Here is a 50888-nt window from a genome sequence, read left to right as displayed (position 1 = left end):
CCTCTAATGGAACCACTGCCGACTCATCGGCTATACACTTCCTCAGCTGCGACACATGAAAAGTGTCGTGAATCTGCCCCAACTCTGCTGGCAAATCCAAACGATAGGCCACCCGGCCTACCCTCGCGATCACTCGGAAAGGACCAATATATCGGGGCCCTAACTTGCCCCTCTTCCTGAATCGAATCATTCCTTTCCAAGGAGAGACCTTCAAGAGCACAAGGTCGCGGACCTGAAACTCAAGCTCGGACCGGCGTCTGTCTCCATAGCTCTTTTGACGACTCGGAGCGGTCAACAACCTCTGTCTGACCTGCTGGATCTGCTTTGTCGTATGAAGCACGATCTCTGTACTGCCCATCACATGCTGACCAACCTCTCCCTAACAAATGGGGGTCCGACACCTCCTCCCATACAACAGCTCAAAGCGCGGCATACCAATGCTTGAATGATGGTTGTTGTAGTAGGAAAACTCTGCCAAGGGCAAGTACGCATCCCAACTACCCCCGAAATCCAATACACATGCCCGGAGCATGTCCTCGAGCGTCTGAATCATCCGCTCACTCTGACCGTCTGTCTGGGGATGATATGCAGTACTAAAATGCAGCCTAGTACCCAACTCCTCATGAAACTTCTTCCAGAACCTGGAAGTGAAACGCACATCTCGGTCTGAAACAATCGAGATCGGCACCCCATGCCGAGATACCACTTCCCTCACGTACACCTCTGCTAATTTCTCTGCTGAAGAACTCTCGCTGATAGCAAGAAAGTGAGCGCTCTTCGTCAACCTGTCCACAATCACCCAAATTGCATCAACTCCCCTGGCAGTCCTTGGCAATTTGGTGATAAAATCCATGGTGATATATTCCCACTTCCATTCGGGAACCTCCAATGGCTGCAACTTACCATGCGGCCTCTGGTGCTCGGCCTTAACCCTACGGCAGGTCAAGCACCTCTCAACAAACCACGCAACATCCCTCTTCATACAGGGCCACCAATACTCCTTCCTCAGGTCCAAATACATCTTAGTGGCCCCATGATGGATCGAAAATTTCGACCGATGAGCCTCTTCCATCAAAATTGTACGCGTTCCTCCCACGTACGGCACCCAGATACGCCCCTGAAATGTCATAAGCCCCTGACCATCGGTAACGAACTCTGAAACCAAACCAACAACCCGCTCTTTCTTCTGCATCTCAGGTTGCACAGCCTCGGCCTGTGCCCCACGAATGGCGTCCAACACTGGAGCGATCACGGTCAATCTCAAACATACATCCTGCAGCGGGGTGCTTTCCGCCCTGCGACTCAGTGCATCAGCTACAACATTAGCCTTGCCTGGGTGGTACAAGATCTCACAATCATAATCCTTGACCACATCCAACCACCTTCTATGTCGCATATTTAGGTTGGGCTGATCCATCAAATGTTTCAAACTCTTATGGTCCGTGTATATCGTACACCGAACCCCATACAGGTAGTGACGCCAAATCTTGAGGGCGAACACCACTGCCCCCAACTCTAGATCATGGGTGGGATATCTCATCTCATGAGGCTTCAGCTGCCTCGATGCATATGCTATCACATGCCCTCTCTGCATCAGCACTGCCCTTGATCCCAAAATCGATGCATCACAGTATACCATAAAGTCCTCCATCCCTTCCGGGAGGGCTAACATCGGGGCTTCGCATAACCTTTGGCGAAGTGTCTCAAAGGAGGCCTGATGCTCGGGGCCCCATGAAAAAGCAACACCCTTTCGGGTCAACCTGGTGAGTGGCACTGCGATTTTAGAGAAATCCTTGATAAATCTCCGATAATACCCTGCCAACCCTAGGAAACTCCTGATCTCGGAGGGTGACCTCGGCACCTCCCAACTCATCACCGCCTCAACTTTGGCCGGGTCGACCAATATCCCTTTCTGGTTAACGAGATGTCCTAAGAACTGGACCTACCGCAACCAGAAATCACACTTGGAGAATTTGGCATAAAGCCTCTCCAATCTCAGAACCCCGAGAACTTCTCTCAAATGCTCCTCATGCTGCTCTCTAGATCTCGAATATACCAGAATGTCGTCGATAAATACAATCACCGACCGATCCAGCATCGGCCTACACACTCGGTTCATGAGATCCATGAACACTGCCGGGGCATTGGTGAGCCCAAAAGGCATCACCAAAACTCGTAATGCCCATAACGCGTCCTGAACGCTGTCTTCTGGACGTCCTCATCTCGCACCCTCACCTGATGATATCCAGACCTCAAATCGATATTGGAGAACCAAGACGCTCCCTGCAACTGATCGAACAAATCATCGATCATCGGCAACGAGTAACGGTTCTTGACTGTCAGTTTGTTCAACTCCCGGTAATCAATGCACATCCGGTGTGAACCATCCTTCTTCTTGACGAACAGGATAGGCGCTCCCCACGGCGAGCTGCTCGGCCGAATAAACCCCTTCCCCAACAGCTCCTGAAGCTGCGAGGATAACTCTTGCATCTCTGGAGGTGCAAGACGATAAGGCACCTTAGCGATAGGCGCGGCCCCCGGAACCAAATCGATACTGAACTCCACTTGCCTCACAGGAGGCACACCCGGCAACTCCTCAGGAAATACATCAGGGAACTCACGCACTACCGGAACCTCCTCAACAGATCTCGGTCTCTCGGAATCCATCCGCGTATCCATCACATACGCCACAAAACCCTTACAGCCCTGTTGTAGACACTGCCTTGCCCTAGCGGCCGAACAAACGCTGATCTCGAACGTGTACCCTCGCCGTACACCGTAAGAACTCCGCCACTAGGGTCTCGTATGGTCACCAGCTGTCGCTCGCAGTCGATAGCCACACCAATCTGCTCAACCAGTCCATGCCCACAATGACACAGACATCACCCATCGCAATAGGAACCAAATCAATCGGGAACTCAACACCGAAAATCTCGACTACGCACCCTCGGAGAACCTCTGTGGCATATATCACCCTCTCGTCAGCTATGGAAACTCTCAGAGGCCGACTCAACGCCTCACGACTAACACTGATATGCTGACTAAAAGCCAAAGATGAAAAAGACTGACTCGCACTCGAGTCAAATAACACCAAGGCAGGTACATAATTCACAAGAAAAGTACCTACGCATAACATAATATAAGCATAATATCACAACATCAAAATAAATGCATGAAAGAATACATACCAATCACGACATCGGGTGCTGCACGGACCTCCTACGCGGTCAGCTGAAAAGCTCTCCCTCGCGCTCTCGGCGCCTCGGCCTTCACTGGCCGACTCTCGGTAGCTCTGATGGCGGCAGGGGCAGATCCCTGAGGTGCTCCCTGAGATGACCCTCGCAATTGCTGACACTCTGCCTTCCGGTGTCCGGTCTGGTTGCAGTGAAAGCACACTGCAAACCCCTTGGGGCAGTCCTTGGCCATGTGCCCCTCCTTGCCACACTTGTAGAAAGATCCCGCTCTACAGACTCCATCGTGACCCTTGCCACACTTCCCACAAGTGCGGCCCTTCTGGCTCCCTGGTTTTGGATCAGCGGGCTTGGCCCGCTTGGCTGCCAACTGAGACTGTGCCGGTCGTCGATCCCTCCCCTGAGACTCTGCCTCCTCCCTGGCCTGAGTCTCTAGCTCAATCTCCCTTTTCCGGGCATTTGTCTGAAGCTCGGCAAATGTCCGGTACGAGGAGTTCGCCGCGAACTCCCGAATGTCTCGCCTCAAGATACTCAAATATCGGCTCATACGTGCCTGCTCCGTGGACACGTGCTCAGGGCAGAACATCACCCTCTCATGGAACATCCTGGTAATCACCGTAACAGACTCAATACCTTGCTTGAGGGTCAGAAACTCCTGGGCCAAACGCTCCCTCTCCACCTGGGGAACGTACTCATCTCGGAACATGGCAGTGAACCTCTCCCAGGTCACTACCGCAAGCTCAGCAGGCGTAAAGTGCGCCGTCACAAACTTCCACCAGTCCTTCGCTCCCAAGCGAAGCTGGTTCAGCGCGAACCGAACCTTCAAATGCTCAGGAGTTGAGCAAGTGAAGAAACACCCCTCTATATCAGAAATCCATCTCATAGCCGCCACCGGGTCCTGGGTCCCATCAAACTCTGGTGGTTTTGTGTTGCTGAACTCTCGGAACAACAACGCATCACCACCTTGCGGCCTCGCGGCAGCAATAGCTACGGTAGCCGCTGCAACAGCAGCCTCAGAAAGAGCGGCATAACGCTCGTCGAAGGTCTCAATCAACGTGGTCTTAATAGACCCGAACATCTCTGGTATCTCTGCCCTGATGGCCGCAGCCACCTCCTCATGGATGATCCGACGGATCTCCTCATCACTGGTCTCACTGCTCTCAGGCATCAGACGTGTCCTCACCATGATCTACCTCTGAAATACAACATACGATAAATTAGAATCCATTCGAGCATACTCACACTCGACAACTCTTCCCTCCTTGATCCTTGGTATTCCAAAGATTCCTACTTAGGTTGTACACCGCTCCGGTGCTTTCATTGGTACGGGCCCAATACTACTGTCCGCACCGTATCAGAATACACCCCAAGTCCTCCTCTTTGGGTCACAAATTCCAAGTACTCTATCATGCACAATCCACTCTCTAACAAATCTCTCATAAGCCCCTCGCTGCTACCTACTCACTCTCAAGCATCTCATAGCAGCTCACCTCTCCCTAGGCTAAGGCATCACAAATCAGGCCACTCTAGTCCTAATAGGAGTACCTAGCCTACTCTAGCATGAGAATACATCATATCAATATCAATATCACATAACATGAGGGTATTTTGGGAAATCACCGTTCGGGCGTGGACTGATCGTACACACAACTCTGCTTTGCGTTCATCCAAAAATCTTTTATTCTTTTTGAAATACTTCTCAAATCCTCAGTTTGAGTTCAAATACGCCCGAAGGTGTACTCGAATCCCTCAAACCAATGCTCTGATACCAACTTGTAACACCGTGAATTTCAAAATAATTTTTCGCATAATATAAAAAAACATATTCATTTAATTTTCATAAAACATCAGTATTTGAAACTCCAATCAATGTCATACAATAAATCCCAAGATCACATATCATAAAAATCCCATGTGTGTATACTGATCAAGCCGGCGCCTTCCCACGGTCATCACTAGTACCTGAAACAATAAACACCAACACTGTAAGCACAAAGCTTAGTGAGTTCCCCAAAATACCACGCATAACACATATTAGCCACTCGATGCTATAACTCTGTGGGTCCGTAGACCCTACTCTGTGAACCCTCTGGTTCTAACTCTGGGAACCTTCCGGTTCCAACTCTATAAGCATGCACAGCATAAATCACATAGAAATAATGCAGTACAACACATAACATATATATATAGCATACAAATACTCTGTTACATAACTCTGAGTACCTACTCAAGGTAAAGTATAGTGAGAAGACTCACCTCATATATCTCGATAACTCGCGAATCCCGGAAATCACTCGTGCTCGATCCTCCGAGCTATAATCCTCCTATATCATATATCTCTAATTAAACACTTTTACAACTAAGGTTGACTACCCCTATCAAGTCAACACCGGTCAACTCCGGTCAACGGTCAACGGTCAACTTTGACCGGACTCGGCGAGTGCACTAGAGTGACTCGGCGAGTCTATACGTGTTCACTGACTCCCTAGGATCCTCTCTTGACACGTCGAGTACATCCCTAACTCGACGAGTTCCACCTGACACGAATCGCGGGGCCACCACGACTCAACTCGCCGAGTCTCAAGAACAACTCGGCGAGTTCCAGCTTGACTCAGTCCACCTGTCAACCCTCTCTGACTCTCCCTGACTCACTGAGTCAACCCATAACTCGGTAAGACCACTCGCTAAGTGATTAAAGGCAATCTTCATGCTACTCGCTGAGTCTGTTCTTCGGACTCGGCGAGTCTAAGCCATGCATGAACTCAAACTCACTCCTGAGGTCAGATCTGTTCCAGTAACTCATAGATCCAGTCCTTCCAAGCACATTCATCACGTAAAGATACAATCTTGGCTACCATGCAACGCTTACAAGGCTTCTTTTGGTGAAATGACATCTAAAATGGTAACCTAAGTCCCCAACTCAAAAGGATATGCATAAAGCAGGGCATTTGGGACTCTCTGGACCTACTAAGATCCATATCTAGGTACCAATTCCTAAAGGGACCTTTCACACTCAAATTACAAGGCATGAAGAAACCCTAGATTTGACCATATACATAAAAACACGAGAATAAGCTCTGAATAATACCTCAAATAACTTCCTCTGCCAAAATGGAAGTAGGTCCAAGCTCCCCAACTCTCCTAGTTTGGCCTTCTTCTTCCCTTCTTGCTAACACACACAAAGATGATGAATAATGGCCTCCTTTCTCACTCACAATGACTCACAGATGCTCTGGTGCTCTCAAGGTCGAAGGTAGCCGCAATGAAGTGTTATAAGGCCCTTTAAATAGGGCTCAGGGCCGGGAAATTAGAGTTTCATTAAACAGCGTGGACTCACCGAGTCCACTCTTGGACTCGTCGAGTCCGGACGCGAACCCGCGTCCAAATTCGCGATCCTACTCGGCGAGTCTAGGCTCCAACTCGCCGAGTCTCCTCACAATTTACCAAAAATGAATAAATGAATAATACCTGGGAATCCGGGCTGTTACATTATAAAACTAATGCTATTAACATCGTTTTTTTACAACAAAAAAATAAATAAATAAATGAATAAATAAACTTTACTTGAAACAACTAAAAAGTGGCTACAATTACAATGAGTTTAAACATTTCGCATTTACATCAAAAGATATAATTAACATTCTTACTTCTAATATTGATCCAGTTAAAAGTCAAACGTTTCGTCGTATTGACCAGATCAAAACTTATTCTCGCTGAGTTGTTAAAAATATAATTGTTCCATTATTTCCAAATAACCCAAACCATGGCTATGAGCACCATTAAAATCACATTTTTTATTTTTGTGAGTTTAAATTGCTTTTTTTTTTTTTAATATTCTAAAAATAATTCTTTCATTTAATGTTTTGTTTATAACTACTAGGGTCGGTTCTAAGGTGGTGTGGGGTGTGTGTTGCTAACCCGCCACTAACCCATCGTCGATCTATCGCAATTACATTGGAATCAAATGGCATGTGTCACAGTTTTATTTACCGTCGATGATTATTTCTAAACGAACGGCGTTCTTTTTACTCATAGCCACTAATATAATTAGTGACAGTCTATCGACGGTATGTTAGGCGTCAAATATTATAGTATAATAAATAAAAAAGTTATATTTAGGAACTCTTTCTAAATTTTCACATGAGACCTTTAAATTTTACGGACCAATCATGTAAGTACTAAGTAAAAAATATACTATTGTGAATTATGAAATAGTTTTTAATAACTAAATTAGAAGAATTGATCAATACTCTAACACGGCTACAACTCTCAAAGAATGTAATATTTATTGATATGTTATTAATTTCATAGTTTGCGATTAAATTGTATGTGAATTCCCATTTATTTGCAAATTATCATTTTGATAGTTGTTACTGTAAATGACAATTTGATGTTATTTTTCATTGATTTTTGAAGTTTTAAAGGAAAATGTTGAGAAATGAATACTCATACAATTCTAACCATAAGTAATTTTGATAGTGATATTAATAATTTTGTATCTAAAATGATAGAATATGTATTTTTCTTAAATTAATGGATTGTGAAATTTGTGTCACTCCTAGCCCAAAATATATTTGGACCAACCACTTGAGAATTGGTTGCACGAGATGGATTTATGTACGCTCGTGAGACTAAGATAGTAAAATCTACAAGTATTACAACTATATAATGGCAAGTCTGGAATATAAATTCATATGGTTCACTCAAAGTTATAATATGAAACAAACGTAGTCTTACACAAATTTAGTAATTCAATTCTTTTCATTATCATATGCATAAACTCAAAGCTACATCCAACTGAATTATTTATCATTAGATTTCGTGACACCCAACATTTAAGGATCAAAATAGTATTTAAGGACACTGTCTAACACCATCCAATTCAATATCCTGGTTATGATTATCATCATGTATATAATATTCCAAAAAAAATGATTCAAGGTAAGATAATTCATTGTTGTTTTTTTAAAGATTATTTTAATATTACTTTGTAAATGTACAAGTAAAGTATTTGAAACTAGAAAACGTGAATAAACAGGAAACAAGGGATATGCATTTTAATTGTATATTCTTACATAGCGCAAAAAAATTGTTGTATAATCTAACTGATATTTATCACTTGAAATCGGAAACACTAAAGGTAATACATTTGATTCATAAAAATATTGAGGTACTTTTATTTGGTATTTAGGATGACGAATTTTGCATAGGTTTATGAAAAAAAAAACCTACAAAAATAGATAAAAAAAATAAAAATAAAAAATCAATTCAACCCATAAAATAATAAAACTATGGTCTAATTTAGGTATACGGGCTCTTAGTGTAAAAGGCTAATATTTGGGCTACTGAACCCATTTAGTGTACAGGTTTCTTTCTCCGTTTCTCTTTTCTCGCGACATCAAGCAAAGAGAGAGCGTCTCTGCAGCCGATCTGGAAGTGTTCCTTTCTGTCTTTGCGTCGCCATTTCAGAGTCTGATTGATCGTATGCTCTCATCCAAATAGTTTATTGGTCGCCATTTCATTTTGGTACGTTTATCAATTAGCATACCTTACGACGTTTATTCTTAGTTAAACGAACACACTCACTAATCGATTGTCGTTCTACCTCGCCGTTTCCATAAACGCAAAAACTTCACCTTCATCGGAGCAAATGACATATTCCATACCAGGATATCGTTACAATTGCCAATTTATATTACTTTTTCTGTTCTGTTGTACATTTTCTATACGTTTCCTTTTGTTCTGGTTTTATGCCTACCAACTGTTCGACGAATTGTTCAAATTTTGCATTTAGGGATTTGTTGCAAACTCGGTTAAATTCATATAAATATTGAACTACAAACAACTTTGAAAGCCTATCAGATGGTTAACATATAAAAGTTTAATATTCTTTTCGTCAATCTGATGCAGCATTCATGTTTTTGGCACGAGTTTTTGGAAGGAGACTCTTTGCAACTGCAACATCAGAAGCTTCTGCTGCTGGGGCTGCAGCTAGTAGTAGAGTTAGGACTGCACATAACCCTCTTGAGGAGTTCTTTGAGATTGATAGAAACCCTGAGGAGGAGAAACCTGTTGTCTACGGTATATACATCTCTATTTTATTTATTTATTTAAACTTCGGTATAAAGAATATTGCATATATTCTTTTTTGTTCATTATACTATTTGAATCATGTTTTTGTTCAGGGCGTAGCTGGAAGGCTTCAGAGCTACGTTTGAAGTCATGGGAAGATCTACATAAGTTATGGTATGTCCTGCTGAAAGAAAAAAACATGCTCATGACTCAACGCCAGATGCTTCATGCTCAAAACTTGCGCTTTCCTAATCCTGAACGCCTACCTAAGGTTATTATTATTATTATTTTTCTTTTTATTTTTTTCAGCATAAATCAGGTGCTATTGTTGTATGTATGAAGTGTTGTTGTCTGAATAAGTTAAGTGATGTGTGGGTGTAGGTTAGGAAATCGATGTGCAGAATCAAACATGTGTTGACTGAGAGGGCAATTGAAGATCCGGATCCTCGGAGGACTGCTGAGATGAAACGATTGATTAATGCTTTATGATCATCTTCTTGTTTTTTTAGCATCATAATCATAATATAACCAATAAACTGAATTCGAGAGGTGAGTATGAGACCTTTTCATTTTATGTTTGTAATTGTATGCACTAGATTTGTATGCATCATATGTTTTCATGTCGTTTTGTACCACAAAATTATTGTCTTTTTATCTGGGATATGTCTTTTCATTTATTCCATGGAGATGAACAAAAGAAAGGGGAGCACATTGGTCATTTTTTTTTTCTTTTATACAATGTTTATGTAGACAAAAATTAGTGGAAAAAGAAAGAAAAGACATGGTGGCTTGGAAAGGTTGGAAGCATTTTATGGGTAGGGTTTTCTCTTGATGGAGAGGATTCATGGTTTAGATCTTCATTGATTTTTAAAATTTTAATATATAAACAAGCTTTTGAGAGTTTTTAGCTTTTAACAAAAAAACTCTCAATCTAAGGGTGTGTTTGGCAGCAGTCTTTTGGAGCTTTTAGCTTTTAGTAAAAAAATTGATTTAAAAAAAAATCTTTGTTTGGAAGTATGAGCTTTTAGTTTTGGTTTTAATAAAAAAAACTTTAAATCTCAAAGCTACTCCATGTAATGTAACATGTAATGTAACGTGTAGGAAAAGCTAGTGAGTTTTTTTAATCGATTTCTAAAATTGCCCTTCTATTTATTATGGTTCACATTTAGCTTTAAGACATTTACCTTTTCATGTAATTTTACATATTTTAAAAGCTTCTAATTATTTTTACTAAATATTCATACAACAAATAAAAACTATAACTTCCATCTAACAACTAGTTTTGCTAAACCAAACACATATGTAGTGTAGGAGAATAAGGAAAAGACAAAATTTCACAAATTGTCATAGTTTTTTTTCAAATTTTCCCTAATATAGTTCTTATGAAACATTTTTTTATGCGAATGGTCTGTTTAGAGTAAACTTTGCACACAATTAGTTCTTATGACTAATACCGTTAGTTTTTATGTTAAATATAAATGAAAAGACTATAGTGCCCTTGCACACCATCACATACACATTTTTTTTCTATCTCTTTCTCATTCACATGAACACTAAGAACAAGAACATTTAAGAACACACCATCTACTCCTACTACCGTCCATCACCACCGTCCGCCTACTGCCACCAGATCTCTTGTATGCTGTAATGCCCGTAGATTCGGGCTAGACAATTTAGAGACAATGAACGTTAAAAATGACTATTGATAGTGAATTATTTAGGACAAATAATCTTAACAAAAGTTATAGTATATGTGACAAGGATTTCGTACATATAAATAACGTTAAAATCCGACTTTGAATGAAGAAGTTATGCTTCTTTGAAGTTCCGCGATTAAACCAACACGTCTCTACGTATCGTAAAAAGTGATTTTTTGATAAATTACTTTTTAGTCTTAGTAATCTAAACAAAAGTCATAGTATTCATTAAACCGAGAGCGTGCATATAGAGAACGTCCAAATCTGACTTCAGTAGAGGAAGTTATGATTTTTCAAAGTTTCAGCGCATCAGTGCGGGCACAGAAATCAAATTTTAGATCGGTCGATTTTTAGCCGAAATGATCTAAATGAGAATTAAAGATCTCATTAATAAGAGTTCAACCATAAAAAGACAGTCGAAAACGGAGTCTGTATGTAGAAGTTATGGATTTTACACGGTCATTAGCAGTATAATATTCTCAGACTATTAAATTTAAGATCGATCGAGAATTAATCGACGGGGTCAAAAGGAAAAGTTGTAGTACTCAGAAATACCTATGTGTGGATATAAAGAACGTAAAAACGAAGCTCGTATGTGAATGTTATGAATTTTTGAAGATCTACAATTTTACTTGTGTTTGGTGCCACGTGCCAGCACCAGAGGCAAAGCCTTGGTGCCTACGCAAACTCACGACATGAGAGGCATGTCTCACGACATGATAGACCCAGGGCAGCCTGTAAATAAAGCCGAATTTCACTCATTTCTTCACACTTCCATTCTATTCTCTCCCAAACCCCGAGGTCCCAAAGCCTTTCTCTAGCACTTCCTAAGTGTTAGTAGCGAAGCTCTGGAGTGCCAGAAAGCCCAGAGAAATAGAGTTTTCGGTTTAGAAGTTCTGCACACGCAGAGTCCGGTTTCTCGCTAAACCATCTGTAAGTTGAGTTATGCTTACCGTGCTTTTAAGTATAACTTATGTTTAAGTTCACTATCATTATTATGAACCTATAAACAAGATTTATCAGTGATTCCAAGTCGTTATACTGATTGATTTACTTATGGGGATGATGGCGAGGCTGGATTTAGTGAGGTGTTTAAAATGAATTTTCCAAACGGTATACTATGTATGCTAAACGGACCCTACCTCCGATATGATCTTACCTGGTTGTCCTTTATCATACGGAGTCCGTATAAGAAAGTTATGGATTTTAGAAGATTGGGGCACAATTTTCGAGAATATTCGCATGGATAAGCTTCATCTGGACCAGCCACGTCACCATCGCTTCGAGCTGGCCACGTATCCGAAGCAGCTGCGTCATCCGAGTCGTGGCGCGTCCGAGGAGCGACGCGTGTCGCACAGGTGTCCGAAGCCGATGACGCGTCCGAAGCGCCTGCACCTCGCATGCGCACCATCTTTCCGAGCCACGTGCCTTCACCTCCTGTTGCCTCGTGCCCTCGTTGCTGACTCACTCCTCTCGACTGACTTTCGGACCTCCCCTATAAATACAAGGCTTGTGAGTAGGGGTGGCAAATCGGGCCATCGTGTCGTGTTTTTGTCTGACACGACACGACACGACAAGGTTTTCTGTAACACGAACACGACACGACACGATGTCGTGTTTTTTTTAACTAACACGAAAACGAACCTATTAAAAAATGACAAACACGACACGACACGACAATGATAACATAAAATAAAAATTAGTTTATTTAATTAAAACTTAATCATATATAACACCACAAACATAACAAACACGAAAAACACGACAGACAAATGCTTAATCGTGTCAATTTCGTGTCGAATTTTGAACACGAACACGACACGACACGACATCGTGTTTTTTACACTTGACACGAACACGACACGAACACGAATTCGAATTTCAGTTTCGTCCCAATTTCGTTTCGTGTCGTGTATTTTTGTCGTGTCGTGTCATCAATTGCCACCCCTACTTGTAAGCCTTCCCGGGTAGTTTTGGAGATTTTGCCCTTTTCACCCCTTTTTCAATATTTTCACTATTTTGACATCCTCCGAAGCACCGATATCAATTTTAGCACCTGAAACACGTCCCGAAGTGCCCGGAGACCCCGAAAAATTTATCTTTTCGGTTTTGAAGCCCAACCCTCGCAAGGCCTGGTTCTCAAGACAACTCTCGGTTTTCAACGAAGAAAGTTATATTTGGAGCCGAAGTGTTGCCCAAATTACTATTTTAACCCCCGGTTATTTCACGGTGAGTTTAATATATAAGAACAATTGTATGTTATGTGTTATATGTGCTATGTGCTTTTCGGTGTTATTATTCTGGGTTATTTTCCCGTGTTATTTTTATTTCTGCTATTTATGATAGCAAAGCTATACCTTTGACCATGTGATCAGTGAAAGGACTTAGATTCACGGTGGTACTGGTACGTAGCCTCTGACCATGTAGAGCATGTCTCCGTAAGAGAATGACTTCTATTCTATGGCATTGGCAGATGGTTAGACAGGGCTATAAGCCTGAAATCTACCGAAATGTTTAAATCAGAAAGTGTATGTCTTCTGTGCCATTTGGGCCGAAGCTTTATTAATCGTATATCTTTGTATCAAATCATTGATTGATATGGAAAGTTTGTCTCATGATTCACATATGTCTTTGTTGTTCCTTGTTCCTCTTTGCTTCTGCCATATTGAAGTATATTTATGGTATAACGTTATATTGTATCTATTATTAAACTCACTAAGTGTCACACCCTAAAACCGAGAATGGCGGAAACGTTCTGGGGCGGAGGACGTCATGTAAAGTATCACAACACAGTATAACAGTAATGTAGCACCTGGTTCCTGGTACGTAAAAATTTATCTATGTGTTTTGCATTTTGGCCTTGGACTCGGCGAGTTGTAGGCTCGACTCGCCGAGTAGAGACGGGTTTGGGAGCACGTTTAAGTTGGCGACTCGGCGAGTCCCCGCTGTCTGATGAAACCCTAAATTTCAAGGGCTTGCACCCTATTTAAACCCTCTTATCCGCCCCCAAGCTCGCCCCCTTCACCCTCAGAGCTCCCAACATCGTCCAAACCCTTATTCCTTGAGAGATTGAAGCATTTTGGTGTGTTTTCTTGAAGGTTTGGAGAGGGAAGGAGAGTAGATCAAGAAGTGAAGAAGGTAGCCAAGCATATTCGTGATATCTCAGTGATTTCCTTGAGGTATAACTCAGTTTCCCTCTGTTTTCATGCTTATTGTCCCTTGTAGTTCCATGAAAGTCCTTCTTGAGCCTTTTCTCAAGCTTGTTTGTGCATTAGGGTTCGTAATAAGTTATTTAGCCTCTAGATCTAGGCATGATTGAGCTCCAGGAGCTTGGATCTACTGCCTTTATGGAGCCATATTTCATGAAATCCCTAGATCTACTCTTTTAGTGCATTTTGAGCCCTAAAACCTTCATTGGTGTTTATTTACACATAAAGTTGGAAACTTTACGTGTTAATCAGGCCCTAGAAACCCAGATCTATGAATGGCATGCGCTGGATTCAAGCAGAATCGAGTATATGGTAATTGCATGTGACAGACTCTGCGAGTCGAGTCGCGAGTCCCCGAGTTTTCCCCCTTTTCGTGTTTGCGGGGTGGAGTAGTGAGCCATGGGGTGTGACTCAGTGGGTCGGAAGCCAGACTCACTCATGAAGGAACTCGGCGAGTCAATGCCCTGACTCGGCGAGTTCAAGGCAATTTTCTTGCCTCAAGAACAGACTCGGCGATTTGTTCTTACAATTTGGCGAGTCTCAGCATAGCATGTTCTTCGGATGAAGATGAACTCGGTGAGTTGTTCATACAACTCGGCGAGTAGGATGAAGGACTATTGGACCTTGGATTAAAAGGAAAACTCGTCGAGTCAATGCCTAACTCGACGAGTAGAGACGGGGTTGTGGTCAGACAAAGGGATAGGGACTCGGCGAGTTGGTAGACCAACTCGGCGAGTCGGGTCAACTGGAAGTTGACTTTGACTTCAAATCTTGGCTTGGTTAGGGGTAAATGGTCATTTTACCCTGAGGATGATTATCAGTGTTTGACTAAGTGTTTTGTGGGGATTTTAGCCGGAGGACTTTCGGGACAGCAGCAGCAGAAGACAGTCAGTTCCCACGCAGATCAACAGTTACTTCGAGGTGAGTTACCTTCCAGTAGCGGTGGGTCTAAGGCCACAATGCCGGCCCACCAGTAGGAGACGTATGATAGATGATTGTCTCTGTGATATCATCTAGGTTTGCTACTACCTGATATGTTATATGCTAGCATGATATGTTATAGGTGATAGTAGTAGAGTCCGGTTGTTAGGACCGGAGGGTAGTCAGACACCACAGATACGTCTGACAGTATGTGATGTTATGTTTATATGCTAGCATGATCTGTTATATGAGTTAGAGGTAGTAAGAGGGGAGCAGTCCCCGAGTTCGGTTGTTAGGACCCAAAGGTAGTTCAGACACCCAGATATGTCTGATAATCTGTTATGTTATGATATGTGATAGTAGTAGTAGTAGTAGGGGTGAAATGGTCCCCGAGGTTCGGTCGTTAGGACCGAAGGGTAGTCAGCACCCCAGAATGGCTTGACATGGGTAGTCAGCACCCCAAAATGGCTTGACACGGGTAGGTCGGCACCCCAGAAAGGCCGTACTGGGTAGGCCGGGCACCCCAGAAATGCCTGGCAGTATGTATGTTATGTGATTGTGTGGTATGTGGTAAGATGGGGGAACTCACTAAGCTTCGTGCTTACAGTTTTCAGTTTGGTTTCAGGTACCTCTTCATCGAAGGGGAAAGAGTCGGCACGGTAGCGGTACATCACACACACACGCTTTGTATTCCGCGCTATGGGATCCTCCTAGGGTTTTGTACTCTGATAGTATTATGTTTATGAAATGGTTTCCAGACAAGCAACATCTTTTATGAAATGACATGATCCGTGAATGACTTATTTCTATTGTTTTGCAAATTGTATGTTTTGAAAATGAAATTTTTGGCCTCTATTTTTGGGATGTTACAAGTAAATAAGCAAACAACATCATCCATTGCATTAAATATATAATTTTAATACAAGCGTGTTCCGTACAGTTATAGACACCAAGAATGTAAATCAAAATAATAAGATGAGTCTTGGATGCGCTCCATCTTCTCAAAAGCTGGCCTCGGTACCTGTCTACTGACGACCTGAGAATACAAGTTATTTTGAAAGAGTTTATCAGCATAAAGCTGGTGAGTTCATAAGTATTTTAGTGTCGGTGTTTGTATCAAAACGTTTGAACATGGTTTAAAGTATGAGTTTGTAAACATTGGTGATAAAAGTATGTGAATGTTTGTAAGTGTTTGTAAAAGTTTGAATCTCTTAAAAAAACCTATATTTTCTATTAATAGCAGCCTTCTACCAAGGCGTAACTGTTTTGTATATTCGTTTATTGTAAAAGTGTGTAATTTTCCCAGGTGTAACTATCATTAACAAAATATAGTTTGTACATTAATGTTTAAGTGAAATGATCACTAAATATATGTAAAGGGTAAATTAATGTAGTACTGTAGTGTTGTATTATAGGAACTACTGTTGTACTAACTACCTTAAACCGGATTTATGTTAAGGTATTATGTGATTAATTGTACCATACTATCGACTAGGTAACACGAAGATGTAGGTCGTAAAAAGGTATGACGTTTGGCACCCGCAGACCTGCAGGTCCGACTGTAGCTAGCATCAAGGTGTAGGATAGTCAATCCAGTATAGATCTATATGCAAACTCACGCTTTCCCTCCAAGAGACTCTGGCTACAACTCGGGCCATGAAATTGAAGGCATGCTCCGATACAGTGGATCACAATTTTGTTAACGTATTTATGTATATGTAATGTATTGTTAATCTTTCTAGTATCGTTGTATATGTTCTCTTTCTAGTATAGTTGTAAATGTTCTCTTTCTAGTATAGTTGTATATGTTCTCTTTCTAGTATAGTTGTATATGTTCTCTTTCTAGTATAGTTGTATATGTTATCATAGTAATGTAATGTATATGTTCTCATAGTAATATAATGTATATGTTCTTATAGTAATAAGTACTGACTCATGAATGAACTGACTCATTGAACATCTCATTGATCTAGCAATAGTATAAGTATTATCCTGTGCTACCCCGATGGTAACTTACTAATGATGTACTGGTACGTATGAATATGGAAGTACTTTTATGACTATATATGTACACATGATATATAATTAATATTGAAACGACTTTCAGACGGCTACCCGATACCCCACCAGACCACATCTCAAGCGCGAAAAGGAAATAGGGCGGACGACCTTCCTAAGCCTTTTAAACATTGCTTATATAATTATACATATATGGGCATGCAATTTATAATAAGTATAATAGAGTTTAAGTAAAAGTATTTGATAAGTAAAAGAATTTGTAAAACAGTTTGAAGTAAAACAGTTTGAACAGTAATAAAATCATTGGTTTTGTAGTTATTAATCACATGTGATTGATGTAATAACTATAAGTATTCAACTTGTATTCCCCCCCCATAAAAACATTTAAAACATTTAAAAGTATTTCAAAGGTTAGTTAAAGGGGTATGAACTCACTTGTAGTGAGTGGATTGGATTGAAGTGTCGGATATGGTGCTAGGTGACTAATGGAGACTTGTACACACGCACGAGCCTAGTTATCATATAATGAGCATATATATATATATATATATATATATATATATATATATATATATATATATATATATATATAACTAATTAGCCAATTTATAACTAATAAATTAAGTTGGGACACTCTAGAACATTAAAACACTTTGTTTCAAGTGTTAAAGGTCACAAGGATTGCATCCAAGTGTCTGTAGGGCAAAGCTAGAGTGTTTGGAGTTCAAGGGTAAACTCCTTTGGATTTTACGGTTTTAATGGTCATTACCCAAGGAGTTTATGACAGTAAACTCAAGGGTTTACGGTCATAAACTCTACTCCTTATGACCATGTGTTGTTTTGTGGTTTTACAAGTCTTTTGAAGCATTTCTACTTGGTGGTTTGGCCTTTGGAAGGGACTAGGGCAACAAAAACACTCCTTGGAGGAGTTTACGGCCTCATGGTCATTTCCCTTTGGGTTTACTACCGTAAACCCTTATGGAAAAGGGTATTTCCATGTTTTCAAGTCCTTAACACAACAAGGTAATTGTCTAGGTTAGTTTTTAGGCCTAAGGAAGGAAAAGGACCCAAATAAACACACCTTAGGGTGTTTACGGTTTTGGGAGCTCCCTAAACCGTAAACACTTAAAAATGTTGGACTTTGATGTTTTTCAAGGCTTAAACACATTAAGGGAAGGTTTAAACATATCAAGGAAGGCTTAAACATCAAACTAGGGCTTAGATAAAGGACTTAGGCACAATTTGTGCCTTTCTTGGTGTTTACGGCCCAAGAACATTATTGGACCGTGAACACCTTAAACCTTGTGTTCTTGGCATATTTTCTTGATGCTTATATGAAATACTAGCTTAATAAGACTCAAGGATGGAAGTACTTACTATAAGGAAGCTTGATTTGAGCTAAAAGTCCAACAACACTTAGTGTGTGTTCTTGGTGTTCTTGGTGTTTTTGGAAATCTAATCAAAATACAAAAGTGAATGGATGAATAGATGCACAAACACTAGATTAAGTGTTATACCAACTTGAAATGGTTAGAACACTTACTAGTTTGAAGATCTTGAATAATTTCTAGGATGATACTTGAAAGGATATTTTGGAGTTTACTGTTTTGGTGTTTGGAGAGTAAACACAAGAATGACTAGTCTTGGGGAGTAAACTCATGCATATGCATAAGTTCACGGTTTTTGGGGATTTTTCGACCCAAACACAATAGTTTGGCCGGGAACTTCTAAGACACGAGGTGTTTGCGGTTTTTAAAATTCAAAACCCGAGACGGCACTTTCTTTCACCCGTTCGTTTAAAAATAATATTAAAATAATCAAACGAACTTTAACTTTCTTAAAAATAAGAAATGATGACATTAACTTATAATAAGAAGTGGTTGACTTTTAGGGTTTGACCGAATGGAAATTTCGGGTTGTCACACTAAGCGTCACCGCTTACCCCTCTCAATGTTTAACAAATTTGCAGGAGATAAGTAACCAGTATAATCGTATACTGTCGGAAGATGTAGAATAGTTTTTACTATTACTTTGTATTTCGGTTTATGTTTGTATAAAATTACAATATCCTGGGTAGTTATGTAAAATATTAAAACATAGTCGGTTTGTATCCAATCTTTTGTAATCACTTTATCAATGTAAGATATTGTTTTATAAATATGCATGTATCATGTTTTGGTGTGACAATGTCTTTAGTACGAAAGTTAGGGTCTTTCAATCATGGCATCAGAGCGGTGGTTTACGTGAACTAAATTCCACGGATTGGTATTTAGACTTAAACCGTCAGAGGTTCAATATATGAACGAATTCATTAGGAGTATATGGATACAAACTATAGGAAAGACTTAAGTAAAGTATTAGGTAATAATAAATCCTAATATTCTAAAATACTATATTGCTCCAAATTTTCAGAAGAATGGCTGAACAGGAAGGTAGCCGTACCCCTGAGGTGGGTGGAGGTCCTCAACCTGGTGAAGTAAATACTCCAGTATCCCCTTGTGAGGAGCGGATCTTAGGTAAACTTACTAGTATATAATTTGAAGCACAAGAAGAATAATGATAAAGGCAAAGAGAAAGCCACTGGAGAATTTTCAAAAGGAGGGGCGAAGCGTCCCTCGTTCAAAATTTTCAAGAGTAGTGGCGCTACGGAGTTTTCAGGTGTTCTTAATCCCATTGTTTCTCTTACCTGGATCCAGAACACAGAGAAAGTGTTTCGTATTTCTAATGTGGATAATGAAAACAAGGCTAATTATGCTTTTGATATGCTCGTCGAAGAAGCCTTGGTCTGGTGGGAAGCAACATATGAAGCTCTCAACGAGTATGACGAGGATAATTTATCCCGGGAGATGTTCAAAACTCGTTTGCTAGAGAAGTATTGTCCTCTAGACATGAGGAGAAGATTGGAGAAAGATTTTCTGGAGCTTAAGCAAGAAGGAATGACCGTGAATGAGTATGAAACTCAATTCAATCAAAGAGCACGGTTTGCCGCAAAGTATATCCCAACTGAAGACGATAAAATTCACTTATTCTTGGATGGACTGTGGTATGAGATCCACGATTTTGTAGCTAATCGGGATGTTATGTCCTTTGACAAAGCTATTGAATATACTCGAAAGCGTGAGCATGACTTAGAAATACGTGGTGCCACTTTTTCTGTTCCAAAGCATCCACGTATCGATCAAACTGTTCCTGTTTCCTCTATTCCACCAGCTCGATCTATTCAATCTGATTCTAATACAAGAGAGCAATTTCAGAGCGCCATTCATGGTCGCGGTAGATCACAATCTTTTTCTCTTTAGTCGCCATCGTGTATAAAATGTGGAAAGAATCACCAGGGCCAATGCAAAACAGAAAAAGAGGTGACCTATTATGGATGTGGAGAAATGGGTCACATAAAGCCTGTTTGTCCAATGAAGAGTGTTACATGCTTTGCTTGTGGTGTTACTGGCCACATGAAGCGTTTATGTCCTACTCTTACTAGTCAAATGGCGGGAAGTCAAGCTTCCGTTCAACAACCAAGGAATACTCCAAAGGAGTAGGTTCCAATAACTAAAGGCCATGCATTTCAGATTACCACAGAAGAGGCACGCGAGGACCCGAATGTTGTGACGGGTACATTTCTTGTCACATTTTAGACCTGCCCACATCTTATTTGATTCTGATGCCTCAAATTCTTTTGCGTCTCATGAATTTGCGCATTCTTTTCAAATTTCTTGCTATGCACTCATGCAACCATTTCACGTAGATACCATTGGAAGTGTATCATTACTTGCTGGTAAAGTCCATAGAGATTTTATCATGGAAACTGAAGGTTATAGTTTTCTATTTAACCTGATTCCCATCTTCTTGCCCAACTTTGATAATATTCTTGGCATGGAATGGTTGTTAAAGAACACACTCAGGCGTGAAAACTTTCGTTGTGAAAACTTATGAATGACGACTTGGAAACTGCGAGACAATACTTGGGACGAGTATGAGTAGGTGTGAATATTAGTAGAGGCCTAAACTACTGGAAGCACATGACTCACACTTGGATCAGGGAAAGTCACAAGGTTACCAAGAAGCTAGACATTGATTCCGTTTTTGTTCGAGTATGTCATTACCTTCTTTTCGGTGATGACTAAGAAGATGATTTTCGTTCAGACCTTAATGGTCGTAAAGAATCGAGTCCGACTAAAATAGATCTGCGAAGTGAGGTGATTGGTTCAGAGAACCATGTCTCGTGTAGTGACGAAATTTTAGTTAGAGAATTGAAGAATGAAATGGTCAGACGGAGAGAACAATTCAAACAGTAGAAGATATGCTTTGTGCATATGTCTGGGAGTTGGTGCACGTCAAGTGGAAACACCATCGAGGCCCAAATTATAATTAGGAAAATAAGAATGAGATAAGAGCGAAATATTCCCAGTCATTTTTATCGTTATGATTTCGGGGACGAAATCCTTAAAAGGAGGAGGTATTTGTAACATACACGTTTTGAAATCGTGTTTTAAGTAAATAATATTATGTGATATCGAGTATTGAGTTCTAACAGATAGTTTTTACTAGAAATGAAGTAAAACTATGTTTAGAATCACTCGGAAAGTATTGGAAGTCTTATGAGATTCCAATCAAATGCCAAATAGTGAAATTTAGTGAAAATATAAAATTTGAAATAAGTAAAATTTTATTATTTAAAGTTGTAAAGAATATCGTTAGAAACATTTAGGCGAAAACCTCATCGAAATACGAGTTATAACGAAGAAGTTATGATCAATCGAAGATCCGCGACAAAACCGGCACGACGCCGAATGACGTAAAAAGTGAGTTTTTGATAAACTACTATTTAGCCTTAATGATCTAAATGAAAGTCGTATTATTCGTTAAACCGAGAAGTTTGATAAAAAGAACGTCAAAATCTGACTTCATATGAGGAAGTTATTATTTTTCTAAGTTTCGGAATAACAGTAGACAGCTAAAAACTTGAATTTTAGATCGAGTGATTTTTAGCCAACACAACCTAAACGAGAATCGAAGGTCTCGTCATTAGTAGTACAACGGTAAAAAGTCTGACAAAAACGGACGTCGGATGAAGAAGTTATGAAATTTTAACGGATTACCAGTCCCGGTCTGTTAAAAATAAAAATATTAAAAATAAAGTCAAAATTAGCCGACGACGTCTAAACGAAAGTTGTAGAATATTTTCCCGCCTACGCGTGCATATAAAGAACGTCAAATACTAAGCACGTATGAGAAAGTTATGGATTTTAGAAGATTAGGGCACAATTTTCGAGAATATTCGCATGGATAAGCTTCATCCGGACCAGCCACGTCACCCTCGCTCCGAGCTGGCCACTTATCCGAAGCAGCTACGTCATCCGAGTCGTGGCGCGTCCGAGGAGCGACGCGTGTCGCACAGGTGTCCGAAGCCGATGACGCGTTCGAAGCGCTGGCACCTCGCATGCGCGCCATCTGTCCGAGCCACGTGCCTTCGCCTCCTGTTGCCTCGTGCCCTCGCTACTGACTCACTCCTCTCGGTCGACCTTCGGACCTCCCCTATAAATACAAGGCTTGTGAGCCTTCTCGGGTAGTTTTGGAGATTTTGCCCTTTTCACCCCTTTTTCAATATTTTCACTATTTTGACATCCCCCAAAGCCCCGGTATCAATTTTAGCACCCGAAACACGTCCCGAAGTGCCCGAAGGCCCCGAAAAATTTATATTTTCGGATTTGAAGCCCAACCCTCTCAGGGCCCGGTTCTCAAGAAAACTCCCGGTTTTCAACGAAGGAAGTTATATTTGGAGCCGAAGTGTTGCCCAAATTACTATTTTAACCCCCGGTTATTTCACAGTGAGTTTAATATATAGGAACAATTGTATGTTATGTGTTATATGTGTTATGTGCTTTTCGGTGTTATTATTCTGGTTTGTTTTCCCGTGTTATTTTTATTTCCGTTATTTATGATAGCAAAGTTATATCTTTGACCATGTGATCAGTGAAATGACTTAGATTCACGGTGGTACTAGTACATAGCCTTTGTCCATGTAGAGCATATCTCCGTAAGAGAATGACTTCTATTCTATGGCATTGGCAGATGGTTAGACAGAGCTATAAGCCTGAAATCTACCGAAATTTTTAAATCAGAAAGTTAATGTCTTCTGTGCCATTTGGGTCGAAGCTTTATAGATCGTATATCTTTGTATCAAATCATTGATTGATATGGAAAGTTTGTCTCATGATTCACATATGCCTTTGTTGTTCCTTGTTCCTCTTTGCTTCTGCCATATTCAAGTATATATATATATATATATATATATATATATATATATATATATATATATATGGCATAACGTTATATTGTATCTATTATTGAACTCACTAAACGTCACCGCTTACCCTTCTCAATGTTTAACAAATTTGCAGGAGATAAGTAACCAGTATAATCGTATACTATCGGAAGATGTAGAATAGCTTTTACTATTATTTTGTATTTCAGTTTATGTTTGTATAAAATTACAATATCCTGGGTAGTTATGTAAAATATTAAAACATAGTCGGTTTGTATCCAATCTTTTGTAATCACTTTATCAATGTAAGATATTGTTTTATAAATATGCATGTAGCATGTTTTGTAATCACTTTATCAACATAGACCCAAATCCCATTTCAGATTTGGCAAGACAAAGGAAGACAACAGCGAGTTTGATTCTTGATCTGGAAAGACGATTTTGTTAGTTTTTTTAGATCAAGAAGGGTGGCGACGCTAGGGTTAGGGTTAGGGTCTCCACCCCTAGTTCAACGACTGTTGACTTATATGGAGTTTTGACAAGATATAGATTTTGTTTTCCAACAAGGTGGAAATTGTTGGATTAGTGTCTAAGTCCATAACTGTTTTGGTATGTACTTGACCCGATGGTGCATGGTCCTTTTGGGTTGCCTTCACCAAAGCAACTTGATAGGATGAATTATGGAGAGAAAGGATTAAATATGATTTATTAATATATTATGAGAATAATATATTAAAGGAGAAATCATATTGTTTAATTAATATTAGTCAATAATTAATTGGTAATTAGTTTTGTGACTAAAAGAGATTAATTAAACTTAAGGGACTGGAATTGTAACTATAAGATAATTGCAATTTGGCTATGGATTGTCTTAAATTAAGGAGTGGACGAATTCTATGGGGAAGCCCATAAGGAAATCGTCCAAGGCCCTAATTAAAGGAGTCCATGGGTTGCTTAGGGCTTAAGCATCCAAATTAGGGTTTCCTTGTTAGATAACCCTAATTGCCTAACTATATATAAGACCCTTATGACCCAAAAACGTGGGGAATCATTCTTCTAGGGTTAGAACACGTTTTTGGGCAGCCTCCATCCTCTCTCCTCTTCATCCTCTTGCTTATGGTGTTTGTGAACCATTAGAGGAGTGACAATTGTGACTCTAAGCTTTCTAAAGTCAATACAAGAAGGATTTGGGATTGTTATTGCTACATAACAATCAAGGTAATATCTTAAACCCATTATTATGTTAATATGATTACTTGTATGATAGAATTAGGGTTTATAGCATTGGATAACTTGCATGTACAATAGAGAAACCTAGATCTAAGCATTAGGGTTTGTATGAGCACATAGGACGTCTTATGACCAAAACCCATTAGTGGTATCAGAGCCTTGATTGGTTTCTATTGTATTGATGCCTTGTGTGTTTATTCTAGTTGCAAAATCGATTTTTGGGCTCCCTGGCTGATGAACTCGGCGAGTACCATAGTGTACTTGGCGAGTTCGAGCGTCAGATGGAGCTATTTTTGGGATTTCTTGCTGTTTATCTTTGAAATACTTGCCTTTATCATATTAGATCAATATAAATCCGATTTTATGATATATATGACTATATTCTTGATCTAATTAAAGATATTTATCAATTAATAAAATATTTGTTTTCTTATGTGATAATTGTCTAAGTATTTTGATTAAATTGGTAAATTGTTTTGCAAGAAATCATTGAATAAATAAAATATGGATAATTATGTGATTAAATGTTAATTAAGATTATTTGTTATTTGATCCTTGTGCTTTGAAAAGTTTCATATTTTCCCCTTTAGGTTTTATAGTTTAAATTTAAACCCAAAAGTTTTGTTGTTTTGAAATTTAAATAGTTGAAACCCTAATGTTTTGAAATGGTTCAAAACTTGCCCTCCAGTTTTGGAATTTAAATTTTGATTAATAGTTTAATTTTAATGCATATTTAAATTCTAAACCCTAATGTTTTGAAACGTTTCAAAACTTGCCCTCAAGTTTTGGAATTTAAAAGTTGATTAAAAGTTTAATTAGGAATGTTAAATTCTAAAACTCTAGTATTGTTTTGAAAAAGTTCAAATCACACCCTTATGGTTTTATTAATTAATTAAGGTGTATAATTAAAAGAGATTTAGTAAATCCATAAATTCTTGGTTTACAATTTAATTAAATTAAAAGTATAATTATTAAATTAGACCACCTAGTATTTTAAAAGTATAAAATACACCCTATACTATATATATATATATAACATTAAAAGTCTAACATTATATATATATATATATATATATATATATATATATATATATATATATATATATATATATATATATATATATATGTATAAGTAAAGTCAGTCTTACCGTTAGTAGGCCTCATTCACGAAGCTGGTCTATAAGGGGTGTTTAAGAAAATTGCCTATAAAATGGCGATTGAATGGGTATCCACTCTTACCCACCGCACTCTTGATTAGTGGAGGGTCGTTAGCCGAACGGGTAGGATAGGACGAAACCTTCCATTATAAGTATAATGAATTATTAAAGTAACTAAATGTTCTCATAAAATTCCCAATCTTAGTTACTTAGGCAAAAGTGAATTGATGCAATTCCATGAAATTACACTTTGTGCCCTTGCGAAGACGTTAGTGGAGCGTGTGTGGTTTACCGGCACACTAAATGGTTCTAAGCAAAGGTAGCAAAGGGTGACTCAATGTTTGTCATAGTTCGGTGGAGCGTGTGTGGTTTACCGGCACATCGAATAGGTGACTGTAACATGTGGGGACACCATGTAAGTTTGCATGGTTATTCACACCCGCTTTGTGATCCTCGGCATCCCAGTCACAAACAAGAGGGGCATATCGAGATTTAAACATGACATTGAAAGTTCAATGAATCTCAAAGGATCTAGGAGTTTTCATAAATTTAAAACTTAAATTCTTTTTCGTTTTTCGTGGTGGAAATTAGTGAATCGTCATTCACTTACCTTCAAATATTCTGCAATTAGGGTTACGACATCCCTCTCCCGAGTTGTAGAATATTGTGTTGGGTCCTAGCCTTAGTAATTCATTTGGGTGATTTACTAAGGACTCAATCAATCAACTAACTTGAATTCGTTTTCTTCCGTTTTGTAGATGTCAAAGTTCGACAACTATGGTCTTCCCAAATCCCGTGGAACAAGCATTCCACATGAAGATGATATTCCACGATTCGATCGAGGAACAAGAAATCATGCTTCAATTCCTCCACCTCCTCCAATTATTCTCCCTAACCCACAAGTTCAAAGGCTTGAAAAGTTCAAGATCACTCAAGCCCTTTTGGCAAGTAAACATAAAGAAGGAAAGCCGGTGTGTGCACACGTCCTAGGGATGAAGTCACACATTGATAGGTTAAGAATGTTGGGATCCGTTGTCTGTGAGGAAATGGTTGTTGATTGGGTTCTTCAGTCACTTCCTAACTCGTATAGTGAGTTCGTAAGAGAGTACTATATGATTAACCGCGACGTGACCCTTATAGATCTCACCTATATGCTTATTGCTGCTGAATCAGCAATGGTTTGGCGTAATAGAAAAGCAAAGCTGATTGGTGAATCTGCCTTCAATACCTCTATGGATATGGAAAATGGCAACAAAAAACATGCTATGATCGAAAAGTTTGATCATTAGAGAAAGGCAATGTCTGAAGTAGTTCCATGTGCTGTTCCAAAAGAGTCGATTTGTTTTTATTGCCAAGAGAAGGGGCATTGGAGACGAAGCTGCCCCATTTACCTAAGAGATCTAAGAGATGGGAGAGTCGAAACGTATAGCTCTAATATAGGTAAAATCCATTAACTAACTCTTTTAAGCTTCTATTCTAGATTTTTAATACATAATGTGATAAGATTACAATTGATGTTTTGTAAGATCGAAGAAAAGAAAGGAAGCTTAAAGGAAGAAGTGAGCAGAATCTAACCGTGAAGGAATAGATTTCGATCGCATTTCTCGAAGATTAGATTCTTGAGCTACTACTTAGAGTTAGAATTAGATTGCTAAGAAAAATGTATTAGCATAGTTTTTCAACGAATTGCATTGTAAGGACAAAAATTTTCCACAATAAAATAAATTTTGATTTTATATTATTTATTTATCCTTGCAATGACGTATATGAAAAATTGATGTTTGAATGTTTCTATTATTAACAATAATGGATTTGGTTCTTATTATGTTATTTATGGAAAGTCGAGAGTTTACCAAATAGGGAGAGTTTCTCATCGCCCAAGTTGCAATTGGAAAGAAACTTGGAATCATGCAACTTGGTTGCACGATGAATGAGAAATTTTATATTTGGAAATTAGACAAATTCATTGACAAAGTGTCAAGTGAAGGACTAGGAGATCGAGCACACAAAGTTGCGTGTTAATCAAGTCCACCATAAGAGTAACAATGATATTCGTCATGATTTACTAAAGGTTTAGTAAATATGATTATACTTACAAGATTAAGTGTAATTCTGAATTGATTGAAAAAGTTTAAATCAATAGCAAAACGAATAAGAAGAATCATGTAGGCTGAAAGATAAAAGTTTCTCCATTCTAAGAAGAAGGGAGAGTAACTTTTATGCTTTATGATATGTCTTAATGATTAAGAACCATATCTCAATTAATCCTCTAAGTGAGTCTTAGTACAATTGTATGTCTAAGAAGAGGAATCAAGAATTGAAGAAATGGTTAAATCAAGAAGTCAATCATACTTCGTTCCAAAACAAGTCTTAGAGTTAAGATTGTGACATTGAGTGGAAAAGTATTAAGAAGGTTTATAACATTCATAAAATGTGGAAAGTTGTGATGTCTTGGATAAGACAAAGACCAACTAGGACCAATTTATGAAGAGTTTTGATAAAAGCTACACTAACTCTTGAATATTTGTTTGTCAAGAAATGTTTTGACAAGAGAATCTTATATGTCAAGGAGTCAGTGGGCGTCTTAATGGTCTTGAAAGGTTTCAAGAACAAATCAAATAAACCTTATCGATCATCACTAGCACACGAGTTGAGGTTTACAACCTATCGTGTTGACATTATTTTGTTTCTGTGCCAATCCAATCGAGTTAATTATGCATGTGAGTCCTATGAGTTCTCATTTGAATGCATAAAAGGCAAGGACCTTGATCAATGGAAAGTACATTGATAAGAAAAGGTGAGCTGCTTAACTACTTGGAAGACATGGTGGGCAGCTGTGCTACCATAAAACAAGAAATCGAGATTAAGAAAGTTCGATCCATATGAGTTTGAATTTGTCGTAAGCTTTGGTTTTGACAAATTCACATGGATAGGAACAAATACACCGTTTAAATCTAAGTGTCATAAAATTTCCTCCTTCATGAAAATGATTGTGAGGAAATGCTTTCACTAAGAAAGATTTTAAGAAGATAGTGATTGTAAAATTGCATTCTCGAATTCGATTATGGTTACGGTATCCCTTTCCATAATTTGAATTCTGAGGTTTGGCAATTAGCCTTAATTGTTTAGACGCACAAATAAACTATCTAAGGCAAAGGTGTATAAGTTCAAGAAGCCTTGATAAAAGATTATCAAAGCACTAAGTATTAGAAACATGAAATTAAGAAATTCAATAAGCATTGTTTTTCTGAAAGTTAAGCTATTTCTGAATACATGTCAAAGCTAGTGGGAGAATAAGTGTTATGTTTTATAATAATCATCATGATAGTGGGAGCATAAATGTTATGATTGTATGATTATTAAGGCACGTATTGAAAGTTGGCAATATTAATTATAGAAAACAAGAGTTATACCTTGCAAAGTCGTAAGGGTTGTAAAGTTGTTTTGCTATATGTAACGACCCGTCTCCGGTATGAGGATTCCTTGGTATTTATTTTGAAGTTTTGGCAAGAGGGACTCGGCGCGTTCATAGCCTGACTCGCCGAGTAGGGACGGGATTTCGAGCACGTGTTAGCTGGCGACTTGGCGAGTCCATATTCTGGACTCGGCGAGTCTGTCTGTCTGGGAGAAACCCTAAATCCCCGGGTTGCCCACTATTTAAGCCAACTTATGGCCTCCATTCTCGCCTCCTTCACCCTCAGTGAGCTGTGAGAAAACCCTATTTCGTTCTTGAGTGATTTTAAGTGATCTTGTGTGCATTTGTGAAGGCTTGAAGAAGGAGAAGAAGAAAGGAGCAAGGAGAAGAATTGTAGAGCAAAGATTCAGGGGAAAACCAGAGTTCTTTGAGGTATTCTTCGGATTTCCTTCCCTTTTATGCTTTAAAAACCCCTCTAGATCTAGTTGATGCTATTCTCAAGCCTTATGTTGATATGGAAGCCCTATTATGTCGAGATATCTTTAGATCTGTGCATTTAGGAGTTGTAGAGCCCAGATCTATTGCCTTTATGGAGCTATTTTGCATCATAACCCTAGATCTACCCTTTTAAGTGCCTTTTTAGCCTTTATTCCCTTTTTCATGTGTTTATACACGTAAAGTTGGAAACTTTACGTGGTAAATCAGCTTATTGGACTCAGATCTATCATTTGTATGTAATGGATTCAAGCAGAATCGAGTGTAGATTAGTTGCATGGTTGCGACTCGGCGAGTCGGAAGAACGACTCGGCGAGTCGAGTCGCGAGTCCCCGATTTTTTCCTTTTGAGCGGTGTCGAGTGGGACCAGTGAGTAGTGGAGTGGACTCAGCGAGTTTGAGGGTAGAATCAGTAATGGAGGGACTCGGCGAGTCCAAGGCAATCTTCTTAAGCTCAAGAACAACTCGTCAAGTTGTTCATATGACTCGGCGAGTCGGATGAAGATTGTCTGAGTTCTTGGATCGAGAGGGTACTCGTCGAGTCGATGTCATACTCGACGAGTAGCCACGAGTAGGATTGAGAAGTGAGATTAGAGACTCGGCAAGTTGGTGGCCCAACTCGGCGAGTCAGGTCAACCGAGAGTTGACTTTGTCCAAGGGTAAATGAGTCATTTTACCCAGTGCAGTGTTTAGTATTTGATTGAGTGTGTTTATGGACTTGTAGTTGGGGAGATACCGAAGCAGCAACAGTTAGCCCTCAGAGCCATTCACTCAGCAGCCAGTTCACGAGGTGAGTTTCCTTTCAGTAGGAACGGGTCTACGGCCACAATGCCGGCCCGTTTAATTATCAGTAGTCCCGGACTTTGGTCTGATGTAGTAGTTAGAGTGCTTGATGTCTTTGTGATTCAAGCATGTTTGTGTTATGTGTTCCGGACTCTGTTCCGATGCAGTATGCAGCATATGTGATTATAATAGTTGTTATGTTTTATGTTATGCCATGATCAGCCAGTTCCGGACTTCGGTCCGATGCAGTCAGTTCCGGACTTCGGTCCGATGCAGTTAGTTCCAGACTTCGGTCCGATGCAGTTAGTTCCGGACTTCGGTCCGATGCAGTTAGTTCCGGACTCTGGTCCGATGCAGGGGACAAGGTCCCAGTCAGTTCCGGACTTCGGTCCGATGCAGCTAGTTCCAGACTTCGGTCTGATGCAGTGGGCAAGGCCCAGTATGTGCTTTATATATGTATTGTATGGTATGTGGTAGTTTGGGGGGAGCTCACTAAGCTTCGTGCTTACAGTTTCAGTTTTGGTTTCAGGTACTTCCGCAAGCAAAGGGAAGAGCTCGGGATGATGGCATTGCACACACCACAGCTTCAGTTTTATCCTGGGAGTTGACTCAGTTTTCCTAGATATGTCTTGATACAGTTGTGACACAGTTTTCTTGATACAGTATTTCAGCGTGGTTTTTGAGAAATGCAACGCATGGTTTATTTATGATATACTCAGTTTTATGACTTTTGGTTATATTAAAAATAAAATTTTCGGGTCGTATTTTTGGGTCGTTTCAAGTTGGTATCAGAGCCCTGGTTTGAGGGATTCGGATACACTTCCGGGTGTATCTGAACTCAAACTAAGGGGAAATAAAAAGATTTTTAAAAGGAAAATGTTTTCTAAAAAGAATTTTGAAAGCACTTAGAAAGAAGGAAATTTTTAAACGAGATAAGGGTGTGGTGCATGCGATCAGCCGAGCTCAAGTAAGTACTCCCAAATTACCCATACAAGTTATTTGTTCAGTTTCAGTTTCAGTAGAACAGCATGCTAGTATAGGACTAAGGATCTAGGAGGATGCCTTATGTGCCTGCTTTATGTGTTACAGCTTTATGAGTATTGCATGCTAGTATTGAGTAGACAGCAGTAGGATAGCCTGTTTAGGTTATGCCTGATAGTATGAGCTTAGCATTGTATGTTAGTACAGTTTCTCGTTATGAGAATAGTTTTGCCTGAGTATGTTTCCTTTATCCGAATGCTGCTTGCTTCGTGCTTTGTGGGGTTCTGAGTGATGGGAGTTAGCCATTAGGTGAACACGTCACACCACATGTGATCAGGGTTGAATAATCCCAGAGTGCCGGAATTGGCCCTATTGCGCAGCTCTTGTTTGAGTCCAACCGTTATAGGGACGAGTACTTTACTTGAAGGATTATCTGAGCCTCGTCACATGTGATGGTGTTCAGGTGGTGGCTAATTAGCATTATAAGGAGGCCTTCAGCAGCTGAGGACTAGTTGTGTTGAGTCTGAGGTTTCCCTAGGGCAAGCCTAGGATGAGAGTAGTAGAGATCAGTAGTAGTAGAAGTGACTTGGTGGAGTCAAGGCAGTTCTTGAAGAAAGTACGGATAGATGTGGAAGGTAGTATGGGCCCGTACTACTGAAAGCAGAGGATCCGTACTCGAATCAAGAAAGGCCGAGACAAGACCAGGAAGCTAGTTGTAGTATCAATGATCCCTTGAGATATTTCAGTTTTCTGATGTAGTTGTGATGTGTTTCAGAATGGTGGTTTTGCGTTCGAGACCAGCAGCCGGCAGTGGAGGTGCCGGGGAGGGATCAGGTTCAGGCTCGGGACGAGCGTATGGATGAGCAGACCTGAGAGTTTCTTTCTTCGGAGATTACGTGCATTATTATAGAGCAGACTCTTGTGATCTTCATTTCGATCAAGGAGGGAATTCTAGAGCTGATGGATGAGAGATTGGGCACCTTCCGTGCCGAGGTGGCGGCCATGATGGGGTCGCGCACCCTTACTTTCAGGGAGTTCAGGGCGTGTGGAGCTCCGGACTATCATGGGGCGCGGGACCCCATAGCGAGTACCAGATGGTTGGCGGATGTGGCCAACGCTTTCCGCACTAGCAGGTGTCCCGAGGGGGACAAGGTCAGATTGGCGTCCTGTCTTCTGAAGGACAGGGCACGGGATTGGTGGGAGGAGGTCGGACATGCCATTGGAGATGATGCAGCATTGGACGCCATGACCTGAGCTGATTTCTCTACCATGTTCAGGGCGGAGTTTGCACCGGTTATTGAGGTGCAGCAGTTAGCTACGGAGTTTCAGGACCTCACCCAGACTACAGAGACAGTGGCGGAGATCACCACCAAGTTCAGGGAGAGGGCTCTTCTCGTTCCTCAGTACGTAGCTGATGAGGAAATGAAGAAGGCCCGTTATCATGAGATGTTGCGGAGCGATATCCGCCAGTTTGTGAGCCGGTCCAGCTGTAAAACGCTGGATGACATGATTGCTAGGGCTCGGGAGAGGGAGATTGATCTCGAGATGGAGAAGATGAGGAAACCGGAGGCGGTTTCGGGTTCAGGCGGTTCGGGCAAAAAGCCCAAGGTTTCAGACCACAGATCTAGGAGTCAGCAGAGCCACGGTCGATGTGGCAAGTGTGGGAGATTGCACGAGGGGGCGTGCAAGGCAGGGAGTTCCGGCTACTACAAGTGCGGTCGGATTGGGCATTTGAGTAGGGATTGTACGGTCCCTGCTACTGCCTTTGCAGCATCAAATCTGATTTGCTTTCAGTGCAATCAGAGGGGACATAAAAAGTCCCAGTGTCCGAGTTTAGCTGCAGCAGGGAAGGTGGCTGCACCTGCCCCTGCTACCTTGAGGATTACAGATGGCCGGCAGGGTCGAGCCGAGACGCCAGTGGCGAAGAGCAGGGCGTTTCAGATGACAGCAGAGGAGGCGCGAGCGACTCCTGATGTGGTGACGGGTATGTATCTTCCCTTCATCTCTTTATTATTATTATTGATTGGATATTGCTTATGATTGTATGTTTTATTTAGGGTCGTTCTTTGTGAACGGCATTTCTGCTATGGTATTATTCGATTCGGGGGCTACCCGATCATTCGTATCGCTTGCTCTTAGTAAGAGATTTAGTAGAGCTCCAGGGGAGTTGGATTGTCCAATAGAGGTTGAGATAGCAGATGATAGGACCGTGAGGGTCGGCAGAGTGCATAGAGGGTGTTCTCTTCAGTTGTTTGATGAGCAGTTTTCAGTGGACCTGGTACCTATTCCCCTGCGAGGGAATAAGGTTATTGTGGGCATGGATTGGCTAAGCCCCAATGGGGTGGTGATTGATTGTGAGCTTCAGCTAGTGAAGGTTCGCACTCCCAGTGGGGGAGAGTTAATGATTCAGGGCGAGAGGCCACAGCGGGGACCGACCTTTTGTTCCGCCGCAAGGGCGAGACGCTATGTTCAGCAGGGTTGCGCCAGTTTTGTAGCTTACGTCTTGGATGCCCGGGAAAAGGGCAAGACGACAGTTGATGATGTTCCTATTGTGCGAGACTATCCGAATGTGTTTCCCGAGGATTTGCCGGGGATACCTCCTGAGAGGCAGGTTGAGTTCAGGATCGACCTAATTCCTGGTGCGGCTCCGATAGCCAAGGCACCGTATCGACTAGCTCCCCCTGAGATGCAGGAGTTGTCTACACAGCTGCAGGAGCTGCTAGACAAGGGTTTCATTCGGCCGAGACATCATATCTAAGGAATTGTCTTGTAACAATCTCCAATAGAGAACTTTGTAATATCATTGACAATAGTCTTTGTGACTTTGGTGCAGTGACATTACGAAAGGATCATTGCATAAAATGTTAGAATCTAACATATTCTATAAGAGGCAAGAATTTGATATTATTACACTTATGAAAAAGGATTTGGAGTTGTGAAATGAAAATGATTGGAAATGTGTTCAATTTGATCTATTTCACAAAGTAAGAACCATAGGTAAACATTGTGTGCATGCTAGGAGCATGAGACAAGTGTAATAATTCAAGTAAGAAGTTGATTACCCGAAACGACAAATAATGAGTAATCGATATGGTGATAAATAAAAGGAGTTTTATTTATACTCAAAGGTTTGAGGCCATATGGGATTAGTATTATTCTTGTGTTTCACATTTGCATGTTTTGACTTCCAGAATAATTGAATTTATTAAGAATAATCGAATTATTCGAACGGGCCACAGTCGTTCATATGTTGGAAGTAGATATGAATGAAGACTGTCGTGAATTGGTGTGTGGATTGTCTAAAAGAGTATTAGACATAAGCAAATGTTTGCTGCAACGTTCATGAGTGCTTATGAATATGATTTGAGCATTGGATTAAACCCACGCTCACTTGGATCACTCCATGAATTGTATTACGAGTGATTGGTGAGACGATAACATCTTATATTCTTGAAACCAAGATGTGTGAGTTGTATCTTGCAAATCGGTTGCACATTGATAATATGTAAACGCACTAGTAACTTGGTGTCATAAAACATATTGTTGTGTGTGATTCGGTGAGTAAGTGCAAGCAAGCATTGTATCAAAGTTTATCCGTTCCTTTTATCCAAAGTAGGATAAAAGCGATATCTTTGGGCCCCTCGATGATTTAATGATGACAAACGTAAATGCTCGGTTGGGCTAGGGCTAATTTGATTTGTTCAATTAGTCAGTCGTCATAAATCGGGAATCGAGATATAGTACAAAGAGAATGATTTGAAATCATATCTCATACGATATCTAGAATGGAGGAATATATGATCCCTTATCTAAAGGACACGCGTATTTGATAGGATCAGAGTTGACAGCGGCTTTGGAAAGCTACGATTGCAGATCAGGATATGAAGTCATACGCATAATAGTTATTAGACTTATCCAAGTGGGAGACTGTTGGATTAGTGTCTAAGTCCATAACTGTTTTGGTATGTACTTGACCCGATGGTGCATGGTCCTTTTGGGTTGCCTTCACCAAAGCAACTTGATAGGATGAATTATGGAGAGAAAGGATTAAATATGATTTATTAATATATTATGAGAATAATATATTAAAGGAGAAATCATATTGTTTAATTAATATTAGTCAATAATTAATTGGTAATTAGTTTTGTGACTAAAAGAGATTAACTAAACTTAAGGGACTGGAATTGTAATTATAAGATAATTGCAATTTGGGCTATGGATTGTCTTAAATTAAGGAGTGGACGAATTCTATGGGGAAGCCCATAAGGAAATCGTCCAAGGCCCTAATTAAAGGAGTCCATGGGTTGCTTAGGGCTTAAGCATCCAAATTAGGGTTTCCTTGTTAGATAACCCTAATTGCCTAACTATATATAAGACCCTTATAACCCAAAAACGTGGGGAATCATTCTTCTAGGGTTAGAACACGTTTTTGGGCAACCTCCATCCTCTCTCCTCTTCATCCTCTTGCTTATGGTGTTTGTGAACCATTAGAGGAGTGACAATTGTGACTCTAAGCTTTCTAAAGTCAATACAAGAAGGATTTGGGATTTTTATTGCTACATAACAATCAAGGTAATATCTTAAACCCATTCTTATGTTAATATGATTACTTGTATGATAGAATTAGGGTTTATAGCCTTGGATAACTTGCATGTACAATAGAGAAACCTAGATCCAATCATTAGGGTTTGTATTAGCACATAGGATGTCTTATGACCAAAACCCATAAGAAATGACGGAATGACGATGGTTATGATATGAGGGTTTTTTTACTGCGACGAAATGGCCGCTGCGGAGGAGTGCTTTGTAGACTAATCAACGACTGCCACAACCAAGGAGCTTCTGTTCGAAGAAATTATTAGTGGCTTCTTCTAAATCATTGCAGTCAAAGTGTTGAGTCTTTTTGTTGATGGTTTGTCCTAAATCTTCATTTCCTTGAAGCATATCATCATGTTTTTTTTCCTGATTTATTGGATGGAGTATGAACTGCACCGGTTGATCCCGCTTTACAAGACAAATAGCCCATCAAGAAAATCTTGGTTTTTGTTTGATTAAATACACATAAGGAACTGATTGGAAAATGTAACACTCAGTTTTTCAGGTATGAATTTTATGCTTTTATTGTGCGAATTTTTGGGTAGCCACGACTTGGTGAAGAGGATTACCATGACATGGCAGCGCCTTTTGGGACCGCGATCATTTTAAGTGGACATGACATGGACATGTATTGGCCACGACGTGGTGACGTTCCAGGGTCAAAACCCTATTTTTTTTATTTAAAGGATGTGATAGCTGGGGTTTGTCCATCCCCAGTCTCCATCACTCCTCTATTTACATAAGATCAAACCCTAGCACCCTTTCAAGATTTTGAGCTCATTTTGGTGATTTGGTGACCTTTGAAGGAAAAAGAATAAGTTTTCTAGCGCAAAGATCCATCAAGCAACTCATCTCCATCTATGTAATCATTTTTTGAACCATTTTATTCTTTATGGTTCATTTATAGTATATCTAAGAAAGTTAACATATTATGGTCCATTGTGGAAGTTGGAATGATTAAGTGTGATAATTTTAACAACTTTATCACTCACCAAGGTCCCTGGTTAGATAGGTGGATGGTGACTCATCATGCTTCGTTTGTATCTTCAGTAACTGAGTCTTCAAGGTGTATTCCATTGAAGAGGTTTGTGGAACATAGGCATGTTCCAAAGCCAACCATAATTCCCGAGAGGTTGTCCCTTGAACATGTTGAAAAGCAAATTGGTGTTGCTAAAGGTTAGTGTTTTTGATCTCTCTTGTAGTTGTTCTTATTATTTAGGTTACATATCATTGTAGGTTTTAGTTGTTTGCTTTTCTTAGATTAATTTGCATGTTTCCAATGCCACTATTAATCTAAGTAAGTATATATAAACCTATCATCAACGTTAGATCTTTCTTGCTCAAAAATTGCACTTTCCTATGAATGCCTACAAAAGTTTTTTTTCTCACCATTTGGTGGTATTTGTCTGGATAAAATGGTGTATGAATAAATGATGTCTTATTAACACGTGCATTTTAAGAAATCGATGTCTAGAATTATACATGTAATGATTGAGAGAGCAATTGAAGATCCATCCTCGCAGGAGTGCTGAGACGAAAGGAATGATAAATGCTATGGGAGCCTTTTGTTTTTTTATAGTTGCATCAAAGTAGATTATGCATAATTATTTTCATGTGATTGTGTGGTAGACACATAATCATAAAGCCATGACATGACTTAATTTAGTAAGTTATATAAGTGTTTCTTTTTTGTTTAGTTCGCAATAACAACGTAATAAATAAAAAAAGTAGGGAAATGGAGGCTTTCCATATTAAGTTCTAAATTTCTATAAATTTGTGTTCATTTATTTTTTCATTCCATTTCTCATGCGAAAATAAAAAATATTAAAACGATCACATTTAATCATTATTTTCATCATTTATCCAGACAAAATTTAATAGAAAAGAAAGAAAAGGGACAAGTTTTTTTTTTTTTATATATGGTTAATTTATTCCTTTTCATTCTTTCAAAAAAAAAAAAAAAAAAAAAAAAAAAAAAAAAACCAACACATGGGTTGTTACTTAAGATCAAAGCCATCTCAGACAATAGGAAGAGAAGGTTAGTATTGATTGAGAAGGAAGAAACCAGTAATCCATTTAGGAGGGACTTGCGTTTTCTAATAAGTATTACTTATTTTGATTAACAAAGAATTGTGAATTGTTTATCATCTTGTGGACCAAATCAAGCTAACTTCTTGTTGTTGTCTTCTTTCTCAAACTATTTTGGATTGGTTTGTGGTGATCATGTCTAAAAAGAAACTAAAATAAAGACTTTGTATTAGAAACCCGTGTAATGGTGACACATTTTGGTTTGGTGTCAACAATCAGCCGAATATTATGATTACCTTATTGACCATATTATATATTGTCATTGTTGGTAGAAAATATAAAAATTTAATGATGTACTTCATAAAGTACGCTTGTAACACGATAAACAATATAAGTAAGTCATTATTTTATGTATTTAATCCATGATTAAATTAGCCCAAATTAAAAAAAAAAAATCTTGAAGATGTCGTTTTGATTTTGTTTAACTTTAGGATTTAATTGAATTTGTTTGAACTTAATACGTCAATCTCTTAAAAAAGTTCTACAATTATTAGACTTAAAATGTACTCTATATTTCCTTTTTGTGAAGCATTTCTATTTTCTTGAGTTGGAAGTTATTGTTTAATACAAAATTTCACGTTATGGTTTAATACAACTTTTCACGGAAATTCCTCATTTCCTCGTCAAGTCTTCCATATAAAAACGACAGCGTATCATCGCAATCTAAACCTTCCCCGCCTTTGAGCCTTGTAATAACATCAAGACAGCAATTTCTTCCTCCTCCCCTCGCCAGTCGCCACCGTACCACCACCGTCTCATCGGGTATTTCCTCTCTTTGATACTCGAGTATCTACAGGCTTCCACTCTGTAACTTTCGATCAATTCATCGCAAGAAATCCCAGACATGGTGGATAACAAGCGGAAACGAGGACGTACGCCTAAATCTCGAGTACCCGAAACCCTAGATCTCCAAATCTCCAAAGCGACTTCCTCTTCGCCCTCCGTCGACGACGTTGATCTCACCCACAACAATGACACCTCCAATTCCAATTCCAATCACCATCACCACCTCCGCCGCCGCCGGGAACCCATGGAAAACCCTAAACCCCCCTTAATTTCATCTCCCCCTTCGAGGTGTGTTGAGGGCAATGGAAATGTTACTGGGAATGGTTCGCTTCTTGATAGTGTGGTCATGGCGATGGCTAGGGTGATGCCGGCTATGGACGCGGTGGTGAAGGTGTTTTGCACGCATACTGAGCCCAATTTCTCTCTGCCGTGGCAGAGGAAGAGGCAGTATAGCTCTAGCAGTAGTGGCTTTGTGATTAGTGGGAGGAGGGTCTTGACTAACGCGCACTCAGTGGAGCATTATACTCAAGTGAAGCTCAAGAAACGTGGCTCCGATACGAAATATGTCGCCACCGTTCTTGCAGTAGGAACCGAATGTGATATTGGTGAGTCTAAAATTTTCTCATTTTTGCTTAAGGAGCCATAGTCATTTCCAGCTAATAGTTACGTATGATACCTGCAAAGGGAACTTTCATTTTCAGTCATGACATTGTTTATCCATTCATGCAGCTTTGCTTACTGTGGATGATGACGAATTTTGGCTTGATGTATCACCTGTGGAGTTTGGGGATTTGCCTGCTCTTCAAGATGCGGTTACAGTTGTGGGGTATCCAATCGGAGGCGATACAATATCCGTCACTAGTGGAGTTGTTTCACGTATAGAGATCTTATCTTATGTTCATGGGTCAACTGAGCTTTTGGGATTACAGGTCATTGAACTTTCTTTATTCTTAAACCATGTTTGACATTCATGTTCATTCACTAACAGAAATTGCTCTTCAACCTTTTGCAGATAGATGCTGCAATTAACTCAGGGAACTCTGGTGGACCTGCTTTCAATGACAAGGGAAATTGTGTTGGAATTGCATTTCAGTCTCTTAAACACGAAGATGCTGAAAACATTGGATATGTCATTCCAACCCCTGTTATAATGCACTTCATCCAAGATTATGAGAAAAATGGATCATATACTGGATTCCCCATTCTTGGTGTTGAGTGGCAAAAGATGGAAAACCCTGATTTGCGTAAGTCGATGGGGATGAAAGATAATCAGAAAGGTGTCCGAATTCGAAGAATTGACCCTACTGCCCCTGAGCATAAAGTTCTAAAACCATCTGATATTATACTAAGCTTTGATGGTGTTGGTATTGCCAATGATGGAACAGGTAACAACGTATTAATATTATATATAATCTATATAATTTTTTGATCAAATGTTTAGTTTCATGACTTTTTTTTTTTTTTTGTTGAATCTTTACTCAGTTCCTTTTAGGCATGGAGAGAGGATAGGTTTTAGCTACCTTGTATCCCATAAATATACAGGAGATACAGCTCAAATCAAAGTCCTTCGTGAATCTAAAATCTTGAAATTTAACATCAAGTTTGACACTCACAAAAAGCTAATCCCTGCACACAACAAGGGTAGACCTCCTTCATACTACATCATTGGAGGATTGGTTTTTACAACAGTTTCTGTTCCTTATCTTCGATCTGAGGTGCATACAATTTAAAATCTTTATAAATATACATGATTATTATATTTCTATTTTACTTAGAGTAACCTTTATGAATGAATGTATGATATATGTTGGTAGTATGGAAAGGACTATGGGTATGATGCCCCTGTTAAGCTGTTGGATAAACTTCTTCATGAGTTGCCAAAGTCACAAGATGAACAGATTGTAGTTGTCTCACAGGTTCCAAACTTTTTTTTCTCCCTTGAAACTTTCTTATTCTTTATTCAATTCTATGTAATAAAATAAAGTAGTAAAATGGTTTTGTTTTGTGTGAAGGTGCTTGTGGCTGATATCAACATAGGATATGAGGAGATTGTGAACACTCAGGTTCTTGCATTCAATGGTAAGGAAGTGAAGAATCTGAAAAGCTTGGCGAATATGGTGGAGAGCTGTAGGGATGATTATCTGAAATTTGAATTGGAATATCAACAGGTAGGCTTCACTTCACATACTACATCTATCTCCCTATTTGTAAATTGTAGTTTTGTTTTTTTTGATGTGAATGGAAGGAATGTGTTGTTGCAGATTGTGGTACTGGAGACAAAGACAGCAAAAGCAGCAACTGTGGACATTCTGTTGACTCATTGTATACCAAGTGCCATGTCAGATGATCTCAAGACATAAAAACATAAACATAAACATTAAATGGTGAATGGTGTTTTTGCCTTACCTTAATTGGTTGTGGTCAACTGGATTTAGTCAATTTTACCATAGTCCTTAGGTAAGGATACTAGGAGAATTGGGATTGGGATATATACACTACACATTTTGATTCATTATAACCCTTATTCCATTCTGTTGGATTATATTTGAAAAATTGGATTATTAGGTATTTATTGGTTTAACAAGTAGTGATTATATATATTATATATGTTGCCTTTCAACTCAACAGATTGGGATTCGGATTTCATTTGTTGTATGATTGGTAATGGTGGAATTTAAAAAATCTTTAAAAATGGTGGAATTTTCTCTTATGTTTTGATTTGGGGATGAATTTTTGTATAATTGATGGCATCTAAATCGTAAGTGTTACACAATGTTGTGTGTACTGAAATAAGATAAGATAAATATATACAAAGTTAATTAGTACAGTTTATACTAAAAAAGGAATTAATTTTATCCGGAAAACAATGAAACTCATTATTATGTAGATAACGTGTACAAAATAGAGATTACAATAGATGCCAAGTATTAGAATCTTATCTATACAACATAAATAAACTATTAGTTGAATCAAGCTATTTCATCTCCAAGTCACTACTTACATTGTGTATTAGTATAATTATTATAGCTTATCAATAATGATAGTTGCTTCATTGAGATGATTAAATACGGACATATATATAATTCACGAAATATGCTCTTAATCAAGATCAAGCAATTGAGTGGGCAATTAGAGAATAGATAAGGGCATAAGGCATGCCAAAAAAGGGAAAGCTCCACATATAAAGTCTTAAAGCCTTGTCTACCACTTAACCAACTTTCCTCTTCTAGGGTTCTTCTCTGCTGCCATTATTGGGAACCAAAACCACGACCTTTCAAACGCTTTATCTCTAACGTCTCCATCATCCTTTAATTCTTTTTCTCATTTTAATTATATGGTTCTTGTTGGCTTCTCTTGTTTTACTTTAAAATCCACAACTTTAATTCTATCTCCTCGCTATGGCTAGATGGCTTCTTACCCAAGAAAATGGCATCTGGGCCGATAAGTTACCTGCACCATCGGAGATCACAGTCAGTCCGGCTCTTCTTTGGTTGATAGTATCCGTAGCTGCCATCTTCTTCATATCTGGAATTCTTCATATTCTTCTTAGATTCTTCAAAAAGAAACCTTCTTATAATAATCCATCAGTACTCATCACTCAGTCCGACAGATATACCCAACAGTCTCTCGGAAGACAGCTTCAACAACTTTTCCGGCTACAAGATTCCGGCTTGGACCAGTCCTTCATCGATAATCTCCCTGTCTTCAACTACAAGGAGATTATAATAATCGGGTCGCAACAATATCCATTTGATTGTGCTGTGTGTTTATGCGAGTTCTCACCTGATGACAAACTTCGGTTGATTCCAATTTGCAGCCATGCTTTTCACACTCATTGCATCGACACGTGGCTTCTGTCAAACTCCACGTGCCCTCTTTGCAGGGTCAATTTGGGGATACAAGTAGTAGAACACCACCGATTATGTAATAATAATCGCAATGTACGTCCAAGGGAAGAAAATGTCATTAGTGTCCCTATCCCTACTACGAATAATAACATACAACGGGTACTTTCCGTGAGGCTTGGAAAGCTCGAGAGCTTTAATGGGGAAGAAAGATCCAGTGGAGTGGAGGGGAGTAGTCGCAGGTGTAATTTGGATGAAAGGAGGTGTTTCTCAATGGGTTCTTTTCGGTATGTGGTTAATAATATGGATCTGGAAGTGTCATTAACGTCGAATGTAAAAAAAGATGATGTAATTGGTTGTGGAAAAAGTGAAGAAGATGGTGATCATATGGATGAGAGGAAGATTAAATATGATCAGAGTTTTTCTGTTTCCAAGGTTTGGTTGTTTAGTTCAAAGAAACCCAAAATTTCAGTTTCTTCATCGGAGACTCAAATGGGAGGAGTTTCTTCTGTAGTTCCTTTCGCACTATAGTTCCTGTACTATATGATAAACAATTAAACATAATATTTCCCAATCTGTTAATTAGTAGTATTTAATTTATTCTGAAATATTCAATATATAGTTATGCATTCAAGTAAATTAGTGATACTATAAATGTAGTTGGTTGGTTGGTTGTTTTTTAAGTTTTGTTCTGGAAAATTGAGTAATCTAACCACGTTATTTTGTTTTTGAACAAATTACATGAATGGTCCTTTAGCTTTATAGTTTTTTCTTAAATTGGTACTTATGGAACTTTTTTCTCTTAGATGGTCCCTAAGGAGCAAATATTGCACACAAAAAGCCCCTGTGACTAACTTAGTAACAGATTCTGTTAAGTTTTGTTAAATGACAAATATATCATTTGTTTTATGCACACAGATGGTCCTTATGACTCTCTCTCTCTCTCTCTCTCTCTCTCTCTCTCTCTCTCGTCTTTCCCGTTTTTCTTCACCACCATCCAAGGAAGAGGTTGCCGGCCACCGGAGCTGCCTTTTCCTTCCTCCTCCTGCCGAGCAACGCCACCCAAACACCCTTAAAGATCGTCGTTCCGTCCTGAACCCTTGTATGTCGCATTTTCTATCGGATCAGGAAAAAAAGAATCAACGAGGAGCAGCCAAAGCATGCCCTATCGCCACCACTATCGGCGGTGATAACCACCAACAACCGCCTCTCTTTCTTCTTCGCTCTTTTCCTCTGTTCATAACAGATCCAAAAATACCCCCTTGATCGGCGACTACTTTGCTCCCCCTCCTATTCGTGTGTTGCTACCGACGATCCAGTACAAATTTGTAGATGGTTCTTGATTTAGTTCTCAGACTGGCAGTGGTTGGGAAAGAGGGTGGACAACGGTGTATCTAGTGCTTGATTCACTGGGGAGGCATACCGGCCATGAGTGTGTGTGTGTGTGAGAGAGACCCACATATCGGATTTTGAGCATCTTCATGACAGAGATTGCAGCGATTCCGGTGCAATTCCATAGAGGGTTTTTGCTAAGCCTCTTGGTGGAGGTATCGACTTCAGTGACGTCTACAATTGATAATCTGTCGGGTTAGACTTTGTCACACCCCGAACCAGACGGCGGAAACGTCCGGGGGCTTGGGTGACTTCATTTTTGTAGTATCATCACAGTGTATATAATTGAAACCAAACATCATCATCATCACACATGTAATATTACAACTGTCATTATTTACATAAAGTATTTTAATATTACATGCCAAAATATCCAAATATAGTACTAACAAAACACAACATGCTCAACGATTCCCTGAGAATACAAGTTAATTTGAAAAAGTCAACATATATAATGTTGGTGAGTTCATAAACATGTTTGAATAAAATGTTTTGTATTACTTCGTAAACACCAGAAAATCCGATATTTTCTGAAAACGGTTTGAAATGTTTGTGTCAGATCTTGTATTAATGCATGTGTGTTAGTGTTTGTGAGTGTATGAAGTGAATAATTCTAGACAACCTGATGTTGTCTGTTTATAAAAAGACGTCGTGATTTCATTACCCTAAAATTGAATACAAATGAGTGTGTGTTCCCGTATTATCGACAAATGTTGTATTCTGTAAATTTTATAATGATGTTAATTCCTCTAAGTGAGTCGTTATAACCATACTTAATAATGACAATTTCGCATGTCATGCGTTTTTGGGACGCCGATGGGTTTACGGTAAGGTTTGTCACTCTAGATTGGCCTAGTCTAACTGTAGGGTGTCACCCCCGTATAGATCTATACACAAACTCTCACTCTCCCTCCAGGATACTCTGGTTATAACTACAAGCTACGATTGTGCACTCAATAGGTGTCAACCGAAATGTCTCACAAAATCCTTAACCAAATTTACGCGAATATGAAGTTGCACAGAGTATATTATTTTCATATAAGTATTTAGTTTTCATAGCCCAACGTGTACGTTTGTGAATGTGTGAAGTCAACAAGCATGTAAATGGACCACGAAGGCCCAATAAACATGTAAAGTATATTCCAGGCCCAAATAAACATGTAAAATGACAACTAAGGCCCACTAAACATGTAATTTATAATCCATACCCAATAAGCATGCAAGGTGTATTCCAGACCCAATAAACATGTAAAAGGACAACTAAGGCCCATTGAACATGTAAATTATATTCGAGGACTAATAAACACGTAAATGACGTAATTGATCTGTTTGTTGTTATGTTGGTTGTTAAGTTTAGTTGTTTACCAAAATGACATTAAAAAGCCAACTTTTAGTAAAAAGACATTTTTGGTCCTTAAAACCGAAAATTTTACAATTTAGGCTCATTTTTGGTAAAAATGACACTTTAGGTCCTTTAAGACCAAAAGTTTGTATTTAAGGCTAGTTTTAAGTAAAAACAACATTTTTAACCCTCTTTTGTCAAAAATATCATTTTTTGCTTAAGTTTATGAAAATGTGCATTCTCGGCCCCATTTATAAATAAATTTATCTTTTTGGCCAAAGTTTTAATAAATTTACAATTTCAGCCCCTTTTTATCGAAAATTTACATTTTTGGCACAACTTTGTTTAAAATGAAACTTAAGCTCACAAAAGTCCAAAAATTTACAATTTTGGCCCAAAAGCCGTGAAAGCCCAAATGGGGCCCATTTGTGATAATTTACATTTTTAGCCCCTTGAAAACCGCAAGTACCATAAAGATTCATGTTTAGCAAAAATAAATCCTTTTTTGTCCCTTAAAATCGTGAGGTATATATATATATATATATATATATATATATATATATATATATATATATAATAACATCACTTTGATTTTTTTTTTGTCATTTTTGGCCCTCTCATGCAATTTTCTTAGATTTAAACAACTTTGAAGTGTTTAAAACCTTTTCTTAACATTATATGTTGTAATAAGTGTTATGTTTAATAAATTAATATCATCATAAGTTAGTATATTTTCAAGTTTATGAAGTTTATAACACATAATCACACTTATATCATGAAAAACACACAAATCATGCATATACACATTAATATACACAAAACAACTTGTATTCTCCCCCAAAACATAGTAAAAACCGAAAATAGGGGGTATGAACTCAAAATGGGTTGATGATTTCGGTTATGATGAAGAAAATGGAGAGATCTCGGCCCTTAGCAAGATTTCTTGAGTAGATCTCGAACCTAAGATGGATCTAAGGGCATTGATCACGAAATAATGTTTAAGGAGTGAAGATTATCATAAAATGAAGCTAACCATCATACTTAGAGAGTAGCTTACCAAATGAGTGGTGATCTTTGAAGAAGAGTTCTTGATCTTTCTCAAGATACACACAAACTTTAAGAGGTGGGAATGTGAGAGCTTTTCTTGAGAGTTATGAGTGAAGTTTAGAAGTGAGAGTGTGAGGTTTGGATGGGATGAATGTGACCGAGAATAAGAAGAGGGGGAGAAGAGAGAATTTGAGACAAGATGGTTGCATAGGAGCATGAGATTAGATATTTGATGTACAATTTCTTGGAAAACCTCTAGACATTAGCAGTGGCGAATCTAGAACATGACACAACATGGTTCACTAATTAATTGAATCTGATAAAAAATAAAATAATCAATAATACTTGTTTCGAGTCGGATTGTAGACCTTAAAAAACCAAACCGAACTGTTTGACCGGTTAAATAGCAACCTCTCAGGTCATCTATTTAAAAATTAAAAAAAATCGATTGTAATTAAAAAGAAAGAAACCTTTTGGTTTAATGAAAAACTAGTTGAACCGAGAGGTTATACCGGTAAAAAATTCTTTTTTTTTTTCCAACTTAAAACTAGGCTTAATATTGCTAAAAGACCTAACTGATTAAAAATTTGTAAACAAATGCTAAATTGGATGTTCATCACTTTTTGCTTAATTGTTAATGACTAAAACACCAAAATCATTTGCTTTATATACGATGTTATGTTGAGAATTATATTGTTGTTGAATGGATGTGGTACCTTGAAAAGGTAAGTCCTAAACTTATGTCAAGGTAGATCCCAAACTAATTACTATAAAAATTATAAATGCAATTGCAATTTTAGGTGGGTCATGTGACCCACCTTGGGTCTTAATAGCCTCGTCACTGGACATTAGTGAGGTGGCACTCCCTAATTATCCCATTGTTTTTCCTTTTTTTATTAGTATAGCCGAGAATGAGGGGGAATGTAATGTCCATAAATTTTACACTAATTTTAAACTTTTTCAATCATAAATGAAAGTCAAATAGCATTGTTTACAAAAATGTTTTCAAATCAATATCCATCAGAGTATCCCAAAATCATATCATAAGGATGAGGAGTGGTACGGTCACGCCTTCGCCTTTCCATGATCTCCTGAAGTACCTGAAACAATAAACTGAAAACGATAAGCCCGAGGTCTTAGTGAGCTACCCCCAAATACCAATACCACACTGACAATGTGTAGCACCTGGGTCTTGGTACGTATTTCTTTCTAAGTATTTTGCATTTTTGGCCTTGGACTCAGCGAGTTGAAGGACCAACTCGCCGAGTAGAAGCGGGACGGGACGCGGGATTTAAGTGATGGACTCGACGAGTCGGGTCCCAGACTCGACGAGTAGACCCTGTTTGGACAAAAACCCTAATCCGAGGTTTTGCACCCTATTTAAAAAGTGTTATGTCGGCCACAACGTCCCTTATGTTCCCAGAACACCTCTCATTGAAACCCTAGCCGTTATTGAAGCAATCTAAGCCTTGTTGGTGGATTTTGGTGCTTGTGGTCTTAAGAAGGAAGGAGAAAAGCTTGAGGGAGCAAGTAAAGACCAAGGGAACCTGAGTTTGTGCACCTTCTACAGTTCATTGAAGGTAAAAAGTTGTAACCTTGCTCTTTCTGTTAGATCCCTTTTTGGGGAGATTTAGGGCTTTTATAAGCCATTTTTGATGGCCAACCATGATTGCAAACATGGTTGGGGGTTAGAGCTTCTGAATCACGTCATTAAGGGAGTCACAAGGAAGTTGGGGACTGCTTTTGCACCCATGAAAGGTCCCATGCATCATAAGGGCTTGTTTTATGTCTTTTGAGCTCAAAGTCCCATGCAAGCACGTAAAGTTTGTAACTTTACGTGCTAGATCGATTGTAGAAGCTTGGATCTATCTTTTGATCAAAGGTTGTACATCAGAAATCGAGGATTTAGAGTGTGGACGTGACCGACTCGGCGAGTCCGTTCTTGGGACTCGACGAGTCCAAGGTTTTGAGTCCCATATATGTTCAAGGTCAAAAGAACTCAGTTGAGTGTTAGAAGGGTTGTAACCGGACAGAAAGAGTGACCCAATGCATTGGATGTAATTTTAGACCTGGAGTTCATGGGACTCGACGAGTACTAGAACAGAATCGACGAGTCCAAGGCAATCTTCTTAAGATTGAAGATGAACTCGACGAGTTGTTCATGCAACTCGGCGAGTCAAGGACATAACTTGTTCATCAGATGAAGGTGGACTCGATGAGTGTTCATACAACTCGGCGAGTCGGATGAGTCTCATGCAATGTTCATACAAGAGAGGAACTCGTCGAGTTAATGCCAAACTCGACGAGTCGAGACGTGGATAAGGACGAGTAAAGGGTTAGGGACTCGACGATTTGACAGCCCAACTCAGCGAGTCGGGTCATCTTGAAGTTGACTTTGACTGGACTTGGACTAACCCTATTTAGGGTTGCACGTGCTGTGTGTTGACTGGAAGGTTGTCGTGTAGGAATGGAGGAGTCGACTTGTGCGTCGAGGATAATTCAAACACTACACGACATTGAGGTGAGTTACCTTCCAGTAGGGGTGGGTCTAAGGCCACAATGCCAGCCCACCAAAAAGGGATATTTAAAAGATGATTGTCTTTATGTTAATTTCTTGGTCTGGTTATGTGTTTTGGTCATGAGATTTAACTGTATGACATGTTATGTGTGTAGTAAGGATTAGCTTCCCTGACAGTGGTCCTTAGGACCTAGGGGTAGGTCAGTACCCGGATATGCCTGACTGTATGCTTATATCTATTGTTGCATGCTAGTGGTAGGGGTGAAATAGTCCCCAGTTACTGGTTGAAAGATACCGATGACAGTTACCGGTTGAAAGATACCAATGGCAGTTACTGGTTGAAAGATACCGATGATGGTTACCGGTTGAAAGATACCGATGATGGTTACCGGTTGAAAGATACCAATGAAGGTTACCGGTTGAAAGATACCAATGAAGGTTATCGGTTGAAAGATACCGACGATATTGTATGGTATGTGCTATGATGGGGGAACTCACTAAGATTTGTGCTTACAGTTTTGGTTTTGGTTTCAGGTACCTCTTCGTCGAAGGGGAAGGAGTCGGCGGTGTAGCAGCACATTACACACACACATGGTTTCCGCATTGAGTTTCTGGGATTGTACTCTGATTTTCATTACTTTTGATGTCATGGTTTGAGACACAACATTATGATTTTGTAAGGTGTTGTTTTATCGATAATGTTTTGGTAAAATGTTTATTAAACATATTACTTCAAAAATGAAACTTTTGGGCTTGAATTTTGGGATGTTACAAGTTGGTATCAGAGCCCTGGTTTGAGGGATTCAGATACACCCTCGGGGGTGTCAGGAATCAAACTGAGGAACTAAAAGATTTCTACAAGGAAAATTGTTTTCTGACATCTAAATTGAGAAATTTTAAGAAAGACGATGTGTGTGATGCGTGCGATCCGCCGGGCTCAAGTAAGTTTTCCCCAAGATACCCATACTTGCTATGTTATGTTATATGGTTTTGATTCAGAGAACTGCATGCTAGAATAGGACTAAGGATCTAGGAGGATGCCTTGTGTGCCTGATATATGATTCTGAAAATTTCATGCTAGTTAGGGCTAAGGGTCTAGGAAGGATGCCTTATATGCCTGTTGTATGAGCTATATGCTAGGACTGATTAGTCAGCAGTAGGATGGCCTCTGTAGGTTATGCCTGTTTTGGTTACTCAATGCACAAATGCTGCTTGCTTTGTGCTATGGGGGTTCTGGCCAACTTCAACTAACTAAGGGACGGATATGTAACAACATCCGCAAGCTAGTTAGGGGAAGGTGGTGGGACTCCTAGTGCAGCTGATGGCGGAGAGTAGGTCAGAGAGTGCCATATGGAAGCCTAGTATGAGGTCAGTGGAAAGGGTTTCGAAAAAAGGGACTTGGCGAATTTGAAGAAATCCTTGAGGAAAGTACGGATAGATGTGGAAGGTAGTATGTGCCTGTACTACTGAAAGCAGAGGATCCGTACTCGAGTCATGGAGGGCCTAGATGGAACCAGGAAACTTGGAAAGTGTATGTGACCCTGACAATAGTATGTTTATTTTCAAAATGGTGGTCACGCGACATGGAGCGGGAGGTTCAGGATCCGGGTCAGGATTGGGCTCGGGTGCAGGATCCGAGCATGTGGATGATGGATTACGCGAGTTCATTGTGTCCGAGATCACGATAGGTATCCTTGATGCAACATCGGTTATCTTCAGGTCGATCAAGGAGGGGATCATTGAGCTGATGGAGGATCACCTCCGATCATTCAGGAGTGATCTGGCGTCTGGCCAGACAAGCACGCACACACTGTCCTTTAAGGACTTTAGAGGGAGTGGT

At 39.4% G+C, this 50888-nt stretch overlaps 3 protein-coding genes across 3 annotated transcripts; all 3 read left to right on the top strand.

The window, feature by feature from the left end:
- The first annotated feature begins 8557 nt into the window (after positions 1 to 8557).
- Positions 8558 to 9883, top strand: LOC111900708 (uncharacterized). Its single transcript, XM_023896590.3, has 4 exons — positions 8558 to 8717; positions 9102 to 9272; positions 9377 to 9534; positions 9645 to 9883. Exons 2-4 carry the CDS (start codon positions 9107 to 9109, stop codon positions 9750 to 9752), a joined length of 432 nt encoding a protein of 143 aa, XP_023752358.1. The 5' UTR covers positions 8558 to 8717; positions 9102 to 9106; the 3' UTR covers positions 9753 to 9883.
- A 28872-nt stretch (positions 9884 to 38755) lies between these two features.
- Positions 38756 to 41529, top strand: LOC111900706 (protease Do-like 9). The gene is made up of 7 exons (XM_023896588.3): positions 38756 to 39509; positions 39634 to 39833; positions 39917 to 40289; positions 40387 to 40619; positions 40719 to 40820; positions 40917 to 41072; positions 41166 to 41529. Exons 1-7 carry the CDS (start codon positions 38963 to 38965, stop codon positions 41262 to 41264), a joined length of 1710 nt encoding a protein of 569 aa, XP_023752356.1. The 5' UTR covers positions 38756 to 38962; the 3' UTR covers positions 41265 to 41529.
- A 148-nt stretch (positions 41530 to 41677) lies between these two features.
- On the top strand, positions 41678 to 43366 carry LOC111900707 (RING-H2 finger protein ATL46). Its single transcript, XM_023896589.3, has one exon. It carries the CDS (start codon positions 42303 to 42305, stop codon positions 43278 to 43280), a length of 978 nt encoding a protein of 325 aa, XP_023752357.1. The 5' UTR covers positions 41678 to 42302; the 3' UTR covers positions 43281 to 43366.
- The last annotated feature ends 7522 nt before the right edge of the window (positions 43367 to 50888 follow it).

Source organism: Lactuca sativa, chromosome 5, assembly GCF_002870075.4.
Source record: "Lactuca sativa cultivar Salinas chromosome 5, Lsat_Salinas_v11, whole genome shotgun sequence".
Classification (NCBI taxonomy): Eukaryota; Viridiplantae; Streptophyta; class Magnoliopsida; order Asterales; family Asteraceae; genus Lactuca; species Lactuca sativa.
Note: the sequence above shows the minus strand (reverse complement) of the source record. Positions and strands in the feature narration are given on the sequence as shown.

Bases quoted from the DNA above. Each gene is read 5' to 3' on its own strand.
- LOC111900706 (XM_023896588.3), top strand. From the start codon at position 38,963: ATGGTGGATAACAAGCGGAAACGAGGACGTACGCCTAAATCTCGAGTA. The intron at 39,834-39,916 runs GTCATTGAACTT...AACCTTTTGCAG, and splicing joins CTGAGCTTTTGGGATTACAG to ATAGATGCTGCAATTAACTC. The intron at 40,620-40,718 runs GTGCATACAATT...ATATGTTGGTAG, and splicing joins TTCCTTATCTTCGATCTGAG to TATGGAAAGGACTATGGGTA.
- LOC111900708 (XM_023896590.3), top strand. From the start codon at position 9,107: ATGTTTTTGGCACGAGTTTTTGGAAGGAGACTCTTTGCAACTGCAACA. The intron at 9,273-9,376 runs GTATATACATCT...GTTTTTGTTCAG, and splicing joins GGAGAAACCTGTTGTCTACG to GGCGTAGCTGGAAGGCTTCA. The intron at 9,535-9,644 runs GTTATTATTATT...GTGTGGGTGTAG, and splicing joins ATCCTGAACGCCTACCTAAG to GTTAGGAAATCGATGTGCAG.
- LOC111900707 (XM_023896589.3), top strand. From the start codon at position 42,303: ATGGCTAGATGGCTTCTTACCCAAGAAAATGGCATCTGGGCCGATAAG.